Consider the following 72,089-nt stretch of genomic DNA (forward strand, 5'->3'; position numbering starts at 1 on the left):
TGTAATGTGTATCCTCCAGAGAGAAATAAGTCTTAGATAGCTCCTGCTGTCTTGTCCCGCCTTCTCAGGCACCTAGAACCTTTAGTGCAAATGTTAGTTAATGTAACGTCCCCTAATAATAAATTCACCCTTTAGCTATTTGATTTTCCTCTAAAGGTTCTAGTTAGTTGTAAATAATTAAGAATGACTGAACCTACAATATGGAATGAACAGTGTCCCAAGTATTTAAACACATTTACATATACACGCACCTGCATGTGCACACACATACCAAAGTGCAATGGATGTGTAGACATAACTAAAATGTGATGATATTAACTGCAGACAGTCCTCCCTTGAAACTGACCAAACTTAACTAAGTGGCTGAGGGAAATATTTTAATGCCGTTTCTTTCATCATCTTGGTGTTTCATTATCCACCAGTCCCCTGTGTTCCATATGGATCAACCCTCCCCTGCCAACTTGTATCGAAATGAGCACTTAAATGATTATTTAAAAATTCTGCACTGACATTAACTGCAGACTGTCTCAGTATATCCCTGTGCAGTTGATCAGTTCGAAAATAGGGTACAGAGTTTTCATCAGTTATATTTCTATAGTTCCAGCCATTTCTCTTATTACCAGCAACTGTACACAACTGTATGAGGATAAAACTCTAGGAGGCTCGGCTTTCTCTAGAGCTGGGTGCAGAGAAGCGACTCTGAGGTGTTGGGGGCTCTTTGACCGCTTCACCTCTGTATCCAATGGTGCAGCAGTGAGAGGCGTTGAGTAAGCAGTTCTAGTTTTTCGCAGGGAGTGAACAACTTCCTGAAAATGTGTAAACCCCAAAGTCTCCTCCACTTTGCAGAAAAGAGGACCTCAAACAAGTCCCTTCTCTATCCTGGCATTCCCTCACAAGCCATCAGGAAGGCCCGTGAAAATCATTATGGGAAATACTGATGATTGTTTCTTGAAGGGTTGCATCTCAGACATCAGTTTCACTGAAAGTATCCAGAAGAAAATTTCATTTTCTATTATATAGGTAGAGTGTTGGACTGGTATGAGCTTGATTTATAAAAATGAAAACAAGAAGGGTATTACAGTAATATGAAACCTCTATGGGATAGCCTCACTGCATCTGAGAGGAAGGAAGAGAGATAAAAACTGGTGTTTATTAAGTGCTTACTATGTGACAGACACTGTATTCGATCCTGTTACAGAAAGTATTTCCTTAAGTCCTCACCAAATTTATGGGAAGGAGGTATCATTATCTTTACTAAGAAAACCGAGACTAGAGTAGTAAAATCACAGGGCACTCACTCAACTCTATCTGACTTATTTTTTTTCGCTGTGTTCTTGCCAAAAAACTGCCAGTAATTGTTCATCTACAGAATTGCCAAATCTTCCACTCTCTTCCAAGTCCCTTGTTTTTCTTTTCTTTTTTCCTCCTATCCTGTGAATGGTAGTTATATTCATCTTCTTTCCCTTTCATGTGTGTCCTTGGGTGGATCACCTCTTGCCTCCCCCCAGAATGTGCTCCATTATATTTTCTCTCACATCTTCATTCTCTCCCTTTTCATTCCTTCTGCTAACAAGACACAAGGATATAGTCAGTGGTTAAGAGAGCAGATTCTGGAGCCGGACTGCCTTGGTTCAGCCATCAACCAGTTGTGTAGCCTCGAACTTGTCACTTAACCTCTCCCGACCTCTTTGTCAACCTCTTTGTAAGTGGGGATAATAACAGTATCCTCTTCACAAGGTTGTTGCAAGGATTAAATGAATTAAAAGATGTAGTCATTCTTGAAAGACTGGCTACTGAGTGTCAGTTATCACCATTATTACGAGCAAGTAGTCTCATTCTAAAGCTACAACTACAAAGATGACTCAGTGCCTCATTTATTCCAGTGCCAAACAATTTGGAGGAATTCGCTTGTGCTTGCTTCAGCCATTTCTGCCCAATCTCCCCCGCTTTATTGAAGCTGCTCCATGGAAAGTTACCCTTGGCTTTCCCCGCGAAATGAGTGGCTCGTCTTACCTTGCTGTACCTCACTAGAGCATTTGACACCATTCCTTTGATAATTCCTTTGAGATGCTGCAGTAGATACTTTTGGTTCTCTGGGTCATGATCTCTTAGCCCCCCACTCTCTGCTCCTCCTCTGATTATAGTCACTCTTGTGGTGGAAAAGACCACACACATTGTCAGGGCACATTTACAAGGGCCTCAGTGTGTCGCCTCACTTGCTGTGTTACTCAGGGATTTTCTGAAGCAACGTCAGCTCATTCTGCCCGTCTAGACACAGCAGAAAGCACTCTGATGGTAGCTCTTACCCTGTGGGAGCTAGTGGATAAAATAAATGTCCCACACTCCTATCCTTCAGGAGTACAATTTGAAGCATATTCTATGTAGTTCTTCAAAGGATCCTCAGGAACACTGAGCCCCATTGCTGGAAAAACAGCTTTTGTTGCTTTTCCCTCCTGCCCTGTCTCACTCCTCGCACATTTCTCTTGCTTCCTGGGATCACCTCCCAAATAAATTACTTGCACCACAGTCCTTGTCCAATGGTCCCTTTTGAGGTAACTCAGACTATGATGTAATTTCTTCTCCTTTGGCCCCCCTGGCATTTAATTCTGACACTTTCTTCCTGCCAGACTCCTTATCTTCATCACATGGGCTTCCTTCCTGCATTGATTAATCTGTTTCTGTCAATGGTGCCACTAATCTCCATAAGCAACTGGTGAAGTGATTCATGAGTCTTCTAGAGTAAAGGGATTAATATTCTCTAGGAAAGAGGTGGGCAAAAATCCCCTCCTACTGCCAGGGAAGATGTCAGTCCTGGAGAGGGTGAGAAAGCTGCCCAGTACAAGAGGTTACAGTGGAGGTGTCTGGGCTCTGGCTTCTCAGCAGCAGGTTGGAAGGCTGTTGGAATGCCAGTCGGTCCTTCAGCTGCATCCCAATGAAATGTCCCCATTTTTATCAGAAACCAAGTTGTCACGTTGGACAGAGTTTGGCCAAAAGCTAGACACACAGGGAGAGAGAAATCCCTTCCTCACTTTGGGGCAAATGGCTAAGTCAGCTGTGAAAGGAATGCACCGGAGAAGACCTGAAAACCACAGTAGCAACATTTATGGTGGACCCAGCCGCCGCTTGTTTCAGTTCTCTCTTCAGAGCACCAGCGGCTAACCTGGCTGCTGGAATACTTGGAAATGATCAGTCGCTGTGAAGAGAAAGCTCGCTACCCAGAATGTCACCAGGGGAGGGGGGAATAATGTTGAGGGCCGTGGATGGTCCAAGTATCACCCAACTCATAATGGTATTTCATAAAGGTACCAGAGCACCTGTGGATAAGCCATTTGATCTCTTTATGTAAGTTTTTGTCTGTGAAATTAGAATGGTTACACCTTGGCCACTTAGGTCATGGAGCTGTTGTTGTAGCAGATGAAATATTGGAAATCCCCATTTTATAAAAGAAATTACAACATAGAGTTGTGAAGTTCAATGCAGGTTAACCGTTAGAAGGATTTAAAGACCTCATACCATATTCATTGTTGCTAATTGTCTTTTTAGGACTTTCATGTGTATAGTGAAAGGAGAGCCTGTTTCACGAGTCTGACTCCTCATTTCCAGTACTGTGGATGTGGAATATCATCCCCCAAATGTAGAAACTGGGAACTGTAATAGTCATTCTGAATGACCCCTGTGAAAGCAATGCCTTCTATTTTCCTATCAACCTAGACCTCTTCCTTTTTACAGGAAGGCTGAAATTACAATGAAAATGGGTGAAACTCGAATTATTTCTAGTGCCATTCTTTCAGCCATAGATGAAGACTCACCCAGGGAGAAGATTTACTATTTATTTGAAAGGCTTCCCCAAAATGGGCAACTTCAACTTAAGGTTAGTGGCCTTTTTGCTTTTGTTTTTCAAAACAAATGTGGTGGGTATAAATTTTCTCAATTCACAGATTTCTATAACTGAATTTATTCTCTTATAGCCATATTTTGCCCAGAGGTAGAAAATTTAATTTTCTTAATTTGAGGTGAACTCATGTTACTCATGTTTCTTTACTCAACGCAGGGTATATTCAACCAGATAACAAGGTTCTTTATTGTTTCCTCTCCCCTGGGATTGTACCTACACTTTGGGGAGAGGGGGTTACTGGGGTAAGCCAAGTTGTCTAATTTCTGGTGAGAACCAGGCATCCTTTGAGATATCTTAATTCCCACCACATTAAAACCATTTTTAATAGCCTCTACTTTGAAGAGCAGTTGTGGATATTAACAATCTGTTTCTAAAGTTCACATGGAGAGGCCAAATACCCAAAGTAGTGAGTACAAAGTTCAAGTCCTGACACTACCTGACTACAAGACTTACTATACAGCTGCATCAGTTCAGTTAGTAGGGGCTTGGTGGAAGAACAGACAAATGAATGAATGGAACAGAATGGAGAGTCCAGAAGTCGACCCTCAGAGAAATACAGTCAGTGGGTCGGTGGCAAAGGAGCAGAAGAGATATGATAGAGACAAGGTGGTCTTTTAACAAATGGTGCTCACCAGTCTGATTCAGAGCGTGTGCAAGACGACCATGGAGTAGCCCACCATAAATTATACATCAGTCACTTGAGTAATCCATCAAAATGTTTATTTGAATGATGGATTGAAGCTAGCAACAGTAACCACCAATTACCGCCAATGTGATTATCTGACTGAGTGCTTAACTTATAATGTAATGTAGACACAGTCCTAGAAGAGCAGTGAGGATTCATTCTTCGTGGAACAGCCTGATTGTCTTAGACTACAGGCACCACAGAGAATCCGAATGAAGAGCAATCACTGATTTAAATGGAGGTACAGCTGTGTCCTTATTTCATTTTGAAGAGTAATGAAGCAGAAATGCAGTGAGAGCTCACACATTTGGGTAGCATGGGCACTGAAGGGCTTTGGGTATGTGAAAATCCAGATGGGTCCAGGCTCCCGGTATGACACCATGTAGGTCTCTCCCAGCTCCCTTGGGGGTTTCCAAATGTCTCCAAGACCAGGAACCAGGACTCTAGGATTCCTGGACTTCCTCACAGGTTCTTCTGTTCTTACTGACTTTCCTTAGTTTGCCCCAGCTCGATTCTGACTTTCTTCCTCTTTGGGGGCTTGCAAATAATTTCATAAAATCAAAGCTGGCATGTGGGAGTGCAAATGGGAAGCTGTGTGGAGATAGGAGATAGCCAAAGATATCTTCTTCTGTATTTACAAAAGATTACAAAAGAAAAAAGTTAAGTAGAATTGCAGGCTGTCCAGTTTAAAACCAGAAGGAGACTGTTTGAAAAATGAAATTTGCAAATAGAACTTATGATGGAAACACATAATGAGTTTTATTGTTACAATGTAACTAACTTTCACCCAGTGAGCCCGAGGACAAGCATCAGATGAACAGAAATTTAAAGAGGAGGAAACTTTATCAAATAGGATATAAAGGGAGGGGTAAAGCAAAGAGGGGAGGGCAGGACAAAGCATTTTTTTGCCAGGAATTGAGAGTCTGTGGAATAATGTGTCAAAGGAAATAAAAAAACACAAAGGTTTCACATTTCTATTTTAGTCTCTTAAACCAGACAAGGAAAAACAGAAGATAATATGATATGTCAAGCGACTTTTATGAGCTATGGTTAGGGAAAGCTAACTGGGAGTAAATACATCCATTCTATTTTTGTTTGATCTATTTCAGACTAGTCCAGTGATAAACCAGTTTGGAAAAAAAACAGGTTTGATTAATTGTACAATGATAGGATCTAAGAAAAAAAAAGGAAACCTCAAATGAAACATATTTAATTTTTAAAGAATCAATTTCAGCAGCTGGGTTACCCACCTGCTCTCATTCATTGGAATATTTAATCAGCTGTGATTGCTTATGATAAATACCTTGGATGTAGCACGCTGTTGAATTGCCACGCGACTGTCAAAAATCTTTCGGTTGAAGGTAGTTCTTTTCCCAAGGTCTTAATTTGTTTTAATGTATTTCTTTGAAAGGAAAAACAATAAGGTAAAAAGGCAAAAATAAAATGCATCCTGGAGATTCCCTGAAATATCATTTATACTGGAGGTTTACAGGGGATATGGAAAATGTCCACTCACACGGCTTGGAAAGAAAAAACCACGGGCGGCTGACTAACTCTGGCATCTTTCAGATAGGGAGGGACTGGGTCCCTCTCTACCCTGGCATGAAGTGCACTCAGGAGGACGTGGACCTGAACTTGCTGAGATACACGCACACCGGGGCAGTGGATTCCCAGAACCGAGACAGCTTTACCTTCTACCTCTGGGATGGTGACAACCGGTCACCAGCATTTGACTGTCACATCACCATCAAGGACATGGGGAAGGGTAAAAGCATCTCTATCAAACGCTATTGGTACTAAGTTTTATAACTAGAAGTGAGCTTCCAGAAGCACTGAAACGTTTTCAACTAACTTCCTTTTTTCCTTCCTTCTCCTTCCTTCTCTCTTCTCCCCTCTCTTCTTTCCTTTTTCCCTTCTGTCCTTTTGTAAGGATGCAGGTCCGATCCAGCCTTCCCCTGTACTTAAAGGGGAAGGCGCCGGCTTCTCCTGAAAGGGCGCACATTAGGGAGGGACAACTCCTGCGGCGCCCAATGCGGGAGGACTGCCGATACCTTTGACCTCTCTAGAGGCGGGCCTAGTCACGCCCCACGTGGGGCGTCCTGGGCCCACTCTGATTGGTCAGTGCTCCGGATGGTGTGATTGGCTCCCACAACTGCCAGTGTTGATGGTGGGGGCAGGGATTGGATCACTGTACACCTGTCATCATTTCCTGTAACTCCCCCTCCCAAAGGCATAAAAGGCCCTGCCCTGCATTTGTTTGGGGCTCTCTCCACGTGGCCAGCGGGTTGGCTGGAGAGTGTGAGCCCGAGCTTAAGCTTGTAATAAAGGCCCTTTGCTTTTGCAGGCGTGACTCGGTTTCCCTAGCAGTCTCTGGTGTTTGTTTTGGGGTGATTTGGGGCGATTTTAAAAACTTGGGCGCAACACTTTGTACCTGAAATTCCATCATTTATGATTACTTTCTTTGACTCCTCACCTGCTTTGCTGCTATTGGGCTTCATGCCAGAAGTCCTTCTATTTGTTATATTTTTAGTATTTAAAAAGCCGGTTGGAAATCCAACCTTGCCCACAATATGGCTACACAGGCTACTTAAAACAGTCAGAGTTTTCTGCTACCAGTAAAATTTTACCAACTCAGTGTGATAACTCTAATTGTATCTTCTGGAAGTGAATTATTACTTGAAAATAAAGTTTCACAGGAAAAACATCTCCAATATAATAATAAAAAAGGAAAGAAAAATATATTTTAAAGTGGAAAAATCATCAGAAAGAACTTGGTCACTGAAAAGGTTAGGCTGTTGCTCCTTTCGCTTTGAAAGTGCTAACACAAACTCTTTTAGGGACGAGGGAGAGCATGACAAGATACTAAGCTTCTCCGGAGTTAAGCAGACCATTTGTATAACAGGACTTGACAGTGGATGGTGGCAGGAGGAGGGGGAAAAATTACTGGAAAGGAAGCTCAACAAGGCAAAGTATAAGCCCTTAATGCCCAGCTGTCAGCAACCCATAATTTTGCTTAGAGTTTATGTGAGGAAGGGAAGTTCATTTGTTGTTCCTCTGGATAGTCCCAGAATCTCTATTCCTAGGACCAAGCATATTCTGGAATCTTCAGTGCGTTGGTTGACTGAATGCTTCCTTTTTTGCCTTGCTGCTAGGAAGCCCCGAGTGCAGTGTAAACCTTACATCATGTGTGTGAGAGAATTACAGTTGTCCTGAATCTCTTCTCTTTTTCATTTAAGTCAGCTTGATTGATTTTGAGTTGTGTATTTGGGAATATAGAATAACATATTTCATTTGCTTGTTTCTTGGTCATAAAATATGTTTTTTGAAGATGTCCAAGAAGTGACCCTCAGATAACCTAGATATTACTATTCATATTCTCTTCTTTCTGCAAACGGTCGTCATAAATAGATGTCCAGGCAAAATGTAATGCAAGCAGTATGTCCGTGCAGACAGCTAATGTATTAGGACCGCCCGCTCTTGGCTAAGCACAGCGCATCCACCAGGGTGGGGGAGGGCTCTGTCCTGCACACCCATCTAGGGATTTTTTTTCCAACTTTTTCCTCTCTGAAAGCCTTGGAATCACTCTGGAAGTGAAACATGGAGGAATATGAGAGGTAGCCTATGGAAGTACCTGTCTTCTCCACATCCCAGGGGCTGAATCCATCACACACCACATTAAGGGAGACTGGGCGATAGAAACTCTAGTGGTGTGCCCAAGAAGAAAAGGAAATGAGGTTGGTGAGCACCTGGCCAGTCTCTGCTGTGACTGACCTGGGATTCTCTCCCTTTTTTTTTTTTTAAGTTTATTTTATATATTTTGAGGGGGGAGGGGCAGAGAGAGAGAGAGAGAGAGAGAGAGAGAGAGAGAGAGAGGAAGAGAGAGAATCTCCATGCTCAGCGCAGAGCCGGGGGTGGGGCTCAGTCCCATGAGATCACAGCCTGGACCTGGATCAGGAGTTGGGTGCTTAACCAGCTGAGCCCCCCAGTGTCAATGTGGGATAATTTTCTAAAAGGCTTTGTGAACACTTATATCAAACAGATACAGTAACCTATTAGCATTTGTTGAAGTTACAAATGTCTTCTCTTGGCTTCTTTTTACATCACAGTGTTGTACTTTATTTGTATTTGTTTATTTTTACTTAGTGTGAGTTTTCTCAAGTTGTAGCATAACTTTATGACTGGAATTGTTCATCTCTAAATAAAACTACACTGAATAATTACACTAAGCCCTAAACCTAATATTGAGCATTCAGATCATCTCCATTGGAGAGTCATTCTAAATAACATTAGGCCTTCCATTTGTTCTGTGTTTTGCGATTTGCACACTGACAAGAGTGATGTGGAAATCTTTGAGAGAACCTTAAAGGCACATGGTCTGTAGTTGACCCCAAGCCGTACTTTGCCATCGCAGTGCTGAAAAGCTGTAAGCCCAGATGCTCGTTCTCCCTACAGGTCCATCTTCCACTCCTGGGGAAACTTTCCATGGGTAATTTTTGTGTCCTCAGCTTTGTTCATTCTTCTATTGATGTATTCATTCATCTTGACTCTCATGGGGCAAGCCCTCTCTGGGACTCAGGTTTTGTTTCAAGTTAGGATGGTTTTTGATTCTCCATTGCACTTACATTGGATAGCATTTTGAGTTAAAAGCATGATAATGTATCAAAAAGACCAATTTAATCATCTGAAACAATTTCTCAGTCAGCACTATTGATTGACATTTTGGGATAGATAATGCTTTGTTGTAATGGAACTTCTTGTACATTCTAGGAAGTTTAGAGGCATCTCTGGCCTCTACCTATTAGAAGCCCATAGAAACCCCCAGTTATGACCACTACAACTGTCTCTAGACATTGCCAAATGGCCCCTGGGGGCCCAAACTGCCATTCATTGAGAACCACTGGTCTAGTTGTACCTCCTTGATATTTTATTTATTTATTTACTTATTGATTTATTTATTTTCATCATGGGACTGACCGTCTTTTCATATTTTATTGACAATTTGCATTTTTCAATTTAGAAATGGCTTGGCATTTACGTCACATGTAAGTATGTGTGAAGTAATGTTCTTTTTGGACATTCATTCTTTTAGTGTTGATATTTAAGAGCTCTGATATATTACAGAGTAGCAGCAAAATAATCTAATGTTCAAGTTTGTGTCCTTGAGTCAGATGGCTTGAGTATAAATTCTATCTCGACCTTTTATTATATGTATCATTATTAGCAAGTTGGTTAGCATTTCTACACCTTAGTTTCCTCACGTATAACCTGGGAAATATTATAATATGTTACGTCACAGTTGGTGTGACAGTGAAAGAGCCTCACCCCTGTGCCTGGCACAAAGTAGAAAGTTCAATATCTGCATTGTGATCGTTTTTTAAATGAATGTGAACACAATTGAATTATAATCCTTACTTTGTAAAACTGCACCCTTAGTCTACATGTGACCCACTTCTACTTCACTCATTTATACAATTCTTTCATTCATTCATTTATTCTCTTTTAAATACATACTACACCCCTGTGCAACCGCCATCCAGTTCAAGGACTGGAACATGAACAGGAACAAACATCTATGTGCTCTTCCCATCTTCCAGAGAGAACCATCCTCTTAAATTTTGTGTCAATATTCTTACTTTTGTTCATGGCTTTCTGGAACATGCTCATGCAACTAACCAATGTTAGCAAGCTACCTCCGTGTTGTTGCATGTAGCGGTAGTTCCTTCATTTTGCTACTGTCCCCAATTCAGTTGTCTGATCAGACCACGGTTCGTTTACATATTTACCTTCCGCAAGGGCATGTGGGCTGTCTCCAGCGGTGACTGTGGGCTCCAGTGGGCTGTTACAGCGGTGCTGCCCTGGCGGGCCGGGTCCGCGTCTCTCGAGTGCCAGGGCTCTCCAGGACACAGCTGGACTGGAACCGCTGGGTCAAAACGTCTGAATATTCTACTCTTTACCAAATAATGCCAAATGTGTGCCAGTTTACATTCCTACCAGAGTCGTGTGCAAGATCTACATCCTCTTCAAAATTCTAAATGTTTGCAAATCAGCGAGTTACAAGATGATTGTAACTTATTGTGACCTTGATTTGTATTTCCACAATTATTTATGAGACTGACATCTTTCGTATCTTTATTTGGTCATATGTTTTCCCCTGCTGTGTCATATCTTTTGCCTAATTCTTTTATTAATCATGATTATATAAAATCTATACCGTATTTATTAGTTTTGCTTTCTGCTGCTTGCCCTCTGCTTTTTACCTTTACCTTGGACATACTTTGTGTTTTTTTAATTTGGGTCTTGACCACAAGTTCTTTTGCTCTGCAGGCGATATTGTCATCCTGGCAAAACCGCTTGTGGTGTCTAAAGGTGACCGAGGTTTCTTAACGACGGCCACTCTCCTTGCTGTGGATGGAACAGACAAACCCGAGGAACTGCTCTATGTCCTCACTTCCGCTCCGCGGTATGGACAGGTTGAATATGTCCGCTACCCTGGAGTCCCCATTACAAGCTTCAGCCAAATGGACATAGCAGGACAGACAGTCTGTTACGTACATAAGAGCAAGGCAGCTGCCTCCCATGACACCTTCAGGTGAGCCCCCCAAAAACGTTTCCCTGGGTTAACGCTTAGAAAGACAACAGGTGGCAGAAAATGGGTTCTCTTCCAGCTCCGGTATTGCACTGGTCTTCGGCTGCCGTGACGCATGACAGCTGAAAGAGTGCAACTTAAAGGACAACAGCAAAGCCAGACATGAGGGCTGTTGTTTACAAATAAAGTATATCTAAGAGCGCCTGGCTGGCTCAGTCAGAAGAGCATGTGACTCTTGATCTTGGGGTCATGAGTTCAAGCTCCTCGTTGCGTGTAGATATTACTTCAAAACAAAATCTTCTAAAAAGAGATACAACCTTCAGGAAAGCACTATCACTCATGTAAGTGTAGCATACTCCCATGTTATTCGTCGGGTCCCCATGAGTTATCAAGGGCACTGATGCACCCGTGCTCACACGCCACTCTCCTCTGTCATACCTTCTGTCTCTCTAAATTCAATATGTCTGCGATGATAAACATTGTTTAAATGTCACTAAAGATGGTTTTGCTTGCCTTTTTGGAATGATGATTTGGGAAGAGGATTGGGATAGTCAGCTGTTAAAAAATTGGGGGAAGTCTGAACTAATAGTTTCTGTTTTTTTCTTTTGACTAATGTCTTTAACAAGCAGATACTCATTTGGTTGATCAATTTCTAAATAACAGTTCGGTGTTTGAGTGTTGCTAGGCATTAGGCAAAGCATCAAACCTGTGAATTCTTTTTTATGCCGGTTCTTTTGCCCCAGAAGTGGTAGAGGATAGTTGTTAAGACCACTCTGTGGCCAAGTCACACACCCTTCTGTGCTCTTGTGCCCTCTTTGTGAAAAGAAACGAGGCTCGTAGTACCTGTTTCATAGGAGTGGTGGGAGGTTTAAATGAGTTTATACATGTAAAGTACTTCTAAACATATGTGGCACCCAGGAGGAATTAAATAAGTAATAGCTGCCCTTTTGGCTACTGTTATTGTTGTTATTGCTGTTGTTATCATGGTGACTATATTCTTTCTTTGGCTCCCTTTCTCTGCCAGTCTTTACAATACCAAGATTATTCTTGAAGGAGGAAAGAAATGACAAAGAAGAGAGATGCTTTTTCCTGGTTACTTATGGAGACTGGGTGCTTCTTGGCTTCTTAATGCATGTGTATCAGATTCAGGGCCTATAATTTTACACCCATTTCTGGAACTGCTTGCTCCTTTCCATTCCCACTTTCCCCAGTCAATGCTCACAGGACACTTTGCTGAAGATATTAATGACTCTTTGGAGAAACTAGTGTCCCTTCTGGAGAAGCCAGTGAATGAATGCATCTAGAGCTCCAGAAACCAAGATGAGGTGTTCATCAGATGGTTGTGATGAGCTGAGAATGACAAACAAAATGTCTGTATGTGAGGATTCATGATATTCTAAAATTTTCCTAATTCACAGCCATAGAAGGTCATACTGGATGGCATTTTAGAAGTCATTTATCCTAGGGATTTTTAAAATATCTAGATCTTCAAGAGATTTACCAGGAAGACTGATAAAAACATATTCTTGGCTCTCACTCCAGAGAGGTGGCTTTGCTAAGTCCAGTCTTGGGCCAGGAATCTGTAATTTTAAAAGCTCTCCGGGGGGCAGGGGGGGCACCTCGGTGACTCAGCCTGGTAAGCAGTTAAGCGTCCAACTCTTGATTTTAGCTCAGGTCATGATCTTGCAGGTCCTGGGTTGGAACCCCATGTCTGCTCCATGCTCACAGTGTGGAGCCTGCTTGGGATTCTCTCTCTCTTCGCCCCTCCCTTGCTTGTGCTCGCTCTCTCTCTCTCTTTCTCTCTCAAAATAAAGAAATAAAACTCAAAAAACAACAATAAAAAACCCAAAAGCTCTCCAGGGGGTTGTGATACCACCAGGACTAGCAATCACTATTCTAGTCCAGTCCATTGTCTCAAGAACATTCTAGGGAGATTTGAGGATTTCCAGAAGCCGTCTTGGGGCTTCCTGGACACAGAAAGTGAAGGGGCTGAATTGGTGAGGCTCTGGGACCCTCACTTCAGTTTACTGATTGAGCTTTGTTTTGGTTTTTTTTTTTTTTATTGTTTTTTAGTTTATTTTGCACACTGGGCTCCTGGGCAGGGTTTTTTTTTTTTTTTTGGTCGTTGTTGTTTAGCGAAAAGTCTGTGGCCCTATTTCCCAAAGAGAGTAATTTTGCACCACCAATGATACAAAGATGCAATGATGAGGGTTGGTCTAGAGAGAAGGCAATAAACGACGGGGAACCCAGTGTGAGAAACCACTCCCTTGTCATTCTGTCAATTCCCCTGATGGTTTCAAGGAAGAAGTCTCAGGCTGGGCTTCATATGTTTTTAACAGTTCTTCAGAGTTAACTGCTTCACATTTAGCCGACAGTATCGGTTAAAAGGTGTCCTTTTAAATACATGTATTTAGCTACAAGAGTGAATTGATATAAAGCAAAGTAGTTAAATACTATGAGTACAGTAGTAGAAGAATATGGCAAAACGGTATTGCTTGGATGACCCAAGACTAGGGAAGAAGACTTGGAAACACACTGATGTTCAGGAAAGCTAGTATCACTTGAATGTGTGCAATACATCAGGCATTGTACTAGACTCTTTTTTTTGGTTCTCCTTTCCCTTAATGCCTTATGCCACCGCCTCGAGTGGGATGATTTGTTCCCATTTTATGCATGAGAAAACCAAGGTTCCAAAAGGTGCAGGAAGTCATCTAAGCTGATGTTACTGAGTATCAGAGCTGAATTTGGGCTAAGATCTCATTTTGAAGAGATTTCTCCATTATACCAAAACTTCATGGAGAATCTGCACCTGTGGGAAGACATGTCCTCCTGTGTCATTCTGATGTTTGGCCAACAGTTGTACATATTTATGATGGAAGAGCCTAGCATCTGCCCAAGACCCTTGGCATTTCACTAACCCAGTCATGGGCTGCTGTGGCGCTTCTCAAGTGGAGCTCAACCAAAGCTGAAAGTCTGTTGTAATGAACGTGTGATCGTGGTGCTTTTTAAAAATTAAATCTATGCAACCAATCTGATCACCTAAATTTATGTTGCTTGCTGTTAAATCTGGCAAGGAATTTGGCTGGGTAGGAGAGATAAATTCTGTGGCAGAGGATTTTCCCCCCTTGTCTTTATAATGTAAGATACGGCAGAATTAATTAAACGGGGGAGTTTAATGGTCAGATTTTACCTTCTGCAAAAATATTTTGTGAATCATAAATTTCTCCTGCATTGTTTGGTGCTGCTGGCCTGGAAGAAAGATTTGGCAGCACATCCTAGGACAGATGACACCAAGTGATTAGCAAGCTGACTTCAGCTGCTGGCAGCCGGGTACTAAAAGAACATGCTAATGTCCTCCATTTTGACATGCTGGCTGGACTTTTTTTTTTTCTTTCCTTCGGAACTGGCTCTATTTATGATTCCATTTTTATCTTTTAAATGCCATGACAGATGGCAGATTCTTCAGCCAACTCTATTGCCAAGAAATGCAGAGAGCCTGAAAGCACCCTGGTAATGGTGAAATCAGACCAGGCAGGCACCCCAGACAAATCTGCGAGTCATTCCCCAAATTTCACGAGCACCGTGGTCATCCTGGCTGTGTCTCTCCTCAGGGGGGCCTTACTAAAGGAAAATCAACAAAACGGATCCACAGAAGGAGCTGCTACCTTGATACCACCAGCTTCTTAACCTTGGGATGGATGCCGGCACAGCCATGGCGTGGTTGTTTTCAAACTTGAAAGCATATTTGGGAGGCTTCCTTGGGGGTGGTGGGGGAGCATTTGGAAGATCAGCTGGTCAACCCTGGCAGACATGAACAGTGCTGACCTTGGTGCTCTTGCTCTGCTAGGCGTATTTTGACTGGGAAGCCAACCATGACCGTTCACCCTGTCTCCCTCTGCGAGTGTTTCTCTGCCCGTGACTGGTTTGCATTGTTACTTGTGAAAGTGGAAGGGTGTGTGTGATCCAGTCATGGTTAGAAATGTCATCCTTCTCACCACTGGCTTATTAGCTTTTGGTCAGCACAGACAGCTGCCTCGGTGTCCCAGCTGGGAACACTGGCCTCAGTAAACATATTTCTTACTCTTACATGGTCCCTGGCTTGCTTGCCCTCGTTCCCATCTGTCTGATGGCAGGCTGCCGATTTCCATCGTGGTCAGATCCCCATCATCAGGCAGGGAGGAGTCTGAGATGGACAGCCTGAAACGGAAGACAACTTCCGTGTCCTCACGCAGGTCATGCATTTGTAGATAACAACAGCCTTCCTGAAGGACTGAGCTTCGAGGTGTTTTCAGAATTCACTCTCCAGAGAGGAAAGTCCAAATGGCCCCTGTGACTCACCTAAGTCCCCTTTGAACTTCCTATCTATCGATTCCCATCTCTCCCCTCCTTTCCCCTTTCTTCTCCACCTGTGTTTGACAGGGTGCTTTTAAGGGGCACAAATTCTTTAATTCTACTTTTTATACTAAAAATACACATCCTTTGGCTTAAATCTGTGCTAACCCATAAACCGCTCATTTAAAACTTTCCAAAAGACCATATTTTTGACATAGGATCTGATAGGGACTAGAGAGCCACTTTATTTGAAATGGGAGGCATGAAACATGTTTCTGGAGGAGGAGAGTGGAAGAAAGACAAAATGGAGGCACAGAGGGAATACCTCTACCTTATTTGATTTGGGGGTCAGATGGTAGGTTCCAGGGAGGAAACCTGAAAAAGTAACAGGAAAACAATGGGATAAAAGCACAATTCCATGAAAGGCTTTCCCTGAGAAACAGATCATGATTTTTAGCTTAAAAATGCATATCACTTGACATTTGAAATTGTCAAGGTGACTGAAGAGGACAAAGCTGACAAGCACACAGATAGTTTTCTGGGTGTGTTTCTGTTTGCTTTTTCCAAAATAACTTATTTTGCCAACACTCGTGATCCAGCAACGACATTGCCCTATTGGCTTAGAACACATTTAGCAAATGTTTAGCTTTGCAAAAGAAAAAGTGACTGTTTCATTTTAAGGAAACTATGCAATTTTGCTCAATCTGCATTTCTAAAGTTATTATTTTTACTGAGACTGTAAACATAATGCTGTGGAGAAGAAACCAGGTTATATTCTTTGCAAGTTGAGGTGGGTGAAATGTCAAAAATTTGCTTGATTTGTAATATTCCACTTAGCAATTTCACTTAGCAAAAAGGAATAGACTCCTTGTCCTACGCATCACATTGTATTTTCCTCGTAGGCAATCTTATCAACTAGATAATTAGAAAGCGCAAAAATTTGAGTTTAGCCTTCAAAGTAAAAATCTGTGCTCAGCCAAACTCCTGTTTTCCTTTCTGTCCAGCTGCTCCTTTAAGCTGAGCCCTTTGCCTCAGGCGGGCCGTGGCTTTGTGCTCCTCCAACCAACCTGGTTTCCGGTTCTTTCCTGTTCAAAAGCAAAGCATCAGCCCTTAAGCCTGAAGGACAAGACACATTTTACAAAGAATAAAGAACTTGTTAGTCAAATTTGTCAGATTAGGAAAATAAATAGAAACCTCCTATCTTCTCTCATTAAAAAGAAACCACCAAAGAAAATTCTTTCATAATTTAAGGTTATACTCTGCTAAAATGTTCTTTTTAGAGATTTTTACATCCCAGGAATAGAAATATCTCCTCCTTGAATATTTCTAGCAACCACAGTACATGAAGAAAAATTGATAGATACAACTCCATGACTATTCGGAGTATATTTCCTTGGTCTGTGGTGAACTTGTGAATTACATTGGAGAGGAGTGATTCCCTAACCTTTTGGAGCTGCCACAGTGTATTCGGTTTGCTTAATTTCATGATACTCCCAATCACCCTTCAAATCAAACGTACACATTGACGTGTTCTAAGGATCACTTCAATTCGTTTTATTTTGGCTTTGGCAGTGGTGGGTGGAATGCGGTTTAGGGATCAATAAAATTAAAAGTGCATTAGGGCGGCACACACCCAAGGTCGTATGAGAGATTTTGCTTACTTTGAATTGATGGCATTGGAGCTTTCTCTTCACCATTCTGCAGGGGCGCTCAGTCTGTCTTTGTGATCTGTTAAACCAGACTGTCTTAAAAACAGCAAAAGCAGAAGTTGTGGGGTCCGACAACCTGGTTCTAATCCCAGTTCTGTGTCCTGCCTGCCTTATGATCTCCCACGACATTCTTTACTTTCTGCTGGAATTTTTTTTCTTTAAGCCAGGAAGGTAATTGTTGTCTAGCATAACTCCAAAGCACAAGAAAAGTGTAAGGGATTAGAGCATCACATGAGATTTTAAAGTTGGACGGTCCTTAGCAATCGTCTAGTCCATTTTTTACTTTACAGAAGAGTGAAAATGAGGCCCAGAAAGGGGAGAGGAGTTGGGTTCATGGCTAAGTAATGTGATTTGCCCATGAGACATTTACTGTGAAAATACATGAGTTAAATAGCCAAAGTCAGCCACTAGACTGGTCCCCAATAATCAGTCTTCAAAGTTTAGCTTATTAAATGCTTACAAGGAAGATACAGTTGCAAGATTATGAATAAATAAGACGGATGGACTCTTGAAACTCATGCATTGGATCTTCTTGGATGTGACATTTGTGTGGGCCAAGGAATTCTACTAAATACTGACTATTCTAAGTACTGATGAGCCTCCTCTATCACATGAATCTGCCACCAATATGTTTTTTTTTACGTTTATTTATTTTAAGAGAGAGAAGGAAGAAAGCTCATGTGAATAGGGGAGGGGCAAAGAGAGAGAATCCCAAGCAGGCTCCTCAGTGTCAGCACAGAGCCTGACCCAGGGATCGATCTCAGGAACTGTGAAATCATGACCTGAGCCAAAATCAAGAGTCAGATGCTTAACCAACCGAGCCACCCAGGTGCCCCTGCCACTGACGTTGTTGAGAGAGCACTTTTGGGTATAGAATGTTGTAGGTAGTTTGTGTGTTATGTAGTGACTGGTTTAATGGCCAAATCAGCATCCTTCTGAAAGATCTGCCCTGGAGTTTTCATTTGACCCCCAACAGGACACATCCTTGAGTAAAGGTGTGTATTGTTATCATTTCATTCCGGTAGATGGTGACACAAGATCCCATGCTGAAGGCTGCCTTGCCTCTCTTTGCCAGATTCATCATCAGCAATGGGCTGCAGACCAAACACGGGGTGTTTGAGATCACATTGGAGACCGTGGACAGAGTTTTACCCACGGTGACCAGGAACAGGGGGCTGAGACTGGCCGAGGGGACCATGGGCCTGCTTTCCCCTGACCTCCTCCAGCTGACCGACCCTGACACCCCAGTGGAGAACCTCACCTTTGTGTTAGCCCAGCTCCCACAACACGGCCAGCTGTACCTGCGGGGGACAGTGTTGCTTCGACACAACTTCACTCAGCAGGATGTGGACAGCAGGAGTGTGGCCTACCGGCACTTGGGTGGGGACTCCCAGGTTGACTGCTTTACCTTTGTGGCCACAGATAGGACAAACCAAGGCTTTGTTGTGGACGGGAGAGTGGGACAAGAACCTGTTACATTCACCATCCAGGCAAGTATGACAAATCCACAGTTCATGGCCACAGATGTAGAGTAAACAACTTGAGGGAGAATGATTTCCTCCTTCCCTTCCTTCTTTTATTCACGCATGCACCATGTGGCAGGTCTATAGCATGCCAGTCACCAAGCGAGGCACCAGATGCATTAATACAGACAAGACAGATGTGGTCCCTGCATGCAAGCTAATGACCAAGAGTCCATGGTAGGACAGAAAGAAACAGGAAACATGAGCTTTGGAGTCAGACTTAACTGGGGTGGAATTTCTATTTGCCGTTTATTAGCTGTGTGACCTTATGAAAGTCTTTTAACTCTTCTAACTCAACCTTTCTTCCTTTGAAAACCATGCCATACAGCATCATGGGAATGAAATCAGATTATGTATCCAAGGTGCTAGTATATTGCCTGAAATATATTAGATACTCAATATCTTGTAACTACTGTTATAATACCTACCTGTACCATTATGATGATACTTAGTGGTCCATGTCACCTGCTGGCATTTTAATGATTTTGGATTAAACATATGAAAACATACAAGGCAGCATCAACATGACACATGAAATAATGATGAGAGAAATAATTGCAACAGTTACAGGTTTTGGAGTGTTAACTGTAGGGCAGGCCCACTTTATGTAAATCTCATTTCCTTCTCATGAAAGGGGAAGTTTTATCATCTCCGTTAAATAGGTGTTCAGAGATTCACAAGTTAAATAACTTGATCAAAACCAAATAAAGACCTTCAGTCTTTCTGATCCCAAATTCTGTGTCCTTTTTCTGGCACTCCTCTGGCACATTTGCGTTGCCTATTAGGATGATTTTGAGAGGACATCGTGTGTTTTTCTTTTTTTAGTCAAAACACATCAAACATGTTCTTTTTCTTAAACCCTATAGTCTATTTTGGTGGGATATAGTTTATCCTGTTCTACATGCTTCCACCAACAGTAAGAAAGATGAACCTCTGTGTTACTTCAGGATTATGTAAAATAATCATAATTTTCCCTTGCTCTTTAGTCATTTGGTCAACCAGCAGGCTAGATGTCGCTGTGAAGGTATTTTCTGGTTGGTCAGGAGTTTCCAGAGAAACAGCACAGACAGGATGTATATATAGAGAAGGGGAGAGAAAAGGGAAAGAGAAAAAGATGTATTTTTGGAAGTTGGCTCCCACAAGTGTGGGGCCTGACATGACCAAAATCTGCAAGGCAGGCCCGGAGGATGGAAATTCCAGCAGGAATTGATGTTGTGGTCTCAACCCCAAAGGCAATCTGGCAGCTAGGGAGAAAGGACCAGTGTTGCTGCTTTCTATGGTTTATGACTGTCTGAGATGACTTTTAGTGAGTCCAAGACAAGATATCAAAGAATGTAGCCTCCTTTTCTTTTAAAAAAAAATGCCTTGGACTCCAACATTTTAAAATGCTAAGCCAGAAGACCTGGTTTTGAAGAAACCAGAAGTTGAATGACATGAGGGCAAGTAGGATCAAAGACACAACAAAGGACCATGTGACCAGCATTTACTTTTACTTATTTATTTATTTTTGAGAGAGCAAGTGTGGGTGGGAGAGAGGGGCAGAAGGAAAGAGAGAATCCCAAGCAGGTTCCACACTCAGAAGGAGCCTGACATGGGGCTCAATTTCACAACTGCAAGATCATGAGCCAAAATCAAGAGTTGGACACTTAACTAAATGAAGGAGGAGGTGCCCCCCTCCCCCACCAGAGCTTAAATATTAATATATGTTTTTTAAAATTTATTTACTTGGAAAAAGACATAGAGAAAGAGAGAGAGCTGGGGGGAGAATAGAGAGAGGGAGAGAGAATCCCAAGCAGGTTCCACACTGCCAGCATGGAGCCCAATGTGGGGCTCAGACTCACAAACCATGAGATCATGACCTGAGCCAAGATCTAGAACCAGACTTAACTGACTGAGCCACCCAGGTTCCCCAAACATTAATATTTTTTTGAAAACAAATGATCACTACAGGCATTTATTCCTTTTGTAACACTTCTGTTTTTACAGAAAATATATTAAAAAAACAACAACACCTACACTCAGCTGGTTATAATGTTGAGGATTTCTTACATGGCTTCAAGCATTTTTATTTTTCCTTGTCTGCCATTGACTGTCCCTCCCACTGGCCATGCTGGTTATAGGAGTTTCTCCCCCAAAAGGCCATGATCATGATTTGAATCCCCAGCTTCCACCCAAGTGCATAGCTCTGAGGTTGTTGTCCACACTTTTTAGGGGAAGAGAATGACTGTAACTTTTGAAAATTGTTGTTGCTTTTTTCCTTTATTTCCTTTATTTATTTATTGTTTATTGTAAAGAATTCATAAGCTACAGAAAGGGACAAGTAAAAAATCCTTCACAAACATTCCACTCAAAGATAACTAATTTTATGAGACACCTGGGTGGCTCAGAGAGTGGAGCCTTCGACTCTTGATTTCAGCTCAGGTCACAGTCCCTGGGTCATGGGATTGAGTCCCATATCGGAATCTGTGCTGAATGAGGAGTCTGCTTAGAACTCTTTCTGTCTCTCCCCCTGCCCCTCCCTGCTTGTGCATGTTCTCTCAGGGGGATACTGTATGTCAGTCAAGTATAGTGCCTGTTTCTACTCTTCATTATGTCATAAAAATTTCCTAATGTCACTAGATCTTTCTCGAAAACATAATTTTTAAAGGTTGAATAGCACTCAGCGTCAGGTAGAGATGGTTTATGAATTTCCTGTTGGAAATCTATTTTATGGATTTTAAAAATTGGTACTAAAATTATACTTTTGTGAATATATATACACACACACATATTTTTGTACACATCTACTCATTCTGCAGGACATACTCAAAAAAGTGAAAGTTTTGGATCAAAGTATATATACATTCAAAAAAATTTTTAATGTTTATTTTTGAGAGGGAGAGAAAGAGAGATAGAGTGTGAGTGGGGAAGGAGCAGAGAGAGAGGGAAACACAGAATCTGAAGCAGGCTCCAGGCACTGAGCTATCAGCATAGAGCCTGACATGAGGCTCGAACTCACGAACCATGAGATCATGACCTGAGCTGAAGTCGGATGCTTAACTGACTGAGCCACCCAGGCGTCCCTACATTTTTAATATATATATATATATATATATATATATATATATATATATACAAAATTTCTCTTCAGAAAATTTTCACCAATTTGCACCACTATCAGCAAAATGTAAAAACCTCTATTTCTCCAAATAGTTACAACATGATGTATGATTGTTTAAAATTTTTAAAAAGTTTATTTATTTTTGAGAGAGAGAGACAGAGTGCAAGTGGGGGAGGGACAGAGAGAGACAAAGACACCAGATCTGAAGCAGGCTCCAGCCTGACCTGGGCCGCAGACCCACTAACCATGAGACCATGACCTTGTCCAAAATCGGAGGCTGAACTGACTGAGCTACCCAGGTGCCCCTGATTATTTTTGTTAATAAAATATACGTTGCCAACTTGAGAGGGAAAAAAAAACTTGATTGTTACAAAATTCCATGTAGAAATAAATAATGAAGCATGACATTTCCCCCACCCCATTAAAAAAATAGTTTGAAACAGGTTTGTACAAGTAAATGCTTACAGAATTTTGTCTGTGTCTGTATGAACATATATGTGAACAAAAATGGTATTATAACCATCTCTTATTCTGCAACTTACTGTTTTTTTCTTTACCAGTTAACAGTAAGTTGTGGAAATTATATATTATAAGTTCCTTCTATCTCAGTTTTTTAAAAATAGATGAATATGTGCGTGTGTGTGTGTATATATATATATATATAAATCTTGTCATGGCACTTACTCTTTGCTAGGGCGAACCAAGATTTCCAATAGTATCCTTCTTGGGTAAACGAAGTTAAGAACTGAATGGCTAGGCGTAAGAGGAATGGAGATGGTGTTCCTCTGCCTGATGTCTAGTATCAGTGAGGAACGGTGCTAATTCCTTCAAACTTGTTCCTTCCCTCACCTACAACAGTCATTTGCGAGGCCCGGGCTTCCTACCAGGCCTGCATGAGGCCCTTTGCAGTGTTTGAACCTATATGCCTCTTTCACTCATGAGTCATTGCTTCTCGACCGTCTTCACAAATTGAGTCTACCTGTTTAGTTACCTGGGTCTCATCCTCAGTGGAACCAATACGCAATGCCTATAAATAATCACCTTTCAGGGTGCCAGGTGGCCCAGTCGGTTAAGTGTTTGACTTCGGCTCGGGTCATGGGGTCACAGTTGGTGGGTTGGAGCCCAGCATTGGGCTCTGTGCTGATGATTCAGAGCCTGGAGCCTGCTTCAGATTCTGTGTCTCCCTCTCTCTGACCCTCTCCTGCTTGCACTCTGTGTGTCTTTCTCAAAAATAAATACACAATAATAATAATCGACTTTCATTTTTTCTTACTATTTCTAATTTTTATACTGCATTTTTTGCCATTTGAACAAAGATGTGCCCAAAAAATGTTCAATGCATTCATGATGCATATCCTTATATATATCTTTATAACCTTATTTCTTTTGTATCACTAAACACTGTGAAAACACTGGGAAAATTATTTCTTAGTGTGTATCACCAAACACTGGGAAAATTGAAAATTCCTCCTTTGGAGCTAGCTTTAAGTTTGCAATACAATTCTTGGGTCAATTTTAATGTGTTTAGTCAACAAATATTCCTTGAGCTGTTGTCATGGTTCAGGTAATGTGCCAGGTGCAGGGAAGGTGGGAGGGGTAAGTGTGGAGACATAACGTCTGCCGTCAGGGAGCTTACGTCCTGCCTAATGGGAGAGTCAGACAATGGACGGTTCACAAAGCTGAGTCAAAGTTTACAACGGCAAGTTAGCCTCTGTTCCGGGCACTATGATATTCAGTGAGGATATTGCGAGCCAGCCAGTCTTTAGCAGAAATTAATAAGTGAGGAAGATAAATAATCTGAGACTTGGGATAGATTTTCATTGTTAACGATGAAGGCCCTATATTGCTTGGAGATGAGAAACCTTTGTAGGAAATTGTATGTAATTTTTGACCATCCAGGTTGACCAGTTGGACAAAACAGCCCCCCGTATCACACACCTGCGTTCCCCTTCTCAAGTGGGGCTCCTGACAAATGGCTGTTATGGGATTTACCTCACTTCCCATGTGTTGAAGGCATCAGACCCTGACACTGATGACGATCTGATCATCTTTAAGATTTTGCGAGGCCCGCGACATGGACATCTGGAGAACGCAACGACAGGTACGGCCTTCTTTAATCCTTGCAATTGCTCATCTTAAAATACCCAGTCGCTGGCAACGCTGGAGAGTAATTTGATTAAGTGTGGGCGCATTTGGTAAACAGACCCAGGGCTTGCTGACAGATGCAGTTTATAAATCAGTATTGGTGCTAGAGAGGGTTTGAGGCTGAGCTTCCCTAAATTCATCCTGAGTGGGAGAACCAAACAGCGCTACACAGCTGTTTATGCTTATAATTCTTTTCTTCAGCCAGATTGTAAAACAGTCACAGTGTCAGGACCAAAGTCGTATCTGTCAGTGATCTTTTTTAATCAGGAATACTAAATGATATCAGTTCATGTAACAAAAAAAAAATTGGGAGGGGTAGAATGGTTTCTCTAGATTGTAATTATTTTGCTTCGTGAAGACAATGATCAAAATATGTCACTAAAACGAATGGCACAGAATTAGAGATTTTATTACTGTATCTTCCTACTCTCCCTCTATTTTTATATTTTCTTTAAGGCACAATATTTCTGAGCCAAAGTAAATTTTAAAGCCTAATTTAATTTTATTTCATGCAAGTTTTAAGATACTTGCAATAATGTTCATTTCTTTAAAAACGTATACTTTGGCTGTTTTGAAAGGTGTGCTTAAAATAGGCATACAATTTATCAACTTCTATTTAATATTTTGTTTGATTCACTGTGAAATTTATTCACTTCTTTTTTAGGTGAACTTATCCATGAGAAATTTATCCAAAAGGACTTAAACAGTAAGACCATTCTTTACATCATAAACCCATCTTTGGAAGTTAATTCAGATATCATGGAATTTCAAATCATGGACCCCACAGGGAACTCTGCCACTCCTCAAATGTAAATTATTTTGCTTATTTAGTGGTCCTGTATATACTGTCCAGAATGTATCTGATTATGAATATGAAATATTCGTTTTCAAACAAAATATGAAGATCAATCAATAGGCCATTTTAGAAACTCATAGAATTTATTTTGGAGAAAGAGTTTTCCTTCTCATGTGTGATAATATAAAAGTCAGTAGTCTTATAGATTATGAAAATATTAGAAAGTTAAGTTATATAGTGCTGGCTCATTCATGTTACTCACATATATGCTTATACTTACACACACGCGCACACACACACACACACACACACACACACACACACACACACGTTTCTGTTTTGACAATTCGCTAACATCCAGGACTGAGTTTGCAGGCTCATGTACAAATCGTGCAGCAAGAGGTCACTCTAGGACTGCGTTAGTAACCAGAGTCTTCGAAAATACCTACAGCAGGAAGAATGGGGGTCTGGACGTGTTAGAAAACATCTCTTCTCTTCCAAAGAGACCAAAAATCCAACTGATTACTTGTGACCACATCTCTAAGCTGATAAACTTATCGCAGGTGAGATGAAGACAATGTAAAGGGGAAAAAAGGAAAGTATTAGGTGACACTTAGAAACGTATAGAATGTAAAACCAACAGAGTAACAAATCCTCAAATTAACAAGATGAACAGACTATCGTAATATTTCTGACTGGCCCCCTGTTCTAAACTTCTCTTGAGTGTAGACCTTGAGTAACTTACCAGCTAGCAGATAATCACAGAAAGGTTAATTATAGTCCAATTCTTGTGCTATGTTTTTCTTTTGAATTTAGACACTCTTCCCAGTCACCTCATAGAAAAGTCGCTCATTTATCCTAGTTTCTGTATTTGCTGTCACCCTGTCAAACTACATGTCATAGGCTAGTACAGCCCCCTTATGGGCTTTTTATGTCAGAATATAGACAGAGGAAGAAAACAAGTTCTTGTTTCCATTCTTATTTTTTCTGACCCTGAACTGTAGTTCCAATACTTGCCAGCAGAGGTCGCTATAGTCATTGATAGAAAAACGCATTCCCTTAAAATTCATTACCAGAGTCTCACCTCCATGTCCTGATACAAATAAAGTACGTGCCAGATTTATAACCTTCCAGATTTTTATTGAGTGACTATTACATGCCAGGTTCACAGGACTAGAAACTGGGAAATAGGCATGAACAAGGGAAACCTGGCCCCTGACATTAAAATACAATCATGAGTTATAAAGCTCAGATAGATGACCACCACCCATTAAACTGGTTTTGTTCAAGAGAAACAATTCCTTGGCATTATCATCCTTATAGAAAATGTATTACCTCATTACAATTTCAGACAAATGTCTTCCAATTCTCAAGGAAATTAAAAAAAAATCCTGCTCCAAAAGCATTAATAAATTGATTACATTTGCTTTTTGCTTTTTATTTTATTTTTAAAAAAATATTTATTTACTTAAGTACTCTCTACACCCAACATGGAGCTTACACCCAAGACCCGGAGATCAAGAGTCACGTGCTCTTCTGCCTGATCCAGCCAGGGGCCCCTACATTCACTTTAAAATTTTTTTATTTTTGTTATTTTATAAAGCATATGCTTTTTAAAATTTTTATTTTTTTAATATTTATTTTTGAGAGCGAGAGAGAGATTGGGGGAGGGACAGAGAGAGAGGGAGAGACAGAATCTGAAGCAGGCTCCAGGCTCGGAACTGGCAGCACAGAGCCTGAAGCGGGGCTCGAACTCATGAACTCTGAGATCATGACCTGAGCTGAAGTCCGATACTTGACTGACAGCCACCCCAGTGCCCTGCCTGCTTTTTAATAGTTCAACTAAAGACAAGAGCATTGATCAGACTCGCTGTTGACCAAATGCGCACTGCTACTCCTCCGCTTGTTAACATAGCATGGCAGACAACTTTTTTCTCTCCTGCAGTGGTGCCAGATTGATACTTTCAACTACGCATCCTTCTCGTTCTTTATTGTTACTAAGGACATTGTTACTAAGGACATTGCTTTTGAAGATGATTTGTGTTTTAAAATAGTTCTCAGATTCATAGGAGACTCACAGAAGAATTTATAATCTTAACCAAGGCCATTTTAAATAGTCTCCTGCTTCTGTGATATCTGTTTTCATGTACCTTGCTGAAGATATTTCTATTTCAGCTTGAAATGATAGGAGCCAGTGGAACCAGATAATACAAAATGTGCCTACCAAGGGTGAACCCGGAAATAATTTTGATTCTGACACATATTACATGGCTTTCTTTACAGTGGTAGGGGAAGAGAGAAATTACTCAGAATTTCTGTTTATAATTTGTGAATGCTGTAGCTGTCCCTCACCTCATTTGTGAGTAGATGATTTGGGGACAAGATGCATATTATTCCAATCAGAAACAATTTTGTAAGTAGTCATCTGTCTTTCCAAGACAGCTGGCAAGAATATAGTAACGTGTTCAGTGTATATTACAGGCATTTGCAATGCAATTGTTTTTAGTTCTCCTTCCTTACTCTTCATTTTAATACCACAACCACCTGTGAGTTAGGCGCCCTCATAATCCAGAACCTGTAGTGTGAAAACTGAAGCATGGAGACGGGAGATGACTTTTCGAAGCTCATGCAGCGGACTAGGGAGGAGCTGCGATGCCGGCCCAGGAAGGATGGCTCTGAGTCCGTGGTTTCCCTTAATGCACTGACGAACTTCTTGCCAACTCTTTGATTTTTTTTTAGTGCTTATTCCCTTTAGAAAGACAGAGCACAGGCAGGGGTGGGGCAGAGAGAGAGGGGGACACAGAATCCAAAGCAGGTTCCAGGTTCTGAGCTGTCAGCACAGAGCCTGATGAGGGGTTCAAACTCATGAACCGCAAAACCATGAGCCAAAGTCAGAAGCTTAGCCAACTGAGCCACCCAGGCGGCCCAGTTCTTGCCTGCTCTTAACAAGTCTGCTGAACTGGCCTGTGGGAAAAAGAGCAACAGATTTGTCTCTCTGCTTTCTTTCCAGTCATTGGCCACCCAGGCAACAAGAAAGAAGGAATATTTACTCTTCAAGGATTTTAAGTTTTAGGTTGTTTTTTTTAAAAATAAATTAAAGCTACTAATATTAATATTAATGCACTCTATGTCCAACCCACTGGGAATCATGCTGTAGATAACAAGCCAGAAGACTTAGAGCCAAGGCACAAAAGAACAGGGCTGGAGGTTTGGGTGTGCCGTTGACCTAGGTGATTGTGCAAGACTTAGTTACCTCATCTGTCAAACGAGGGCCAATGCCACAATTTGTTTAGAGAAACAAATGAGATAAAGCCTGTGAGAACCTCTCGTGTATTTAAAGTCCTTGACAAATGTCACTTGCAGCGCCGATTGCTGTTGTCATTCACATGAGTACAGGATGGACTATTTGAAGACGTATCCTGAGGACATTTGGTGGCCAGCTAGAGCCCATCTCTAACTCGACGTCAATTCTGGGATGATTCACAAAGTAAACAGTCAATATGCTTATTAATCAATAAGCATAATCGTGTTCTTGTTTGGCTGAGGCAGGATTAATCGATGAATATTCCGTGCATTTGGAGGAGGTGAAAACCTTCTGTAATAAAGCTCAATGGACCATTGGGTGCAATCTGAAGCAGAAAGGAGGCTCTTTTAAAAAAACAAGAGGGACCCATGTTCAGTGGGATTGTTCAGGATCTTGACTGCTAGTAAGTTTTTTCTATTGCAACATTTCTGTAGAATACCAATTCTGAAGGGTCATTAGATATTCCATTAGAAAAGGTGTTAGGGTGGGCGCCTAGGTGGCTCAGTCAGTTAAGCGTCCAACTCTTAGTTCCAGCTCAGGTCCTGATCTCGTGGTGTTTGTGATTAAGCCCTGCACTGAGCCTCACGTCAGACGCTGAACTGACGGCGTGGAGCCTGCTTGCGGTTCTTTACCCCCCCTTTCTGCCCCTCCCCTGCTCACATGCACACGCTTTCTGTCTCTCAAAATAAGAACTGCCCCAGAGAGCTCACGGGACAAACTTCTCATGGAATACATTTGGGAGACATTTTGTCGTAAGTCGAAATTATTTTATAATGCTAAAAATCCATGGAAATTTGCATAAAGATTTCGATTTGGCTAAGTGCCTAAATTTCAGGCACAGTGCTAGGTGCTTTCCCATATGTGGTCTAATTCATTCTGCAAAATACAGTCCTCTGAGGGTGATCGGGAAATCAGGCTCCAAGCATTTAAGGAGTTGGCCGCAAGTCACTCAGTGAATGCATGATGACAGAGCTGAAGGTGAGCCCTGACCTCACGGCCTCACAGTGAGGCTCATCTCATTGGCGTGAGTCTGTCACACGTCATACCTGTCCTGCAGCAGCGCTCCGCTCTCAGGATGGTCTGACGAGTTCCCAAACTCAGAGACAAGGTCTCACTCTGCTCACAAAAACACCTTTGCAGCCCACAGATGCAGCCGACTTCTGACCTAGGCACAGTCTTCCACACTGACCTCTTTCATGTGCCCACTGCGGGGAAAGCGAACTTCAAAAGAAAAGTTGAGCCTTGCTGAAGTTCTTCATAACTCAGGGCTGCTTCTCCAGCCGCTGCCTGACTCCAGGGAGGGATTCGTCTCCTCCCTCTGGCTACCCTTATTCATTCTTGGCTTTAAAAAAGAAGGGACAAGGAGATCAAACTGAAAAAGAATTTCTAACAGGCACATTCTGCAGTGTTTTAGCAACTTTTATGAAACACCTTGAAGGGGAAGAGGTTGAAACTATTGGAAATGAAAGCTTTCATGTTATACCTGCAAGCCAGGCAGTAACATGTTTGTCTCCAAGTAGATCTAAGAACTCACAGAGGAAGACAAGGGAAATGGCACTTATTAAGCACCCACTGTGTACAGGTGCTTTCTACATACTAATGAATTTTAATTTTCATCATTTCACAGGAACATAATTTTCCTCATTTTAAACATATTAAAAATGGAGCCTAGAGAGACTGGGTAACTGACCATAATAACACACTAATAAGCAGTTACAAGATGTGTCTGACTTCATAGCACTTGTTTTGGGTACTCACTGTGCTGCCTCCTGGCTAAACACCATTTTCCCATTACCATGGGGGAAAGACAGACTCAAAAACACAGGTGTTCAAAGCATTAGATTATGGAGATTAATAGCATCCTCTTTGAATTGATAAGTCTTAGAACACTTGGAAAAATATTTTTTAACCTTTCAATTTTCTTAAGTCATATGCTACCTGATTATAAATGAAGATCTAGTCATAAGAATAATTTACTCACAATTTTCGCTCCTATAAAATCTTTCGCTGAGAAACTCAAAATACTTGATGAGTATTCATTAAGGCTCATTTAACCCCTTTGAAGTACAGACTCATCATTATTTACTTTGGGAAGCAAGGAAACCGAGGCATAGAGCAGCTAAGTACCTTTTTCACACACTCTTGTTAACCTAGATTAGTGTCCCAGATCTCAAACTGGGGTTTTAATCCTGTGTTTCCTTCAGTTCATTGTTCCTTCATATAAATGATTCAAGTAGCCGCAAAGTGAACTATAAGAAAGTATACATATTTTTTACTCTACTGAAACACTGTCGGTAACTTGGGCTGGATAATTCTTTGTCACGGACTAGGGGCGCGCTGAGGGCAGGCTGCGTGTCCTGTGCATCGTAGGATGTTCACAGCATCCTTGGTCTCTACCCACTATACGCCACCATCACCCCCTTCCCAACTGTGACAATCAAAGCTGTCTCTAGACCTTGCCAAATGTGGAGAACCATGCACATACCTTAGAAACACCATAGAGGTGTGTTAAGCAGTCCTGCTTTGTGATAGACTGCCTTTTATCAATGCCATCTTTCTCAATACTCTGGTAAAACACAATAACAGCCAAGGAATCCAGAGTAAGGGCCAGAAAGAACATGTGAGGATCACCTAGCCCAGAATGTTTTTCAAATTTTATGATTCAACATCAATTAATAGTGCTGGGGAGAAAAAAGTTTTCAGTGTTCAATTTAGTGTGGAAAACCGTGGGTAAAAAAAAATTCCTTCATTCATTTAACAAATATCTACTGAGCACTTACTATTTCCTGGTCACTCTCCAGGGGACTTGGGAATGTATCAGTGAACCAAAGACCTCTGTTTACTTGGGAACATCATATCTAAATAAGTTGAGTAGTATGTTCTGCATGATACTACTTTGGAAAATGAAAAAGTTGGTCAGGATAAGGGGGATCACAGATGCAGACTTTGGGGATGGATTGTGACTTTAAATTGGGTGTTTAAATAGCTTTTCTGCTATTCATACCAAAAATTAGGGGAAAAGCAACAAAAATGTGATCTGAGAATCAACTATATGAAATATATAATAAAAAGTATAGTATATCTAATACTATTGTTTATAAATTATGTCCTATACATCCTTAAATCAATATTGTACTACACATCCACACCCCTCTTCCATCTGGAGAGTCCATTGTTAAGGTATTTATAACCATATCACTGCTTATACGTATATGTAAAGTATAACAAGACAAAATGTAAATTTAAAATATGTGCCAAAGTAAAACAAAAGAAGAGGGATAAGAATGGAGATGGGAATCTAAACAAAGCAAGACAGCTTTCTTATGCTGCACTTCGAGACCCTTTTGTGCATGATGGAGGACCCAGAAACCTCGCGACCTCTAATCTGATTTAATCTCCACTGTTTGACCCTGTCTTCCATTCACAGTGGTGGTTGTTGGGAATTGAAATTCAGCTTTCACATTAACTCAAATGTCCTATTATGATAAGTACCCCCCAGTCACTGAGGGGAATGTTTCTCAACTGAAGATGACTTACCCTGAAGTGACATTTGGGAATTTCTGGAACAGTTTTGATTGGAGGGGCTGGTGTGACTGCATCCAGCAGGCAGGGGCCAGGGACGATTCTAACCATCTTACAGTGCACAGAGCCACCTCAGCAACTATCTGGTCTCAGTGTCAGTGGTCTCCAAGTTGAGAAACCGTGACCTAGGGAATTAAGGGATTCTCCCTTCTTGCTAACTGACTTGAAATGACTGCCACATGGTCTCAAATAACGTGTATCCATAAACTTCATTTCTGACCTTAGATTAAGCAATAGGAGAAGGGAGGATCATTTAAAATGTGAAGATTTGACCCAACCCTGGTCTACATGAACTCACCCATCCAGAGCTTTCCAAATGTCCCTCACGGGCTCCTGCATCTGGTTATTTACATGACACCCAGCATACAGCTAGGTGGCTTCTTACGGGGAGAATTCCTAAGTGATCGACTACATCTCTTTTCTTTTGGGTGTTTGTTTAGAATCTAAACAAGTCTTAGCAATAGAAGGATCTTCAAAGGCAGTACTGCAAAAACCAAACACATTAAAAACATGTGTTGCACATATCCTATAGGGATGGATGTGCTTTGTGATTCAAATATTCTTCTGGAAGGTGTATAGCACGACTTAAATTCCGTGGCTTTTCAATAGGTCTTTATTATTTATAGGGAGGAAAATAAAACTAGAACATTGTGTGATGACAACATTATCCTGTATGCAGTACACAGCTTTCTAATCGTGTGTCAGGGAAGTGTGTGCACGTTCTCCAACACCTAAGCCCTTCATGCATTGAAGCTGAACAGCACACTACGTCATCCCTTTATGGGTCTAGATCAGCAATCAAACAGCATTTAGCTTGAGGCTTTGCGGTCACCTGGATCTGCAGAGTGACATTGATGAATTTTTGCTTGTCATGGTTCGTATTAGCAGTAGATGGATTCTCAGAAGATTGGACGTTGAAACTCACTTAAACCTTATTGAGACTTAGCTGAAATCCATCTGTATTTATCTATTTCACTCATCCCCATTGCTCTTCTTTCCTTCCTGCTTCATCTTTCTGCCCTTCCCCTCAATCCATCTTGTTGATTTCCCCCCATCTCATTTAGTGGGATCCTTTAGGAATTCTTTGCAACATGTTATTTTTATTGGCATTTATCATATTTTCGTCACTTGTTATCTTGTGATTCTTTAAGCAGAGTCATTTATTTCTTTACTTCTTGACTCTTCCATGCCAGATTTGAATTCAGTCACATCAAAGATCTGTGAAGAGACCAAATATTTCTAATATGAGGATTCTGTTTTCATGTCAAAATTTTATGAACCCCAGCATGTCAGTGACAATACATTTATGTACTGATTGAATAAACACGTATGTTCATATAGATTCATGAACCTCTCCCATAATTCCATGCTCCCACACTACCTTGTCTCACTGGCCCATCATCCTTGAGTAAGAGACAGTGCTATTGTGCTTTTGAGTTTTTCTTGCTCATGAACTTAGAATATGTGACTGGGACACATGATTGGTGCAAAGACATGAAGAGGTTATGAAGGGATAAATTTACTCTCTAATATGAATAGTCCCCAGAAAAGCCTGAAGAACCTTGTAAAATTTGGAAACTCTATGTGTTACATGGTGGTGCCCAGAATTTCTAGTTCTGCAATAAAAAAAAAAGCTGTAAAAAATACATTAAGAAATCTAGAAGAAGGAGCCTGCATCCAGTTGGAAGATTGAGAATACAGTAAGGGAACCACGGAGGGTTTTTGCAAATGTAGAATGAAAGGGAAAAGAAAACAAAAGTAGTGGAAGTGTGTTGAATGATGATAGCGAAGATTGCTTGCGTCTTACATTGCTGAAGGTTGCAGGGGTAAAAAAGGTAAGAACATGTTTGGAGAGAAATGTTTAGATAACAAACTTCACATTTTATCACCTCGAAAAGAGAAATGTAAGGATAAAATTGTATTCCTTTGCTTGAGCTCAAGCAACAGGAGTCATGAAGGAATTCAACTTGGAAGAAGAATGGTACAGAAGGAACGGGACATTTGGCTTCAGATGTATGCTGGAGATTTCAGCTCTGCCATCTGTTAGCTTTGTTATAGCTTTTGGCCTCTAAGCTGGTTATTGGACCTCTCTTAAGTTTGGTTTTCTTTTCCGAAAAATAAAAAAAGGAAAAGAAAAAATTCTCTCTATATTTTGAGGAATAGACAGTTTCCATCCAATGTTTGCATCACTAAACCTATTGTGGGAAAAAGACCACCCCTAATTATCAGGTTTATTCAGTTGCATCCAAGCTACATGTAAGCCCTTTAATATGCACAAAAGAAGGACCACATAGTGGCTATAAAATCCATCCACATTTTAATTCCTAGGCACATCCTGAAAGATAACAAGTTATTAAACTGAACCTAAGTTCAGAGTTCTGTGTCTGGAATGGTTCTTTTTTTTTTATGTTTTATTTATTTTTGAGACATGGAGAGAGCATGAGCAGGTAAGGGGCAAAGAGAGAGGGAGAAACAGAGTCAGAAGCAGGCTCCAGGCTCTGAGCTTTCAGCACAGAGCCTGATGCGGGGCTTGAACCCATGAACAGTGAGATCATGACCTGAGCTGAAGTCGGACGCTTAACCAACTGAGCCACCCAGGCACCCCAGAACGGTTCTTGATGTACCAATGAAAGCCAAAAAATAAGAGAGAAGATTTTCTATCAATGGCCTTTCCTGGAAAAAAAAAAAAAAAGAGGTCTTCTTGAATTTCACAACTGCTGGTTTATTTCTTCTGAAAGCACTCATGTTTGAGTCCCTTTCTTGTCATTAATGACTAGGGGACCTCTGCCAGCCCCTTAACCTTAGTTTCTGCATTTGTAAAATAGAATTCTAACATTTACTGTTTCTACATCATGGCATATTTTGGTAAGCATGAGATGAGATTGTTTGTAAAAGTTCTTTTTGAACTAAAATGTACCAAGGAAGTGTAGGGAATTTTTATCACTGCTATAGGTTGATGAACCACATCTGTCACCATGAAGTGACCCTCCCACCACGAGTTCCATCTACCAAGGAGAGGATCCTATAGGCATCTACTACGCATTTATAAAAGCGATTTTCTCTTTCTTTTCCTTTCATGCACAGTTTGGAACTGAAGTGGTCTCATATTGAATGGTCGCAGGATGAATATGAAGTCTGTGAGAATGTGGGCATATTACCCTTAGAAATTGCCAGAAGGGGATATTCCATGGACTCCGCCTTCGTGAGTGTAAAGGTAACAAGTCTAAAACGTTAACTGTCAGGCTAAAATGTGGGTTGCTGGTTGGTGCCTTTCATTATTTTCTTAAAAAGAAACCCAGAGTAACCAAGAAAATTTCAAATTGCAGGATTACCACATTATTTTGGAGATTCTACATCCAACATCTCCTTGGCCTTCCACTCTTTATTTAACTTCATTAGCTCCTTGATAAGGAACTTTGAACTCATTTTTAGTTTTTAAATCTGGTCACTAAGGCCTGAAGTTTGATTTTACAGGAAGACGTATCCAACCTAGTGAACCCTGGCCAAACCCTGCTTTGGAAAAGATACTCTGCGTGCAAGACATTCAATGAGTCCCCAGAACAAATTTCAGCCTCCAGATGGCTTTCTCTTAGTATACACCTGGATTGCTTTCTGGGGTCTCAGCGGATGAGGGAAATCAAAGGGCAAACTTAAGAGTCACCCAGGTTGGGGTACCTGGGTGGCTCAGTCAGTTAAGCATCCGACTCTTGATTTTATTTTGGGCCCATTTATCAATCCAGGCCACTGAAATATAAAGGATACTCAGTAATCACTTTTAGATTAGTCAACTAGCTATTCCTTTGCATAGACATGGACCAGGAGCACAACGTATGGCTTCTAGAATTGAAGGATTTTTTTTAAGGAGTTGTGCAACCATCACAATACCACTTCAGGAGAATGACAGCGTGGACAACGTTCACAAACTGACAATGGCAAATGAGCTTTGAACGCTCTGGTCCTCAATCTACTGAAAAAGGCAGTGATATTAGCTTTTGAAAAAAATGGTCATCTCTGTTAAATCTCAATTATAAAACTACATTCAAATCACCCTCAGAACCATGCGCACCTAAATTCTATTACATCCACATTTGGTATTTACCTTGCCAGTAGGCATCGACTCTTTTCCCCGGATCTGTGGGTGCTTTATTGTTATTAAAACAGCAGACAACTTGGTATGCCCTATAATTTTCCAGCAGATTGTTCACGCAGAAAGAAATCTGTCCGAACGTTTTTCTAATAATGCTTTGGTCTTCTCTAGACAACACCATATGCTCAGGTCTAGAGTTTTGGGCCATACACCATTCACCTTGCCAGGTAGGAAGAACATATGTGGTGTGACATGGGACCTTTTGTCTCCTGAAGCTGAGTGCCCACTGTGAGCCTGCGAGCTGAGATCACGCACAGCTGAGCCTCCAGGGCCAGCTCTCCCTAGAGCGCAGGTGCCTCTTTCTAAGCGAGCTTCTTGGCTTCTTGACCAGAAGCAGGGAAGGAGAAAGCGCTTCCACCTGTGTTGTTTGCACTGGTTGGAATAGTGTATCTTCACCGAGAAGACTGCTCCTACCACCTTGCCGCAGACCATTCCTTTTCCCACGCAGGATTCTGTAAACTCAGTGGTGGTAAATACTAAGTAATTGCATGTGCAAGAGCCATGCGGGGAAATGTAACTTCCAGCATATGGTGGATCCAGGTGTACAATGGGCTGCCTTTTCACAATGAAAGCTTGTTCAGGAGGAGCCCTGGCATTGTAGGCAAAGAGCAAATGGAAGCCTGGGAGGAAATACCCTCTTCAGTGAAATATTTCCAGTGCAGACCCATTTGCAGCTCTCGGGGCCCTCGATTACAAATGGCAGTAATATCTAAAGCCAGAAAAAATAGGAACTTTTAAGTTTTCAACTGTGCACTTCATTTCTTTGGGTGAAAATGAGGAAATGTAGTAACTCACTTTCTTGACCATCTTAAATGTCTAAAACAGTGCCAAGTAACAGCTGCCTAGGGTGCTTATGCAAGGTTCTCATCCGATGACCTTTTTCCAAACTAACCAAGGACACTCTTCTTAAGGCGGATTTAGGCTCCCTCTGGGGGAAGATCAGGCTATGACTTGAGAGCCCTAAATCACCTCTGGTTTTTAGCCCCAGGAGCGGAGAACAGGAGACCAGTAAATAGTCTCTTTAGAGCAATGTTTGTTGTTGTTATTAACAACTTAACTTGATGGAGCCCTGAAAACCCTCAGTCCTGCGTGTGGATTGATTTTGCTTGGCCTTTCCCCAGGTCTGTCATCCCCACTGAGCTCTCGTTCACGTCTGTGGGGTGGGATGGTTTCACCCAGACAGGAAACTGGACTTGTTTTAGTTCAACTTGTCAAAGTCCCTCAAGTGCCCTGGAACCTGCAGGGACACCTCCCAGCTACCTGTCTGGGCTCTTGCTGGTTCTTCTCCTCCCCCTCCCTTTTCTCCAAGGCGCTATTTCAAAGCCAGGTTGGGGTAGAAGGAAGGTAATGAAATAATGGATACTCACAACAAATAGAAAAATATTGTTTAAAATTTATGTTGCTTTCTCCAATGACTGAATCATTTATAAAGAAGCAAAAAGAAAAACAGAAAGAAAAAAAAAGTTTTACTTTTACTTCTGTTGGTATTAGTCTAAGAAAAAAGTTGACTTTAAGGGAAGATCTCTAGATCTAAAATGGTTGATTATAATTTTTAAAAAGCTGGTATGTTAAAAACAGATTTAAGTGCATGAATTTAGGGTGCCTGACTGGCTCAGACAGTAGAGCATGCAGCTCTTGATCTTGGGGTCATGAGTTCAAGCCCCACGTTGGGTATAGAGCCTCCTTAAAAAGAAGCATGAATTTAATCTATTATGATACTAGACTAGATGTTTCTCTATTAAAATAATATTTATTTTTATTAAAGAAGGATATTTTTTTTCCTCTTAAGGTCAAGCAACTGTCAGCCACAGTTGGAAAAGACTTCACTCTGAGTCCATCTAAACTGATTCAATTTGACCCAGGTATATTTCATGTCTAGAGTTTGTTTCCCATTTTTTGTAAGAATGTGTGGAGATCGTGGGGACTTACTTTAATCACTCCGAGAGAGATCAGTTTGGACTTGAAGTTTTGCCCCTCATATTTTACTTTATCACAAGTAAATATTCATTTAAAATGAGAAGAAACTCATAACACATAAAAATAAAATATCCAAGCAAACACCCACATTCAGAACATCATTTAAAAAAATTATTTAGAGTCCTAACACAAAGCTGAAATGATTTGATGGAAATTTTCAGAATGTCATGAGCCATTTCTAAATGATTTCTCTTGGAATAGGTTGATTTGAGGAGATTCTGGGGAACATTCATTAGATAGCACATATTTTGTTCTAAATCTATGGAAACATTTTTGCTAAGTGCAAAAGGGGATATAAAAATATGGTGCCAACTCTTGAAGGTTTTCTACTGTGTGGGACATAGAGACATGAAAGCACCTCACAAATAGTACATTGGGACCCAAAGGGGAGCCATTACTCTGGCTAAGGGGAATCCTGGAAGTCCCAGAGGAGGTGGTATTCTGAGCAAGTAGAAGAAGGGGGAGAAGGGGACTTCAGGGTAAGCTCTGCCTAAAGCCCTCAGGCTGGAGCCACACCTTCCTTCCTCGGCTTCTGTAAAAAGGACAGGTAACTCTCCTTCACTGTATCGCATGGTTCTCTCTTTCCCTCTGGTCTGGAGTAGGCATACATCACCTGTCCAAGGGCAAATGAAAAAGGCCTTGAGAACCAGCCAGGGCTTGTGGCTTTGTGCTCCCCTACAGAGGAGGTAATCTGCCCTCCGAGAACATTCCACCAAGCCAAAACTCTTGCCATTATCTGCCACCGACACCTACGGCTTCAAGCAAAGGCAGAACAAATGGCCTAAATACCATCAGTGCTCCCAAACCGACAACCTTCATAGAAAACATAGACAAGAAATACCTTTCTGCAGTTTACCAGAAGTAGCATCATGGTGTGTAACTTGTTTGCTCAGGCTGCCCTCAATAAGTAATCACAAACATGGTCGCTTGAAAACAGAAATTTATTTTCTCACAGTTCTGGAGGCTCTAAGTTCAAGATCAAGCTGTCAGGGGTTGATTTTTTTCTGAGGGCTGTGAGAGAGACTCTGCCCCACGCCTGTCTTCCATGCTCTGGTGGTTCGCTGGTCATTGGCCTTCCTTGGCTTCTGTGAATTTCACACCATCTCTGCCCTGTCCCCACATGGCATTCTTGTGTCTGTGTCTGTGTCCAAATGCCTCCTTTTTATACGGGAACCAATCATAATGGACTAGAGGCCCACTTTAGTGTGACTTTATTTTGACAATTACATCTGTAATGAGCTTTTTTCCAAATAAGGTCACATTCTGAAGTACTAGGAATTAGGATTTCAACAGACGGATTTTGAGTGACCCAATTCAACCCATAACAATGAGCCTTAAATTTGACGTGAGACAGCCCAAATATTGTGCTTGGCCTCCTTCTTGTGATATTTAAGTTTCTGACTCATGTAAGTTTGTTCCTCAAGTGACCCACTTTGTATAAGAGCTGTTTCCATCATGTACCTGAGGTTTATCCACAGGTGGTTGCAGGCTCTAATCTTCTGGGCAACCCCAAGATGAAAGGATTTAGGGCATTTTCACTGTGTACGCCCCTTTTGTGCTTCATGTGAAGGTAGTTCCAACCTTTCTACTTTTTAAATTTTTTTAAATGCATTTATTTATTTATTTATTTTTATTTATTTATTTATTTTGAGAGAGAGAACAATGCAAGCAGGGGAGGGGCGGGGAGGGAGAGAAAGAATCCCAAGCAGGCTCCGCTCTCAAGCCTGATGTGGGACTCGATCCCACAGCCCTGGGATCATGACCTGAGCCAAAAATCAAGAATCGAATGCTAAACCAAATGAGCCGCCCAGGCCCCCCTACAAGTTTTCCACTTTTTTTGAGAGCCAAGAGTCATTGTCCTAGGTCATCTTTATTATGTGGGGTCTGTCTGTCATGAGATTCTGGATTTCAGTAGATTTGGAGCAGGCTGCCAGGTGCTCTGTTTGGATTGATAGGAACTAGGAAGTATCACGGTTAGGGGAACTCTCGGAGGTTCCATGGGGTAAGATAAATACTGATTTGTCTAGAAGAGTTTACATGCTATTTTGAGTAGACGCTAATGACTTCTGGAGCGTTTAACTGGTCATGATGTTAGGAATTATTTAGATGTTTTAAGAAAAAATAATCTTGTAAGTTAAAAGGAAACAATCCTTGCCTGTTCACTGTTTTGGAATGTATTAGCCAGAAATGGTTTCATAAGTTGAAGGCATACTTTAGAAAATGTTGAGTTCCCTGTGTCCACAGGTGCTGTAAATGTTTATTTATTCTCTGTGGTTAATCCTTGCCTCTTCTGGGTCTGGTGTTCCCATCCCCATGCCCTACCCCCAGGCCCAAGCAATCTGTTTATTTGCTTAAAATCAGCAGCCTCTATGAAGGGCAAAGAAACAGAGTGAGAAATCAAAGTTGCTGGGCTGTTGTAAGGTTTGAGAATTTTTAGGAGGGTGCTGGAGAGAAACAGGGTCACTTTTGAGACTAGTGAGCTACGCTTCACTACTGTTGTACTGAACCCAAAACGAATCCTGCTGATGTACCATTCAGCTATCGTGGTTGATCTTGAGTAGAAGTGTAAATATTCTTAAGAAAATGATTGTTTTCCTCTCAAATATGTGTTCTTGAAAGGTTTGTTGCTTTCCTAATTGAATGACTAAGTCATTCCTAAGAGTCAGAATGTTTTCCCAAGGAATAGATCTCCAACATGGCACTTACTAAAAAAACATTGAGAAAATGTCTTTCCATAGTAAAATCCACTCTGCAAGAAAATATCCAGTAACTGACCTACTCTGTAAAGTGCAGTGTGTCTGCATAAAATGACACCTTTTCTTCAGCGCCTTTTGTTTTATGGGAACAAGAGGCCAGTTCAAGCCTTCCGAAATTGCTTAAAATCTCAGTGATTTAACAACTACTTTGCACCTTGAAAATGGGAGAGGAAGGAAAAAGAAAAACCCAGAAAGTTCTTACTTCCAATCTCATTAGCCTAGAAAAGTTGGTTCTATGTGCACACCTGGTAGGCATGGAGACAAAATCGAAATGCAAGCAAACCAATCAGAAAGTCCTTAAATGAAATTTGGAATAGATTTTCTCTAACCATCTGGTTCTACTCTACAAGGTCTTAGAAAAACTTTAAGGTTTTTTTTGTGTTGGGGCGGGCAGAAGGTGGGAGGGAGAAGGGCTACTATAATTTTTTAAGAAATGATTCTTAAAATAAGAAGCATTTGGTTGGGACTTGGAATTTTGTTGTTGTTGTTATTATTAAATTTTTATTTGACTAATGCTGGACTTTTTGGGCTTTGAGAGTCAAAACAGTTCTTTGAATATTAAAATTCTTAGTGTTCATATACTTTCTTCACCGTCTTGTCTCTTATCCCTTCACACCAGGTTTATTACAACAGCTGCTTATGTGGTCTCCTTACTTCTAGCCTCTTTGCCCATCTTCCTGGGCTCCTAAATCTTCCTGCATAACACTCAGATTCATTTTTCTAAGACATTCATTTTCAAGGGCCTTCCGTGTTGCCTATGGTTGAAAGTCTGAATCCAGCCACCTGGTGTCCAGGGCTCTCTGCCTTCTGGCTACATACTTCCATTGCTGCCTTCCTGCCTCCTCGTCCGGGTGTGACCTCTCTTCCAGCCAGCCAATTGCTCAGCCTTTCCTGTTCAAGGCCTTTGCTCTGCTACCTTCGTGCCTTTGCTTATGCTGTTTTCCCACTTCTTCCCTCCCAAACCGACCAGCTCTGGAGCCCTCATGCGTATAGGATTTACCATCCATCCTGTATCGTTTGGCAGCTAATCATACATAGCCTTGAAGAATGGACTTTTCTAGCATTTACATCGTGTCTCTTCAAAGAGGTTTTAAATTCCTTTATGTTAGGGCTTGCCGATGTTACACGTCTGATATTCTCCATAGCATTTAAAGCAAAGGTAAGGACATGATAGATACAAAATGTACATTGTGATGGGTGAGAATTATATAGTATTTTATGTTAGGTGTTTCGACTTCTGTTTTTGCAAATTCAGTTGGTATGGAAAACTTAACCAATCAGCTGTCAGCTTGGGGTTTTTTAAATAAAATTATTTCAAATACACTTAATTCTTTCCCCCCTCTAACAGCAGTCAAGAGTAGGATGCATGAACAGTTTCATTTTTCCACTGGATTCTGTGGGGGATTCAGGAAACTTGATTAGATCATCAAATCTGTACATGATACACCTTCAAACAGGAGGTTGTCCTAGAAATGGACCAACCGAGAGGCACAAATCTGCAGCCAACAATCTACCAGAAGAAAAGAATCCTGATTTTCAGAAGAGAAGACTAGGGAAAAAACGTTTGACTGCTTGTATACATGGGTTTTGGGAATAAGAGTCCCCACATCACCAAAGAGTAACTGTTTTCGAAACTTAGTCCTGGAAGGTTAAACCATAAATTTGTTATATTTTTTCACCTTCAACTTGAGCTTATTTCTCTACTAAACAGTACCTTTTTAAAATTTTTATTCCTCCAACCACTTTTTCCTCTAAATAAACTAAGGGAGAGACCCTGTAATCCACGTCATAAAAACTGGTCAGGATTCGACAATCCCACAAGAGTCTTCCAGCTTTCATGTTTCATGTTGTTGGGGTTCCTTTGCATCCCATCGCAGTGGTGACAGAATGGCGGGGGTATGTTTGGAACTTCCAAACTGGGATTAAGTTCACAAAGTTACTGTGAACCGAGCTTGATTGTAACTCCATGAGCAGAGGCAGACAGAAAGAGAGGGGGAAAAAAACAAACATTGGCTAGGTCTATTTCTAAAACCTTCAGCCCATAAATGCTCTCCAGGCGGATATCAAATACTGAGTATTACATCATTAGAAAAAGCATTTGTGGGCTAGAAGGGTCTCAGGAAGTAGAGCAGCCGATAGAGGCAGCTGTCTTTAGAAATCAATCATTTCAAGGGCTCCATGAATAGCGTGAAGTACCATCCAATAATCACTTTTAACTGTCTGTACTGAGCTCTTAAGATTTTTGAAACTATTAAGGTTTTAAGATTGTGGTACTTGTTTATTCCTAAGAAGAGAAGGGGCAGGTCGGGGGAAGAAATTAGGTCTTGGATCTCACCGACTAACCGTTTTTGTTTTTGTTTTTGTTTTTTTCGTGTTCATCCCTTGCCTAATGCAGCTCACTTTTTTTGTTACAGTGTTTGCATTGAAATGGAATCATCATTGTCCAGGAACAAATGTGGTCTTTTAATATTATTTGGGAGAACAGCAGGACCTCAGTGAGTCGGGAACAGCACAATAGCTCACTTGGGCTACTGCAGCCTCGCTGCCGACATGTTAATTAATATATTTCTCTGACACCTAGATGATTGAAATAGCAATTAAAGAGTAATTAAAATGTTTACTTCTTGTAGGAATGTCAACTAAGATGTGGAATATAGCAATTACCTATGACGGATTAGAGGAAGATGATGAGGTCTTTGAAGTAATTCTGAACTCCCCTGTGAATGCAGTTCTTGGCATGAAGACAAAAGCGGCAGTGAAAATTTTGGACTCAAAAGGAGGTATTCTTTTGATCCTCATCTCAAAATCAGGAGCGGTCCTGGCGCTCTGGCTGCTTGCTTTCAACAGTCAATGTGCCCGATAACGCCTTCAAATCAAAATGCTTAATTTCTTGTCAAGAAAGCAACCTCAGTCATGTTGCAGGCCCTTTATTCTGGTTTCTGCTTCATGTGGTTTTCCTCCCGCTAAGAACTATCGTTTGAGAAAAGCAACAAGTCAGTGCCGTGGTTGTTTTTTTCCCCTCCCCGTTTGTGGTTCTCACCGAGGGGGAAACAATGTTGGTGAGAATCTATCGACAATTATTTTCCCCCAGAGTTTGTAGGGCTGTAATTATCTTCCTCTGTGAAAGAGAGCTCTGAATGCCTAAAATCTGAGCCCCCACGGTCGTGTGATCAGGAAAATTCTAAGAGAGGAAGGAATGGGGGAAAAATAGATGTGAACGATGCAGCTGGCTAGGGGAGTCAGGAGCAGCTGGCGAATATTAATGAATAACCTTGGGCTGCAGAGCCAAATCGGTCCTGGATAGTATCTGCAAAAGAACGACCTGTGAACTAAATAAAATAAAGGCGAAGCACAGCCCTTGCTGCTCTAATTTTTTTTTCCTGCCAAACACTTTCTACTTATGTGTCTGTTTAGCATTTGACAAGAGTCCAGTTACCATGTGCAGACTCAGACCCCTGATTTTACACCAGTCATGCCCCATGGTTTGTTTTCTTTACCTGAAATCTGCTCTCACCTCTTCTTTCTCATCTTATAATAAAAAATAGACACTCTCCTCTTTCCTTTATAATACTCATGTTTCCACAACATCTTTCGCCACCACCTTTATGGCCAAATTCACTTGTTTTTCAATAGAATTTTCTGGTCACAGGAAGCACATAAAATACATGAACTACACACTGTACACATAAAGTTTAAAACATTTACATGAGGTTCTGGGTTTAGATTTTTGTCCTCCTTATTGAGAATGTTTCCCACAGAAGTAGCTCCAATAAGATTTACTGGATCTTTGTTCTATGACAGTTGAATGCTAATTTTTAGAACTGTTACTTGATTTCACTTCTTTCAACAGTTCCAGTTTCTACCTCTAGGAGACTGGGGAAAGGATGAGCACTTTGAAGTGTTCGGGGTGTGATACGTGGTCAGTGAAATAAACCTGATATATTGAGGAACGCCAGATCACGAAGCGAGGCTGTTTCTCAAGTGTGTGGCATGATTATCAAATTAGGACAATGGTTTTCTTTTGTTTTTTTTTTTTAATTTTTAATGTTTTTTAATTAATTAATTAATTTTTTTTCTGTCCTTGACGGAATGTGTTAAGTAAGCAAACACCCCCAACAAGCAAAACAAGTACTACAATGTAAAAATATATAAAAAAAAAGAAAACCCTCTCACATGCATAAATGAAAGATGGCACACAAAGAACTCACATCTTTTCAAGCTTCAATAATAAATATTCTGCTACTATGTGTTAAATACTGCATGGTTTGCCCAAGCTAAGATGAAACCACATCATGAATCAATAAGCATTTTGCATTTTCTTTCATTATCTACTCAAAGTCATGCCTACTGCATACCTGTCACAACACAGCATTTTATATGTTAAGTGAAACTGCAATACAATCTAAGTTTATTTTGGGAGTGTTTGCTGTATAATGGGATTTAATGAAATGTTTAGAGGTGCAGTAGGACAATGGTTTTCATCTGCAGTTTGTGAAATCATTGTCCTGACTTTATAATCACCCTGAAGATGCACAGAAGGGCACAGTTCTCCTGCATGGAAGCGGATGAAGAATAGAGGAGTTTCTGGCAAATGGCAAAAAGGCAACATCTGGTGGGAAAAGCATCCATCTCAGCCCAATGACAAGCTGCTCCAGGGGCTGTGTGGATGTGATCACTTCTCTGTTTGTGTACAATGACCTGACTTGCCATCTCTCATGCCTCCAGGACAGTGCCGTCCTTCACATTCCTTCCGTGCCAGCAAGCACAATGCTTGGGAGAAGGGTGTTGGGCGCCCGCTGCCCCCAAGGTCTTCCTCACCCAGCACTTCTGGTTCCTTTCATCTGGAAAGAAGACCACTTCCATCTTCCAAGTGGCCAGCGGTCCCCAGGGGAGACACCCTCCAAAGCTTTGATTCTACAGATGCCTCTCATAGGAAGCTCAGGATCCGAGGGAATGGCAAAACAGTAAGGCTGGGGAAAATTCTGGGATGTGACGTGTGGAGCACATGGAGAAAGAATAAAAAAATAATAATGGGTGTTCCGAAGCACTGCAGCAGCTGTTTGCTTCTCATAATGAATGGGAGCCCTGGTTCTGTGCAGGCAGTGTCCTTTAGCTACAGATATCATAATGGTGCCCACTTCATTCATTGTACTACTTGAGGTGATGGTTCCATATGATTTCTGCTTTGGTTCCTTTTGTGATCAAAAGAGATAGGGAATGACCAGTGACCCTGGAACAGAATGAGATTAAGTGATCTACTTATGTGTAGAAACAGTGATGTTGACTTTATTAGCACAAAATTCTAATCAAGCACACACGCATCAGTGTATGTGCATAGTGTGTGTGTGTGTGTGTGTGCGTGTGTGTGTGTGTGTGTGTGTGTAAGTAACCATGTCTTTTCTCCATAACTGAAACTATGAATGTCTGAATCAACAATGATGAGTTGTGAATAGGTCCAGTGCTTTTAAACACTCTAATGATTTGGGCATGGAAAGTTTTTATTTTTAATGTTTGTTTATTTTTGAGAGAGAGGGAGAGAATGCGGTGGGAGAGACAGAGAGAGAGGAAGACAGAGGATTCAAAGCCCGCTCTGCACTGACGGCAGAGAACCCGATGTGGGGCTCAAGCTCAAACCACAAGATCATGAGTTAAGCCAAAGTCGGCGCTTAACCAACTGAGCCACTCACGCTCCCCTGGGCATGGAAAGTCTTAAAAACATACATTAAAAATTTTTTTAGACACTAGCAAGATCTTATTGGAAGGGTTTTACTCTGCTGCTAGTTATTTTTCAAGTCAATTTTGTTCATATTTTGTACTTTGTTGATTTCAGGTCCTCCCATCCTCTGTTTATAGAAATGGAACAGACATCATCTATCATGTAAGCACAGTCTGAGAGAATTACTAAATTTCTTGTATTTATGGATGCAAAACACAAAATGAAACTACTTTTTTCCCCCTGTATTTATGTATATCTATTAAAAGCCTATTTTGAAATTTCTTTCAGAGGCATGGATGGCCAGGAAAAAAAATTATCATTTTTGCTTTAATCCAACTTTTGAACTGCTCATTTTCCCAACAAATGTTTTTGTTTGCTACCTGGTTGTCTGTGTTTCCTTTATTGTTGTTTTCTGATTTTCTCAAGTATCATGGAATGGTCTCCCTGAAACTGGAGGATGACAGTTCCCCATCTTACAAAAGGAGGGCCAAAGTCTCCAATATTAGTCAGGCACGGAAGACAAGCCGAGTGGCAGAATTGCCCCAGGCAGATAAGGTGGAATCCACAACTGGCTCACACTTCCCCAGACAGGTAGGAAAATCTTTTCACTTCCTACTCACCTGAGAGCAAGCGGTTGGCTGGGCCCTAAAACAGCTGTCAAGCTTGGGGATCGATTGCTCAACACGAATGCTACCTAGCAACTGAACACCTAAAGAAGGTGGGGGTGTGCCTAGCTGACATGAAGTCAAATCAGCATGACCTCTCCTTCCCATAGGCCCGCATGCCCTCATTCCCAAAGAACTGCACGCTGGAATTAAAGGGACTCTTCCACTTCTAAGAAAACCTCCGACAGCTGTACAAGTGTGATGGGATTACCTGGAGAGCGTGGAGCCCCCAAAGTGAAGTGGGACACGGGGTGAACAGCAAAGTATCTTTGCTGGCCGTATGCTCTATGATAAGCTGATAGCAAATGATAGGACGCTACATCCACCTGCCCCTGTTATACTTGGAAAGTGAAGAGGAAAATATGGCCCAGGTGGTGTTTTATAAATCCCAATACACATTAGTTAATCAATTCCATTAAAGAAGTTGTTTACTCATTTTGTTTCATCATCAGAATGTCAACAGTGTAAAATCCGAAGATTGTGGACTTTAATGGTGTTTTCTGTAAAAGGCCATCACATTTCTCAAGGTGGAGAATTGGGATAAGGGCTGACCTCCTTTCTAGTGACAAGACGAGTCTGCTCAAGTTAGGGGACTCCTAGGACTCTTTATGCTGAGAGTAGACTGTAGATTTTAAAGACCTGAACGTGGACAACTGTATTTCAGGAGGTGGAAGGCAAATCCTGCCCAGCAGGGTGGCACCATCACTCAGGCTACTGTCACTCCGTGATCACAGAGCAGAAAGGCACCTGGGACACGGCGGCCCGAGCTTGCAAAGAACAGTAAGAAACCCTGCTTCACATTAATCAATGGTTTTATTCTTACTGTTTTTCTTTCTTCTCTTGCAGCTTCAGGGTTGCTTTATTCATTCAAGTGTTGAACTTGGTTTTGTTTTAGGAACCCCAGGAGAATTCTGTAGTTCAGGATGGATTTGGGATTGACCTTGATAACGTATTTTTACTTATTGCTTTTATGTGAAAAATGTACCATTGCCAAAATCCTATTTTTTAGCTTTTCTTGATCTTTTAGAGAAAACCATAAGGAGTTTTTCTGAGTCAGCAGCATTGTACATTGTCATTTTTTTTATTAAGTAAAGATTTCTGCCCACTAATTTTAAAATACATGGCAATGAAAGTTCTTATAGTATCAGATATAAGAAAATGTAAGAGACATTGATGATTATGAAACCAGACAAGTTGGATAAAGTGTCAGTGAGTCAGTGGGTAAGGGAATACTTAGTGAGAGATGACTTGCGGTCAAATAATGACAACAAAATTTATATAGTCCAAAAAGACTTTAAAAATGCATAGGTTCCTATCCCTGACCCCCTTTTTGTTTACCCAGATATTGTCCAGACCAATGCAATTAGACTAATTTGCCCCAACCACTGGAAACTAACCCTAGAGAAGTCCTTGGTGAATAACAGTCAGATATTGCACTTCATCAAATTCAAAAAGTTATGCTCATCTAAAAATACTATTAAGAGGGGCCCCTGGGTGGCTCAGTCAGTTAAGTGTTCCATGTCGACTCAGGTCATGGTCTCATGGTCTGTGAGTTGGAGCTCTGTGTCAGGCTCTGTGCTGACAGCTCAGAGCCCGGAACCTGCTTCGGATTCTGTGTCTCCCTCTTTCTTCCCCTCCCCCATTCACACTTTTTGTCTTTCTCAAAAATAAATAAACATTTAAAAAAATAAAAATAAATAAAAACACTATTAAGAAAATGAGAGAGCAAACCACATTTGGGAAAGCTAATCTCAAATCATATATCTGACCCATGTCTCAAATCCAGAAAATACAGACAATTCCTAGAAATCAGTTAACAAAAAGACAATCTGATTAAAAACATAGCAAATGACTTAGAGACTTCACAAAAAGAGATATACAATTGGTCAATAAGTACATGAAAAGATGTACCACCATTAGACATCAGGGAAATGCAGATGAAAACCACAGTGAAATACCACTTCATACTGACTATAAAATCACCAAGACTGACAATATCAAATGCTGCAGAGCAAATGGAATGCTCATGGATGTTGGCGGAAGTGTAAAATGGTACAACTGCTTTGTAGAACCATCTGGCAGTTTCTTATATTTGCATGCATTTATGTTGTGACCTAACAGCTCTACTCCTAGGTATTTACTGGAGAACACTAGAGGTATTTGCTAAAAAAAAAAAAAAAAAAAAAAAAAAAAAGGCTTTCACAAGAATTTCATGGTGACTTTTTCCATGATAATAATAGTTTGGGTCTCTGGTGCTTGGGTGGCTCAGTCAGTTAAGCATCCAATTCTTGATTTCAGCTCAGGTCTTGATCTCAGGGTTGTGGGTTCAGTTTCTGCGCTGGGCTCTGTGCCGGGAGTGAAGCCTACTTGAAAAAATTAATTTAGTTGACTTATAGAGGTTCTTTATATTTTACTCAACAAGAAACTCGATAAATTTTCTTTTTTGATAATTTATTTTATAAATGATAAAATGGAATGAACTACTAAAACCTCCAACAACGTGGATAAATCTCAAAAACACGTAGAGAGGAAGCAACCCAATATAAAATCATACTACATGATTTTATTTATGTGAATAGGAAAAACTAATTTATTAGCTGGTGTTAGAAATAAAAAACTGGTTATTTCTGGGAGGTATTGTGGGGTGACTGAAAAATAGCCTGAGGTAATATTCTAGAGTGATGGAAATGTTCTATGTCACGCTCTGGACAATTATTACATGTCAAAGTTCATTGAATTGAATACTTAAAAATTTATGCATTTATTGTAAGTTATAACTAGATTTTAAAAAGCTAATAAAATAGTTTAAAGGTCTATTTTTTATTTTTTTTTAATCTTTTATTCTTTTCTAAAATTTTTTAAAATTTTTATTTATATTTTTGAGAGAGGGAGAGAGAACACAAAGTGGGGCACGGCAGAGAGAGAGGGAGACACAGAATCCGAAGCAGGCTCCAGGCTCTGAGCTGTCAGCACAGAGCCTGATGCAGGGCTCAGACTCCCGAACCGTGAGATCATGACCTGAGTTGAAGTTGGAACACTGAACTGACTGAGCCACCCAGGTGCCCCACTGGTGTCCTACTTTTATATAAAGTTTGTCTTAATGCACTGAAAGCTCAGGTAGGAAGAGTGGTAGAGGTCTTTTGTCCCCCCTTGAGGGAGGAGCTTTGGTGTGGAATTAGAACCTCTCTGAATTAGCAAGGAGAAGATCACAACATGCTACGAAGGAGAGGAGATGGTTTCTTTACTGACAAAAATGAGAGCAAGTACAGAAATACAGTTATACTACAGCCAGGCGTATCAAGATCACATTGCTGCTGGGACTTGTTGGTAAAATGCAAATGAACAGCAGCAGAGCCGCCAAACCCTCCGTTTGAAAGCAGCCTTATTGTTCATCTTCCACTGTTATCAAATAGCCGTCCTTTAACTGGTCCTTCATGTTATGAGAAAAATAACGACGTGTATTGAATGATAGCTTTCCCTCCATCCATCCATGTTGGCCTAGTAGGGTCACCAAGTATCTTTACTTAGAAGGACTGTTCTTTACTCTGATATTATGGTCTAGCTCTTTGGTATCAAAACTCATTTCTTCTGAAATAATGGCAAATTATGGTAACATTGATACCTTCAAGGTGACTAACCTACACAAGTCCCCCAATAGATTCCTTTATTTTATTGATCCTTCTAATTGCAGCTGGATTTTAATGGTGAGTACAAAGGGTAGGAAAACTAGTTATGTATCTATTAATCTAATCATACATCTATTAATTTTATAAATCCACTCATCTCAATAATAAACTTAAGGCCCCAATTAATTTAAAAGCCTAGCTACTTCCTCATGCACTTGACCTAAGATTTCATCTGCAACGTGGGTTGAAGCACTATGCCTGGACCCTTTTACAGTAGCTGACCTAGTTCTACACGCTGCCTTGCCAATAATGCCTTCCTGTGATACTACATCTTCTCGTTTGCAGAATCCTCTCACAGATAGTAACTGATTTGACCCCCCGCCCCCACTTCTGTGCTATTATTATCTACACTCTACAGATAAAACAGAAGAGATTTGGAGAAGCAAAATCATTGTTCGTGGTCATATAGGCAAGTAAGTGGAAGCGACAGGACTCTGATTTTCTATGACATTCTCCAAAACAGTTCCATAAGGATCGGGGCTGTCTCATCTCAGGTGAATGGGCAAGCACAGCTGTGTTGACTCCATGTTGAACTAACCTAAAGCAGGTTTCCAAACGATGCATTAGTATTTTCTATCTTTCACGCAAAGACATATTATGATTTTTATTAAATTATGGATCCTAAATTTCCTTTGGATTGGAATCAAAGTAACCTCTCAGAGCAAACCTAAGGTATGATCAAGTTCTCAGTTTAATTCATTCATTCAACAAGTGTGTCTAGACCAGACTGCATTAAAATTTTTTTTTCTTTTTTTCTTTTTATTTGTGTTTGAGAGACAGAGACAGCATGAGCAGGGGAGGGTCAGAGAGAGAGGGAGACACAGAGTCCGAGGCAGGCCCCAGGCTCTGAGCTAGCTGTCCCCACAGAGCCCGACGCAGGGCTCAAACCCACGAACCATAAGATCATGACCTGAGCTGAAGCCAGATGCTTAACCAACTGAGCCACCCAGGCGCCCCCCCCAAAAGGTTTTAAATGTTTATTTACTTGAGAGAGAGAGAAAGAGAGAGAAAGAGGCAGAGAGAGGGAGACACAGAATCTGAAACAGACTCCAGGCTCTGAGCTGTTAGCACAGAGGCCGACATGGGATTCAAACTCTCAGACTGTGAGATTGTGACCTTAGTGCAAGTTGGACGCTTGACCAACTGAGCCACCCAGGTGCCCGCAGACTGCATTTTAAAGTGTTGTCCCCCAGTACTGGCCCCATAACCCAATAACTAAATCATTCTTTATTCATCAATAAGCATCATAGAAATTGTCACCATCTCTCTCCAGATACAGCTGTCTTGTATGGCAAGTGTTTAAACCCTGCATTTTGCATCAGTAGGGTGTTGCATACAACCCTGAAAATTCCTTCCCACATCTCCTTCTCAGAAAGCTCTGTTAAGAATGTGAAAGGCACTAAATTTAAATGGCAGCATTTAGCTTTTATTGAGTTGATGTCTTACTGTAGATCTAGTTAAGAAGTTCTCTGGGTGTAAATGTAATAATGTGAGTTACAAGCAGTATTTGTTGATTGCATATATGAGAACATAAATGGCATTTAGAAATAATATAGAGAATAGTTTGTGCTAGAATAACTATTATAAAATCAATTATAGTAGTGATGGAAAATTTCAATCTCTCTTATTCATTCAAGGATATTAAACATCATATCTAGTGATCAAACATGATATTCTAAGCAGGTTCAGAAGTAATTTATTCATATTATTTTGAAGTTATTTTGGTAATCACTGGTCTCAAGGAATTGTTTTAAGCTCTTACACTGTCATTTCTTTTTAGACATGAAACTAAGAAAGCTTGGGACACCTGGGTGGTTCAGTCAGTTAAGCGTCCAACTTCAGCTCAGGTCATGATCTCACAGTTCCTGGGTTTGAGCCCCGTATCGGGCTCTGTGCTGACAGCTAAGAGTCTGGAGCCTGCTTTGGATTCTGTGTTTCATTCTCTCTCTGCCCCTCCCCTACTTGTGCTCTACCTCTCCCTGTCTCTCAAAACTAAATAAATGTAAAAACCAATACAAAAGAAAAAAAAAAGAAACTGAGAAAGCTTTCAGAACAACAACAACAACAAAAAAGTTAGGGACAATTGGAGTTTTTCCATCATATTTTAGAAAGAAACTAATTATATATCTTTCAGGAATATAATCTCTTTCAAATTACACATTGTGTGTTTACCAGAATGGTCCAGGACTTAAGACATCTACCAAATACCATTTGTGATGGTATTCCAGAATATGTTAAGAGAGGTAAATAAAATATATGTGGCATGAGATTTTTAAAATATCATGAAGAGCTTTTCATTTTAAAATTTTATTTGGAAAAGATGAGTATGAATATTTGATCTGATTGTATTTGTATTATACTTCAGTATGCATGGCGTTTCAAAAGGACAAGAATGATTACCCCAGAACCAGTTGATTCTAGTTCTAGACATTTCACAAAATGTCTAGTGGTAAGTTAAAAGCAAACTAAAAGGAAAAAGAAAAGATCTCCATATTCCTTTGGTTCAGTCATTCTAAAAGGAACATTTTTGGGCAGTAGGGCCACCTCCTCAGGACAATTTTTCTCTGAACCCCAAAGCCTCCTCTACCAGTCAACGTGTTTTTATTCACCTGTTGGGCTTCCCTGCCTTCCTCCACCCATTCCCTTTCAGGTTCATTTTGTTTGGTTCTTCTCCACCATTTTGGTCTTTTAAAAAAAACCCAGATATTCTTCACTATATCATACACCTGAATCTAATATAACGCTGTTTGTTAACAAAACTGGAATTAAAGTTTAAAAACTTAATTAAAAATATACATACAAATGAAAGAAAAATAGCAATTCCTTCTGTGCCATAAAATTCATAGTTTCAACATGTTGCAACCTGGATATTTGTCTTCCCATGAATTAATTTTAGGGGCTGGTTCACATTTTATAGTTAGACTTAATATTAATATTAGTATGTTTTTGATGTGGTATCAGGGATCATTATTCAATTCTGAGCTGTGTTTCCTGGGGCTTCCTTCCCTGAAGAGCCTTTACTGAGGGTCGTTTACAGCACCCATGTTTCAGGAAGAACAACAAATTTGGCTTTACTCCTTGTCCCTAATCAGATTGCTAACTCAACTCAGTCTTTATCTCCAATCTCCTTTCCTCTCCGTTAGTGTCTTATTATTTTTCCAACTCAGAGGAGCCAGACTCCTAGATTAGGCATTTCTTGAATTTGCATATTGTAATCTCATCTGCTCGTTTCCTTGGGCAGTCATCGGACATTGGTAATTCTATTATTATAAATCATTATCTATGAAACCATTTTGTTTTCCCACAGGAGTGTCTGGACCCCCTGCTGGCCTGTCCTTAAAGAGTTACTCTGAAATACATCTATACTTGCTCAAAACATTTCAAAGAAGTAGATGTTCATTTCTTTACCTAGGCAAATGAAAGCTTCTGTTTTTAATACTGTACTTTGAATGCCTTCAAATTGCAGAGTTGTCAAAAGATTTTTATTTATGCCTCTATCTTTTATTTGTATCTCTCTATACATATCTATTTAGATATGTTCATGCTATTTGATGTGGATATGGAATAAAGAATAAAGAAAAGGAATGGTTTTGTAAAATAATCAACATACCAGGGCCCACACATTTATTTAATAAATGACTATGGTCTAACATTTTACCTATCGTAAACACAGCTATTTTCCCATTTTGCTCTTTGGGGACTTTTTGCTTCTTGGAGAGACAAAAAACAAATCAAACTTGTACTTGACCTGTGAAAATGGACTTTACGAAGTCTGCTTTGATGGTAGTTTCAAGAATCTTAAAACAGGAGGAGATGGTAAATATCCCCGAATAAGACCTGTTACTTCCTGATGACGAAGGTGAGCCTCCAGTTACAACCATAAAGGAACTGGGGGCAGAGCAGGAGGAGAACTCAGGTCTCCCAGACGCCGCCCAATACACCATGTTGAGTGAGGGAGCCCCAGGAGCCTTCCCTCGGCTGACATTTAACACACATTTGATATTCTGTGTTCTAACCCCTCAGCACGTTAGAATTACCATATTGGATGTGAGAGGAAGGGAAGAAGTTGTGCTGTTAAATCTTCTGTAACTGTCAGACAGGCGATGACAGTAAATAATGAGGTCAGAACCAAGTCACAAAACCCCAATCCAGCAGCCTCAGGCCACTCGGAGAAGGGTGAAGAGAGAGCTTTGTACATCGCAGAAGTCCTGTAACTCACCAGTGCATTCTCAAACAGGAAAGTAGTGGTTTAAGTGGGGAAAAAAGAGTGACGAAATGGGTAAATTATGTTCACCGCAGGTGATCTGGAAAAGCAGAGAAATGCATCTGAAGTTTAGAAAGACAGGCAAAATGAATAAAACCCAATTCAACAGTTCTCTAAATGTATACAAGTATTACCATTTTTGTTTCCTACTTTAAAAAATATTAGTGGATATTATCCAGACAAGATCATGGTGACTTTGTTTCTTGTTTAAAATTTTCTGTATTAAAAAAATAATAATAATAATTAGAAGCTTTTTACTTAAGACATTTTTAAAGAGCTTTTAATGAGCACTATTGGAAAATTAGAAACAGTCAAATATTGCTTATAGGAATAATTCATCTAGCTGCAAAAATAATTCATAAAGAAATCTGATGCCCGTTATAATGTCTACCATCAAAAAAATTAAGAGATAACAATTGCTGGTGAGGATGTGGGGGAAAAAAAAACCACTGTGTACTAGTGATGAGATTGTAAATTGGTTGCAAACACTTTGGAAAATAGTATGGAGGATCCTTAAAAGATTCAAGGTAGGCCTACCTTGGGGTGCTTGGTTGGCTCAGTCAGTGGGGCGTCCAATTCTTGATTTTGGCTCAGATCATGATCAAGCCCTGAGTGGGGCTCTGACTGTCTCTCAAAAGAAAAAAAAAATAGAACTACCAGATGATCCAGCAATTCCACTTCTGGGAATATATGTGAAGGAAATCAGAATAGAATGTTGAGGAGATATTTATTATTTATAATAGCTGAGGCATTGAGATAACCTAAGTGTCCATCAACAGATGAAAGAATAAAGAAGTTGTGATACATATACACACACTAAGAAATATTTCAGCCATAAAAAGAAGGAAATTCTACCATTTGTAACTATCAAATATCCATCGAGTGTATTATGCTAAGTGGAATAAGTCAGATAAAGAAAGATAAATGCTATATGATCTTACTTATATGTAGAATCTTAAAACAAAACAGCAAACTCACAAAAAAATTTATCAGATATGATCGGCAGAGGCCAGGGATATGGGGTGAAATAATTGGATGAAGGTGGTCAAAAGGTAAAGACTTTCAGTTATAAAATAGTTAAGTCCTAGGATGTCACGTACAACCTGAGGAACGGAGCTGACACTGACACACGGTATATCTCAGAGTTATTACGACAGTAAATCCCAAGCGTTCTCATCACAAGGAAATAATTTTGTTTCTCTTTTTTTTCTATCAATCTGAGATGATGGATGCCAACTAAACTTACTATGATAACCATTTCACAATGCATATGAGTCAAGTCGTTATGCTACGCACTTTAAACATAAAAACAATTCTATTTGGGGGAAAATATGTATTTTTATAGGAACATGTGCTTCAACTTTTATACAACCTACGAAAATGTGTATGTATGTATATCGTGTGTGTATAGTATATATATACACACACACAAACACACACATATATATAGTGTGTATATTTGTCTTCTGTTTTAAACAGATTAGATTTCTGTTCTGCATTCCATATCAAAAGGAATATTGGAGTCCCTGTCACCGATGCTTCCTTTTTGTTTGTTTGCAGTCACCTGGGCAGCCTTGTAACCGTACTCTCCAGGCAGCATATGCAGTGGCTGTGGGACCTCAGTGGAAGAAAGCCCTTTTGGATAGGCAAGTGTCTGCTCTGCACTGAGGAAGGAGGCCAGAACACCGAGAAGGCGTCTCCTTCCCATGGGCCAATAATCGTGGTTCACAGTAACAGGCCACAGTTAGATGGTTGGGCGGTCTATGTTCTCCTTTTTGGAGGGGGCAACCCGGTGGATGATCTGTCTTTTAAAACCCATCTTACTTACATAATACTTTCCCTTTTAGACATCTATCTCAAAGAAATAATAAGGGATGTGGCTTGAATTGTTGGTAAGAGAATTCAACAAGTGGTATTTCTAAAAGTAAAAAATTATAAGTACCTGTCAACAGGGGGTGGTTAAATAAAGTTATAGTATACCCATATGAAGGAATATTTAATATTTAATGCTTTCTAAGGCATTAAATATTAAAGACATAACAAAGTGCTTTATGTTTATTATTTCATTCAAGAAATACATATCCTATATAAAATACATAAAGTATTGCATTTGTGGCAGGGTGCTAAATAAAAAAGCAGAGTCCACAGCCAAAGAAGCAGAAAATAATTATAATTAAAAAATGTATGTACATATGATATATATATGCATATGGCATACACATACGCATATATAAAGAAATATGTCAAAGCATTAGAAATGTTTACACCTATTGACAGTTATAGGTGATGTTAATTTTACCCCTTGTTTTCTGAAATTTTAATATCTTCTTCAATTTTAACAATTATACAAATCTCTTCAGATTCTATTTTTAGAAGTAGAATTCTCAGGGTACTTCAAAGTCAGTATTTTCACCATCTGTCCTTAACGTATTAGATTTCAGGGAACTGTACTAAACCCAATCTTCGCTTCTCAGAATCTCTGTAATACTTAGTACATCTCGAAATTCTGAAACTTTTTGAGAGTATTAAGTTAAAGCTGGAGGTTTCTTTGCTCCCACAGTGACTGATTTCAAGGCTCTATTCCTATAGAATACTTAGGCATAGCATCATGGGATCAATGATGAAAGGAAACAATCCAGGAGATAGTAGTTCATTTTATTCTACTCCAAAATACTGAGGGAGAATCACACAGGAGGTTATAGGCTCTGCAGCTAATTCATGGTTGAATTTGGTTGGGAGATGTCAGATCATGCTGTTACAGGGGATTCTTTTCTGATTTTATTCTCTTTGTTTCTATTATGCAGGAGAGTGAGGAGGAGGAATTATTTTTTTAAAGAAAAATTACAATAGCATTGCAAAAGTGTAATTTGTAAAGTTGCCAGTGGGAGTAGAGAGGCAAGTTGAGAAAAGCTGCGTTTTGTTGGAATTACAGCAGACTGAAAAACTTACGTCCGAGACTAAAAATAATATCTAGTTAAGCTCCTTTCAAACATGAAAACCAAGGTGTTTAAATAGCGAAGAACTCTAGACAAGAGGGTACCTGTTCCCTGGGATAGGAGTTTGCAATAATACAAGCAATGATTGCCATTTACTAAAACATGCATGCATGCCATGAAATTTACATGCATTTTAGTATTGAATGTTTAACATGGCCCTCAATATACTATTTTTATTCCCACTTCTTAGATGAGGAAACTAAAACTCAAAGTGGTTAGGTAACCTGCTCAAAGATGCTCAATTAGGAAGTGGTAGATCAAGGATTTGGATTTGGGTCTGCCATATGTTCTTAACCATGTCCTAGGATTCCCAGATCCTATTCTATGTTTTAGAATGTAGGCCCATGTCTGCATGTGATTCCTGAGCTCAGAGCAAGAGACTGATATGATAACCAAGCATAAATATAATAAAATAATTTGGCACATTCTCTGGTTCACATTAGGTTTGAATGACCAAGTGCGTGCAGGCCACTGGGAGTGGATTGGCGGTGAACCTGTCGTCTTCACCAACTGGAGGAAAGGGCCCCCTCAATGGTCAGAGCCTGGCAAGAACTGTGTTTTGGCTCAGAGACAAGGGAAGTGGCAAATGCAGGACTGTAGGAAGAGCAAACCTCACAGTTACGTGTGCTCCAGGAAACTCTAAATGTAACTGGCCTTACAGGTGCCCACTCGGAATTTCTCACCTATTTATTTACAGGTTTTGTACATATTGTTCACTAGAAAAGAAGGTGTCATGGCTGACTTAGTACATTATTTTTTATCATAGTACATGAGTGATTCTAGTGAAAAAGGAACATAGAAGAATAATTCCAGGAAGTTCAATCAAAATGAATTACTTCTTTTGGGAAAACATACAATTCTTGGATCTCCATACCTTTCAAAATAAATGCCTGAAGTATTCTATGGTACAAGATTTGCTAATTGCAGGATACTCCCACACTGACCCCACTCCGTATCTGAGTCAGTACTGATTTCATGGTCCTTGGACTTTGTTTCTTTTAATCCCAATATCTCCAGTGAGTCCATTCTGAAATCCATATTGCTGGTACTTCTTCCACTTCAGTCTGAGTGAAACAAACTCTCCCAGTCCAGTAAATCACAGCTGAGATGCAAAGCACTGCTTTGTCCCTTTGGAGGCCCTTCAAATGTGAAACCTGAGATGAGAGGCTGTGGATAAAAAGGAGAATTATCTCTGGTGGAAAAGGAAGGCTTTAGCTGGAAGAACTTAGATGGAAACTCATTTGCAAAGCTCTAGTTCAGGTGAGAATTCAGAGGCTACCTGTACCCTCGAGGTCTACCTGTCACTACTCATGAGGTTGATCTCTTTTTTGCAATAAAAACGTTGGCATTGTACCATCCCAAAGCCAATCATTACATTTCCCTGGCCTTACAGATTGATGAAAAATCTGAAGCAACATGAACCTCTTTTCATTTGTGTGTGTGGTACAGACTGACATTCCTCAAGGACGTTTGGAATAGAGTATATGTGACTGATGGTTTCAGTTTGGAAGAGAAACACTTCTTCCTCAGAAGTGTCCCGGTGAACTATGTTGATGAACAAGGCAAAATAATACTGGAAACAGAGCCCTGGAAAACCTATATTCTCAGAAAGGATTTTGATACAATTTTGAGCCCGTAAGTCTTTAATATTTGGAGAAGTGGCATGCTAACATGATTCGTTAACAAAAAGATACTTTATTAATTTGTAATATCAGTGGAATGAAACATTTCTGTACCAGTGAAACATGTTGTAGCCTTGCAAAGACTCCCTTCTGAAATCAAGACTTAATTACAGGAAATTAGAAATTTACCTCCGAAGCATTCACTCTGAATTTTCCCTTTTTCATAATCACAGAAAAGTACAGTGTGCCAAATGTAACTTGCTCTGAGAGCACCAGTGTAATTTCAGCATCAAAATGGGGTTCCCAAGTAGACGAAAGTTTGGTGCCGGTTTTATTATCATAACATGTTTGGTAAAACTAAAATAAACTGAAGAAATTCAGTCCAGTTTCTGGATATAAAACATGACAAGCTTGTTTTATTTCTGCTCATTTATCAAGATTTTAGTTGTTGAAAGTAATTACAAAGAGAAGTTTAGTAGAGTTTAGGCATTCTACCTCTTACTGAAATTGAAATGGCGTTGTGGAGTCAGAAGGCTCCTTACCTTCGGTGTCACGAGTGGGCTCTGGGCTGATACAACATCCAGTTCTCTTGTATGACACAAGCACTCCCTGGTATTTAACTGAAAGATGCCAAACCCACCCTCCATACCAGATCTGATCCTTTCTGATCCATGGGCCTCTGCAGTGTTGGAAGGTGAGATACCCGTTAAGGAAACGAGTTGTTTGCCAAAAGGGTTCCATCCTAGGAGGGAATGTAAAAGTTCAAGACATGAAGAACTCAAGGGCCACTCCTTTCTACAAAAACCACAGAACTATATTAATAATACTATCTAAAACTGGGAATCCAGAACCATGGCTGTTAAGTAGAATCTGGTCAGTGTGGTAGATTTTATAGTACTTTTCTGCAACGACAATGATATGTAAGTGTAATTGCAAATGTTAGCACTTGGAGAGGTTGTTTTGATTTTTATGGCAACTAGAAATACTAGAATAATATGTTTAAATGTTCCTGCTTATGAAGGCATCAATCAGGTTGTAATAGCCGAGTAATTGAAAGAAGATACAAACAAGTATTTGGACAAGTTGGGGAGCTGGGCAATATTTATCATGAACTTAATTTTTTTCTCATGATTGAGCTTTGACTCAGGGAGAAAAAGAAGTAAATGATTGTCATCCAAAAAACAAAAAACCAAAAAAAAGGAGGGGGAGGCACCTGACTGGCTCAGTCGATTGAATGTACAACTCTTGATCTCTTGCTGTGGGTTTGAGCCCCACATTGGGTGTAGAGATTACTTAAAAATAAAATCTTTAGAAAATTTTTTAATGTTTATTTTTGAGAGAGAGACAGAGACAGAACATGAGTGGGGGAGAGGCAGAGAGAGAGACACAGAATCTGAAGCAGGCTCCAGACTCTGAGCTGTCAGCAAAGAGTCCAACACGAGGCTTGAACCCACAAACTGGGAGATCAGGACCTGAGCCAAAGTGGATGCTTAATCGACTGAGCCACGCAGGTGCCCCAAAAATAAAATCTTAAAAAGAAAGTAAATGATTGTTATGTTCTCTTCACCTAGATGGATCATTGTTACCTGTTAGGTTCCAGTGGGAGCAGGAAGGAAGGAAATGGTGTAATGATAGAACAGGAATGGGAGATTTTAGGAGAGAAGAAGGGCAAGAGGAGAGAAAGGTTGAGCAGAAGAGATGGGACAGATGATAGCTAAGAAGAAGAACATCAGAAAAAAAGACTTACATGCCACTCCACTTTTCTCCCCAGACTTGAGTTGACTTAAGAAAAGTTTCCCTCTATCCAAGGACGTCAATCAACCCAGCTAAACAGTGTGTAGCTTTTCAGAATCCTGTGATTTTTGCTTTTTAACAAAAGCATACATTTATATAAATATATATGTATGGCATATATTTTGCTAAACACAAACTTAAAACATATGATAATCATTTCTTCTCTTTCCAAGGAATGGTAGAAATGAACCAGGTGACATTTATTTACATTTCCACTGTTGTTTATTTTTAATACAGTCAGAAAGAACATGCACATGTTTTCATTAACACTATGGTTCTGTATAATTTAAACCAAGAACTGGTGCTGATTCAGTTTTGCAAGCTGCATATTAAATGTACTGTTCTAGCTTTGTATCAAAATTAATAAACGGATTTCTACTTCTGAACCACTGTTGATTTAATTTTAACATTTTATCTTTATTATTTTTTAAAGTTTATTTATTTATTTTGAGAGAGAAAGAGAAAGTGTGAGTGGAGGAGTGGCAGGGAGGGAGAGAAAATTCCAACCAGGCTCTGCATGGTCAGCGTGGAGCCAATGCTGGGCTCAACTCACAAAACTAAGGTCATGACCAGAACCGAAATTGAGTCAGACGCTTAACTGACAGCCACCCAGGCATGCCTAACGTTTTATATTTACGCTATCCATGGTAAGAAGGAATGGGAAAGAAAACTCAACATGTCTTTTTTTATCCTTTCTGTTTAAACCAACCTTTAGTTACATGGCTTTCATCCATCTACTCAGCCACCCATCCATCTATCATTTCTTCAACAAATATTGAATATTGCATGCCAATCCTGCACCTATTCTGGATACTAGAGATATTATTGTGAATGAGATAGAAAAATAAAAGTATAAAAGTATAGTGTATACATGGAAAATTCTACTTTTTTGTTTATTGTGGAACTTTTTTTTATCAGGGAGGAAGTCGCAGTGGAAACCACTGATTACATTATCCCTTTTCAGAACTGAAGGGAGACACACCCCCATACAAAGAACTCAGGCTGTCTTTTGTTGTGTTTCTCTCCTGATTAAGAAACTGATATTACTTCCTGAGCTTATAATCAGGTCAAAGTGTTATGGAGAGCAGCTGTCCCAAATTTCCTGCCTCCAGATCAAGTTAGGAACTGAAGTTTTCATAGCTGGCTGATTGATTTTTGCAACAAGACAAGCAGTTTATGTCTTTAAGATTCCCAGTGTAACCGGAAAAAGAGAGATCGATCATGTCATCTCTCCTAATATCTTTATTGTAGAGCTAGAGTAGAGAACACTGAAGTTAAAGTGGGAGGGGCGTCTGGGTGGCTTCCTCTGTTGAGCATCTGACTTTGGCACAGGTATTGATCTCATGGTTTGTGGGTTCAAGCCCTGGACCAGTCTCGCTTCAGATCCTCTGTCCCCGTCACGTGCTCCCTCAAGAATAAATACAAACATTATTAAAAAATAGTTGAAGTGGGGAGAGATTAGCACTAGAACTAGAGACATGAAAATTGTAGGCTGAATCTCTTCTATTTATTCTACCTATACTAATTATTACCACTCTGAGAAAATGGTTTGCTTATATTCAAGTCAAATACCTTGGAATGATGAATATGATAAAATTGACATATGCTTGATAACATAATTGTAAGTAAAAGAAGATGGACAGGAAAGGTCTGTGTACTGCATGATCCATTCATATGAAATGTCCATAATAGGCAACTTTATAAAGACAAAGTAGATTCATGGTTGTTAGGAGGTGGGGGAGGGGGAAATTGAAACTAACTGCTAATGGGTACATGGGCTTTTTTTGAGGGTATGGAAATGATCTGGAATTAGATAGTGGTGGTGGTTGCATAACATAATGAGCATGCTAAAAACCACTCAAGCGTGCACTTTAAAATGTTGAGGATTATGTTATAGGAAGTATATCTCATTAAAATGCTATTAAAATCACCATATAAAAATGTATTTTAGAAAGCTATAAATGGGTTGATAAATTTGCTGTGTGTTTATCTGATTCATCCAAGACATTTTTTTCCGTCTTTGCCTCATGTCTCACCCAGGTTTTTGTTTATTTTTTATATAGTTGGTTAAGGGGAAGAGAATGTTGATCGGACATACTTTTTAACTTACAGTATGGCTTTACTGATCCTCCTCCTTTCTCTCCATGAATCACTCTTACTGATGGCAGAGTGTGTCTGGATATGTGTAATGTCCAGAATGCCATGATTTTCTAAAATTAATTCTACAAGTCTTTCGAACAGGATCATGCAGGAAATGAATATACCCTCCTCATAATTTATACGCATAACTGTTCATTTTGAACACTTTTTATAGGTCTTATATTCTTCTAGGCAATAAAATCTAGTTTATCTTAAGACAGAAAGGAACAAAAATCAACCAACACTTCTATTAGGGCCTTATGGTAACCCACATTACTTTTTCCAAGCAATGAAGTATGAATTCACCTTTTGCTTCTCTCCCCATCTGTATTTTTGCTTCCCAAAGGAAATCAATCCCAACTTACTCTACGGAAGAAAAATGAAAAAATATATACTGTCCTAAAACTAGTCAAAAGCAAGGTGAAACAGATACATTAATATCAGAGTAGATTTTAGAGGCAAAAATATCACCAAGGTTAAAGGGATTTATTTTTTATTATTTAAAGGGGTCCATACATCAAGAGGACATAGTAATTCTAAACATTTATGCATCTAATAACGATATTTAAAAATACACAAAGCAAAAACTTATAGAAATAAATCTATAATTATACTAAAGATGTTAATATCCTCAATAATTAATAGAAAAGGCAGAAAATCAGTAAAGATTGAGAAGTGGAGACACTGTTCACCAAATTAATCTGCCGTTGCTAGGACATTCCATACAACAACAGCAGAGAATAGATATTCTTTTCAAGTGCACGGGGAACATTGCTGGGGTGAACCATATTCTAGGACATAAAATGAATCTCAATAAATTTAAAAAGGATTTAAGTTATACAAAATATGTTCTCTGACCATAGTGGAGTTGTATTAGAAATCAATGACAAAGATATCCCCCAAAAACCTCTAAGTGTTTGGAAACTAAATTATAAACTTCTTCAACTCATGGATTAATGAAGAAATCAAAGGGAAAATTAAAAATTATGGTGAACTGAATAAAAAAATGAAAACACAACATATCAAAGTGTGCGGGTTGTCATTAAAGCATTACCTAGAAGAAAATTTTATCACACTAAGCGTATTAGAAAGAAGAAAGGTCTTAACTTTAGCTTCCACCTTAAGAAACTAGAAAAAGAGAGCAGAAATAAGGAAATAGAAAATATCAGAGTGGAAATCAATGAAATGGAAAAAAAATAATAGAGAAAAATCAATGGAACCAAAGCCTTGTTTTTTCAGAATATTAGTAAAATTGATAAATCTCTAACTGGACAAATCAGGAAAAAATGAGAGAGGACTCAGATTACTAAGGCCCTGATAGTTTCAGTATTGAATTTTATGAATATTTAAGGAAGAAATAGTACCAAATCTACAAAACTCATCTGGAATATCACAAAAGAATACTTTCTGACTCATTCATTCTATGAAGCCAAGATTACTCTGATACCAACCCATTAAAAATATTATAAGAAAACTACAGACTAATATTCCTCATGAAGAGAGATAGAAAACTTTTAAACAAAAATTTACCAATTCAAAGCCAACAATATATTCAAAAGGATTATACCTCCTTGTCAAGCCATGGTTGAGAAAAGGATGGGTCACCATCTGGGAGAAAATATTTACTGTGTGTTTCTCTGATAAAGAGCTTATATCTATACTACACAAAAGAAACTGTCAAAAATCAATAGTAAGAAATTTTTTATTTTTATTTATTTATTTATAATGATTATTTTTAAAGTTTCTTTATTAACTTCAGCAGGGGAGGGGTAGCCTCCCTCTTTGTCAGCATGGAGCCTGATGTAGAGCTTGAACCCACAAACCTTGAGCTCATGACCTGAGCTGTAATTGAGAGTTGGATGCTTAACCAACTAAGCCACTCAGGTGCCCCACTAATAAAAACTTTTTTTAAATGGACAGATGTTTGAACATATACATTACCAAAGAAGATCTATAGATGGCAAATAAATAAATGCAAATATGTCAACCTATTAATCATAAGTCATTAGGAATTGTAAATTAGGGGCCTGTGTGCCTCAGTTTGTTAAGTGTCTGACTTTGGCTCAGGTCATGATCTCATGGTTCGTGGGTTCCAGCCCCATATCAGGCTCTGCACTGTCAGTATCTGCTTGGGAGTCTCTCTCCCTCTCTCTCTCTGTCCCAACTCTGCCTGTGTGTTCTCTCTCAAAATAAATAAAAATAAAGCTTAAAAAAAAGAAGAATTGTAAATTATACCCACAGTGAAGATACACATTTATTAGAATGATTCAAATGAGAAAGACTGACCATACCAAGTGTTGGTGAGGATGTGAAGGAATTAGAACTCTTATACACGCTGGTGCAATATAAAATAGTCTAACCACGCTGGAGAACAATTTGGTAATTCCTTAAAAAGTTAAGTATATTCCTATCATGTGATCCAATCATTTTACTACTAGGTATTGACCCAAGAGAAAGGAATGAATATTACCATTCGAAGACTTATCTATGAATGTTCATAGCATCTTTATTTGTAACAGTCAAAACTCTAAACAACCAAATAATGTACATTATCATGTGAGTGGATAAACAAATTATGGTCTACCCTTGCAATGAAATCTATTTCGAAATAAAAACAAATGAGATATTTCTACACAACAAGTGATTCTCAAAATCACTTACACTGAGTGAAAGAGACTGACAAGAAAGAACATATAGTGTGTATGTACTTCATTTATAGAAAGTTCCAAAAGTACAAACTGTATAGTAACAGGAAGCAAATCTGGTATTACCTGGAAATGGAAGAGGAGGGTAGGGAAAGGCAGGGGAAGGACTGAAGAGGGAAACAAGGACACTTTTATGGGTGATGGACATATTTACTTATTTTTAAATAGAGAGAGTCAGCAGGGGAGAGGGAGAGAAGGAGAGAGAATCTCAAGCAGGGTCCATGCTCAGCATATAGCCTAATGCAGGGCTCAATCCCATGACCTTGAGATCACAGCCTCGGCCAAAATCAAGAGTCAGATACTCAACCCACTGAGCCACCCAGGTGCCCCATATTCACCACCTTGATTGTAGTAATAATTTCACAGATATACATAGAGATGTCTACGCCTATCAAATTGTACACTTTACATGTTTATTGTTTGTAAATTATATTTCAATAAGGCTCTTTAAAGAAAGAAGTAATAAAGTAATTCCAACCACATGGAAAGTTTTCAAAAGAAAAGAGTTAAAAGCATAACAAGATTTTTCTTTCAGAGCAATAAAATATTGGAGTAAAATTATATGACTTAAATATCCAATGACAGGAAAATGCTCAATGGAAGATTATATTGTCTCCATTAAAGTGATAATTCTATCACATAATGTTATTTTAAAAGTAGCAGAATATAAAATAACATATGCACCATTCTAACGGCTGCATTGCACAAAGCAAACTGGCAGGAAGGAAAAATATGAGGTGGGTTTATATCATAGTTCTACCATTTACTTTCTATGTATCTTAAATTCTTTAAACTTAGATTTCTCATCTATAAAATGGGGACAGGGCCACCTCGGTTAAGCATCTGACATTTGCAGTTTCGTGAGTTCAAGCTCCACATCAGGCTCTGGGCTGATGGTATGGAACCTGCTTGGAATTTTCTCTCTTTCCCTCTCTCCACCTCTCCCCAACTTGTGCTGTCTCTGTCTCTCTCAAAAAAAGTATCTTAATTAAAAATGGAGGGGCGCCTGGGTGGCTCAGTCAGTTATGCATCTGACTTCAGCTCAGGTCATGATCTCTCAGTCTGTGGGTTCGAGCCCTGTATTGGGCTCTGTGCTGACAGCTTACAGCATGGAGCTTGCTTCAGATTCTCTCTCTCTCTCTCTCTCTCTCTCTCTCTCTCTCCCCTTGCTTACACTGTCTCTCTCTCTCAAAAATAAGTGAACATAAAACATTTTTAAAAAAGAAAAAATAGGAACAATAACAACTTCCTGGAAAAACTGGTGTGTGTGTGTGTGTGTGTGTGTGTGTGTGTGTGTGTGTAAGAGAGAGAGAGGGGGGGGGAGAGAGAGAGGGGGAGAGAGATGCAAAGCACCTGGGAGGGAGTGACTCTTTTTAAGCAGTGCTTGTGCTTACCAGTAAACCGGGAAGGAGGGTCTGGGGGCGGAAGAGTCGGGTTTCAAAGTTCCATATGACAAGTGAGAACTCTCCCACATGTTAAGACATTTGTGTTGGACATGGAAATGTTTCCAGTTTTTGGAGAAATCCAGATGACCAGGGAAGCCCTTTTTAAAACCCCAATATGCTTTACTCTCAGACATGATCTATGACACACAAATCTCATTATAAAGAGCGACATGTTAGCAGATGGTTTTTGTTGCTAAAGACTTGAGGGATAGTTATTTTCTAAGAATGGCCTCTCCGTGAAGCCACATTTTCAAAATTTCCTTTTGCATTCTTTATTTAAGGAACACACTTGTTGTATGTATGGAGGATATATCATGACCCCCCCCCCCAAAGAACACATGAAGAATTAAATAATGCTAAATGGAGAGAACGGTGGGCCAGGTTGTATGGAAGTCAGGAGGGATTTGGACTAGAAGTTAAATGAGAGAAAAAAACAGCAGAAACTGGCTCCCAGGAAACCTCCTTGCCTACAGATTTCCTACCCACCAGAATCCTTGGGTCATTTTAGTAACCAGCTTCTTAGAGTTTCAGATTTGAACAGAGGATTGAACTTTTGTAATTGTGACTAAGCCTCGCCTCGCTTTATGGTCCAGTTGGGCCCAGAGTCAGGTACGCAACAGAAAGCAAGTCTTACTGGAAAGTTAGGCTTTGCTTTTGCATTTTATTGTCATGATTTTTCACAGTTTGTCTCATGTCACCTTATTGCTTAATTCCCACACCTCGGAGGGGAAAATGTGTAATATTCTAATATTTATGTTACAGATACTTAACATTATGTTTCTACATAGGTATTGCCAAGATAGTCAAGCCAACCTTTATTTATGGAGGGTAGAGAATATAAATCTGTCTAAAATGTTTCACGAATGAAGGTCTTAATATTTCCAGAGTTGATTTTTGTGCCTACTTTTGGAGAGTCTTAGGAAAGGGTTGTCAATACAAGGTGTCATTGTTTTAGGTTTCCTATCCACGAGTTGCTTTTTTTTCTTCCCAACTTCCTTCTCTTTTGGCAACTTCTCCTAGCATTCTGTCCTACATTTGGCCCCGAGTCAGTTGAAAGCTTTGCAAGTTGATTTTCCATTCCCATCTGAATTTTAGCTTAGCTGTGGAACTGTTTTCCATGTGTTTTTAATCATTTGTCCATGTGTTATGAGCTTATAGGGACAATATGGTTCCTTCAAGCTGCCTGCATTGTATAAGCAGAAACTGGCAAGGTAGCCAGGAGGGAAACGGTTTTCAACAGATGCCCCCTACACTCATTTCTGTTGGTGACACACAACCCCCATCTTCCAACTGGAGGAAAACAATTTACAAGCTGCCTAAGTCACCTCATACAGATAGGGTCCTCTGGCATGAGCTACCCTTTTCTGGGAGTGTAATCATGCATCAGGAGAAACTTGCCTGGGAAGTATGGTTGGTGTGACAAAGTCCAAAGGCCAACTCAGAGGCGGTGGCCAGGCTGGGAAATAAAGAAAGGTTTATTCAGGATCTTCCCAGATTCAGTGGAAATTTGATTTTAAAATAGAGTCTGAATGCAGAGAATTAAAGATAAGTTCTCCAGGCCAAAGAGATATCTCTTAGAAAGTAAAGCCCAACAAAGTCCTGTGTCAGAAGGCTCTGTCTTCATTTTTATTGGATTTCGTACATTAAAACAAACTTTCATTAATCTCTTAGGTGTGAAATGAGGGGCCAGGAACAGAAAGAAAACAGAAAAATGCGTTTAACAAAATCCCTGTTCCCAAAGTTGCTGACAATGCCATCTCCAGCAAACATTGCCTCCCAGGAGCCTTCTTTCCCTGGTTAGGAGGACACACATGCACCCAAATTGAGCCAGGTCTGAGGAATTGCGCTACATGGCTGAGTAAAGAAGTGACCGCTTCCAGAACCTCAATGAAAGTCTAGTGTTCTGGGTGAGAAGGCTCCTCGTAAATCCTCCACCACCCAGGGAGCTGGGCAGCCCACTGGATGGCCGTTCTTTGGCAGGTTAAAGCTTCAGGATTTTCATAGCTGCTTCGCCTGCCCTGACCTGCCTTTTTCCACTTTATATAGGACCAAATTTATGAGAAATGAGTTAAATGTTGCAGAGAATTCCAACAGCTATGAGGAGGCCTGGGTTATCCTGGGAAGGAGGATTTCAGGATGTGCTGAATCAAAAGTCTGGCCAAAGCAGACTGACGTGTCAGGAGACATGAGAATGCGGAGATTGGGTTTGCGCAATTCTTTACAAAATTTGCCCATGAAGGCAGGAGATGGCACCGAAGTGAAGAACCTGAAAATTTTTAAGAAATCAAGAGACATTTTTAAGAGATTCAAAATAAGCAAAGATTGTATAAATTGGCCGGTGGAGTAGAGGAAGGCTGATGAGAGGAGGGGAGAATATTCACTACAGTGGGTTGGAAAGAGCAGCATCCATGAGTAGTGTGGAAAGGAGGAACGGATCAGTATGTTAGATGGTCAGATGGGAGGGAACACTCCTTCTTGGTGGCTTCCATCTTTCTCTGTGGAAGAAGGGATGAGATCATTTGCTGAAAATTGTGGAAGAGTTAGAGCCATCAAAGGCTTGAGATAATTAGAGAGGTTTTTTAATCTATAGGGAAAATGAACACAGAGTTGAGTAATAAAAAAGATTGCTGTGCATAATTGAGGGTTAAGTTAAGAAAAGAGGTAGTTAATGTAGAAGGAATCAATATTAACTACTACTCAGTTACAGTTTCTGCCAGCATTCCACAACCCAAATGTGGCCCAGAGAAGGTGACAGCTAAATGTTTCCAGAGTAGGAACTCTACTAGATAGGTGCAAGGGGACAGAGGGGCTAGGGAGTTGGGAATATTGCAGAATTTTGAAGTGATGGGCCTTGAATCCAGCCTGGATAGGGAAGGAAGTGAAGACCAAAGAGCTTAGAGATAGTCATTTTTTAATGTTTATTTATTTACTTTTGAGAGAGAGAGAGAGAGAGAGAGAGCGCGAGCGAGCCAAAGCAAGGGAGGGACGGAGAGAGAGAAAGGGCAACAGAGAATCCCAGGCAGGCTCTGAGGTGTCAGCACGGAGCCAGACACAGGGCTGGATCCCACCACTTAATTGTGAGATCATGACCTGAGCCAAAACCAAGAGTTTGATGCTTAACCAACTGAGCTACCCAGGCATGCCTCATTCATCGTTTTTAAACCAGTAATTTTGAGCACCTACCACGCGAAAGGAACTGTTCTAAGGCCTGAGATGGCGATTACAAAAGACCTAGCACTACTTTCATGGGCTTTAAAATCTAAAGTGGGGACAGATGTTAAACAAATGTTCACACAAGTCATCATTTAACTACAACTGTGGTGGTGCTATTATGAAGACAAAGAAGAAAACAGCAAACAATTGTGTAGACCTGAAACAACAGAATGTTGTCATGAGAGTAGAATGTGAAATTCACCATTCCTCATCATAACAGAAGTCAACATGTAAGGGGGATGAGGAAGCCAGTTGAACTGGGGTCATGAGATTTCAGTCTGGGTATTGAATGGGGCGTCATACAATGCCAATGCCCTGTTGTTGGTCAGATGCGTCCATGTAGACACTGAAGTTACCCAGGGTGATGGGAGGATTAGGGATGGAAAGAAAGGCAATGAGCCAGATGCAGAAGGAAGGGCATTGTCCGTGGAAAGGTTTGGGGACCTGGAGCCCCTAAGATCCTCTAGCTTACAAGCTGTAAGGCAGAATCAGGAATCAGATAAAGGTTTTCTGGCTTCCGGTCCAGAGTTACTTTCGCTTCCATTACTCTCTGAGAGCAGCTCTCTGCAGAATGAAAAGTGATCCAGGTAAATTGTAAGGATGAAGAAGAGGAGCATGACCGAGGTTAGCATCGGTGAAGGCATCCTGGCCTGGCTGTATGTCAAGACCGGCAGCGAGGGACGGGTGGGCGGTGGAATGGTGGGGCACACGGTGAAGTTGCCTCAGCCCCCTTGGCCTTCTTCTAGATTTGCAGGTGCTCTCTCTACAATCTTGGTAAGTAGCTGATTAGTCACATCATCTACGACTTGTGCACGGTGATAGATGCACCCCTGGTCACAAAACAAATAAGTAGGATGCTTTTTCATGGGGTCGAGTGTTTGGGACAGAGAGCGACAGATCACTGAAACTGCAAACAGAAAAATCTGAACATAAAAGTAACTCGGGGATCAGAGGAAAAGAGGAATTTTTGTGGCATGCGACCCCCTTTGATGTTTACCCTTTAGTATTGGCTCACATTTCATTTTCTTTGAGCATTGTCCTAGTGTGCTGGGGGATACATCACAAAGTTCCACAGATGGGTGGCTTAAACAAGAAGGGGCTTACTTTCTCACAGGTCTGGAAGCTGGGGTTTCCAAGTCTGGGTGTTGGTAAGCCTGGTTCCTTCTGGGCGTTCCCTCCTCAGCTTGCAGACTGCCATCTCTCCTTATGTGTCTTTGTCTTCATCTCCTTTCCTTACAATGACACCAGTCTTATCAGACGACACCCACACCCTAACAGCTTCATTGTAAAAGTCTTATCTTCAAATA

General features: G+C 40.2%; 1 protein-coding gene across 1 annotated transcript; it reads left to right on the forward strand.

Moving 5' to 3' along the window:
• Nucleotides 1–18,232: 18,232 nt before the first annotated feature.
• Nucleotides 18,233–58,507, forward strand: LOC115275930 (FRAS1-related extracellular matrix protein 1-like). The gene is made up of 12 exons (XM_029919666.1): nt 18,233–18,697; nt 23,730–23,931; nt 24,640–24,784; nt 34,742–34,871; nt 37,594–37,666; nt 43,168–43,317; nt 45,263–45,501; nt 46,368–46,415; nt 46,680–46,844; nt 47,583–47,698; nt 56,429–56,619; nt 58,308–58,507. The coding sequence occupies exons 1-12, from the start codon at nt 18,233–18,235 to the stop codon at nt 58,505–58,507; spliced, it is 2,124 nt and encodes a 707-aa protein (XP_029775526.1).
• Nucleotides 58,508–72,089: the final 13,582 nt, after the last annotated feature.

The sequence above is a fragment of the Suricata suricatta genome, chromosome 13 (assembly GCF_006229205.1).
Source record: "Suricata suricatta isolate VVHF042 chromosome 13, meerkat_22Aug2017_6uvM2_HiC, whole genome shotgun sequence".
Lineage (NCBI taxonomy): Eukaryota > Metazoa > Chordata > Mammalia > Carnivora > Herpestidae > Suricata > Suricata suricatta.

Coding starts and splice junctions, on each gene's coding strand:
- LOC115275930 (XM_029919666.1), top strand. CDS start 18,233: ATGGTGACACAAGATCCCATGCTGAAGGCTGCCTTGCCTCTCTTTGCC. Junction 23,932..24,639: donor TCTGGAGAACGCAACGACAG/GTACGGCCTTCT, acceptor CTTCTTTTTTAG/GTGAACTTATCCATGAGAAA. Junction 46,416..46,679: donor GAACAGACATCATCTATCAT/GTAAGCACAGTC, acceptor GATTTTCTCAAG/TATCATGGAATGGTCTCCCT.